General features: G+C 42.1%; 1 protein-coding gene and 1 pseudogene across 2 annotated transcripts; both read left to right on the plus strand.

The window, feature by feature from the left end:
* The first annotated feature begins 24,725 nt into the window (after positions 1 to 24,725).
* Positions 24,726 to 25,056, plus strand: LOC308438643 (elongin-C-like; annotated as a pseudogene). Its single transcript has one exon. The product of its transcript is annotated as an elongin-C-like (transcript).
* A 4,356-nt stretch (positions 25,057 to 29,412) lies between these two features.
* ZFP37 (ZFP37 zinc finger protein) lies at positions 29,413 to 42,223 on the plus strand (the record flags this gene model as incomplete). The annotated part of the gene is made up of 4 exons (XM_080940171.1): positions 29,413 to 29,538; positions 32,362 to 32,446; positions 33,351 to 33,482; positions 39,185 to 42,223. 4 exons carry the CDS (start codon positions 29,413 to 29,415, stop codon positions 40,711 to 40,713), a joined length of 1,872 nt encoding a protein of 623 aa, XP_080796297.1. The 3' UTR covers positions 40,714 to 42,223.
* Between the last annotated feature and the right edge of the window lie 18,725 nt (positions 42,224 to 60,948).

The raw sequence follows: 60,948 nt of genomic DNA on the forward strand, positions 1-60,948 counted from the left end.
CACATCACTGCTGAGAACCAAAACAGGGCTTTGCTGTGGCCAAAGAAAGAAACGTAGCTGCCCAAGGATAGATGCAAGGCCCAGGCAGGGACCAAAAGACCAGGTCCCATGAGCACACAGGAAGGGGTAGGTATGTCTGCGGCCCTGCCATCCCCTCTACCCCAACCTAGCCATTCACCAGCCCTCAGGAAGGGGATGAAGTCACATTCTGAAAGTCAAGGAGTCCCTAAGGACCAGTGCTATCACCAGCAAGATGAAGGTCATACCAAGGTCATAAATGCCAAGATGCCAAGGCAACCGGGGCAAAGGCAATGTGTGAGAGTCACCGCCATCCAGCCAGCAGGTACTCGAGTTTGGGATTAGGAGTCTCCTTGCTTAAGCTAGCACTCAGCGGACTGGGATAACAGCCCAGGTTTACCTATGCCTCCATCAAAGAAAACTAGAAAGGGCATGGGGTTAGAAACCAGACTGAGGTGTGTCAGACTCTTCACACTGATGTGGGTAGTAAACATCTGGCGGGGGAGGAGTAGATGTGCAGCAAGCATGGACAAAATGAGTCCAGCCAGATATTTTAGGGGCTGCCCAAGGTGAGGGCAGTTAGATGTGTTCCTGCCAGCCAGGTAAAAGGAGTCCCTGTTTGCCTGCAGAGATGCTCTCCTTCACCACCTGACAGCATCTTGTTCCCTCCTTGGTGCTTCTGAAGGCAGGTTGTGTGGTAACAGCATGCCACGTCACAGCGACCCTAACCCTGATATGGTTTTGGGGGAACTTAAGTGGATTTGGGACTGGCCAGTTCCCCTGTCCATTTACCATCCATAAGCTGGCTGCAGTCCCCAGACTGTGGGAAACCGAGGCTCAGGACCTGCTGCAGGTCAGAGCTTGCAAGGCCTCCCCCACAGCTTTCCAGTGGCCTGGCTTGACCACTGCCACCCGACCAGGATGGGGACGGAGTCTTCCTGGCATTAGACACATACCCATTTCTAGGCTCCTTCATTGTACCTGCCCAGAGGTCAAATATCAACATGCTTCCCCATTTCTTGCTCTCTTTCAGGAGAACAAAAGAATTACCCAAGAGTCCTCAGAAATTGTGCCACAGGACAGTGAACCAAAGACCAGAGACTACGACCTAGACAAAGCAGAAGATACCTGCTTCCTCACAACATCGGGTCCCAGAAAGGAAAGAGCAGGTGAGCCAGGCAGAGGAGCCACCGGTGAAGGCTGCTCTCTTAGGAACTTCCCAATACCTTCCAGGTGGGGAAAGATACACAGCTCCTTACCTCCTGGAATGGGAGGAGCCTTGAGCATGAGGTAATATGGAGAACCTAAGCTTGAATAGCACCCACAGGGGCAGGGACAAAAGGGCCATTGGTGGCAGGCCCTGGTCCCCGGGGTCTAGTAGCCTTGGCCATCCTGCCTAGGGCATAAGCAACTCCATGGCATCCCCCAGGCCTGAGCACTTCCTGTGCCTGGTGTCCATCAGGACAGGAGACAGGGGGATCTGGCTTTGTGGTTAAGGGTGGAAAGGCCTCAGGGAGGCCTGGTTCTGACTCATCAGCAGGCTCCTTGGCCACAGAGTGGGCTCCATGGTCCCTTCAACAGGCAAGGACTCCCTCTGCAGACCCAAGAGAAGGTAGTGCTTCTCCTTGGGAGGGGTGAGAGGACCACAGAAGTGGCTTTGGGGAGAAGCCAGCCAGCCAGGTGTGGCCGAGAACAAACAGAGACAGGGCCACCAGGGAGCCTTTGCTCTTCTTGCCTTTCCAACAGGAGGGCTAAGTTGAGCTCATGGGAAGACAGCAAGAATATCAACCAGGAACCAGGAGGAGGATGAGGAGGAGGAGGAGGAGGAGTAAAGACACCATAGCCATGAGAAAGGAAACTCCACATAGTCACACGTGGTATGTAGGTGCCCTTCTAGACTGCTGTGGGGACTCCCTTCCCTGGTACACACAGTACTAGACTCCTGAGTGGGACCCATGTCCCCACCAACTCACACCAACAGAGAAAGGTCTAGAGAGGGCACAGGTCTCCAGTGTCCTGGGAACATGTAGCCATCGAGCACAGGGTCCTGGGATCTGGCCCAGCTCGTCAATCCTGTAGTAGAGCACTTCATGTTGTGTCGAGGCTTTCCTGCTGAGGCCCCATGCCGATCAAGGGCAACGCCTTCAGAAGCATATCCAGGGTGGCTGGAAAGTCACATTTCTGCCGACCTCAAACATCAGTTGGCCTTCACTGTGCACACAACTTCAGTCAGATAAAGCACCTTGGCCAAAGGAGGCAGAGAGTGGGTGTGGTTTTAGGGAGCAGTCACCTGGCTGTCCCTTCAAGGACAGGGTGGAGTGGCTCTCTCTTGGCTCTGCTGTGTGTGTCTCTTCTCATCGGGCATGAGGATGGTGCCTGGACCAGGGCCCCTTTCTTTGGCGTGTGGCTCACGTCTTCCTCACCTCCAGTACTGAGGACTCACAGAAAATGCTCATCTTCTGTGCAAACCGCTTTCCTTAAGGGTTCCGGAAACCCCTGGACCCTTCTCCTGCTTGGCAGAAGCATGGCAGCACTCTCTGTGGACAGAGCTCACAAAACACAGGCAGGCCCTGGGTAAACAGGCAGACAGACAGACAGGTCAGTATAAGCACTCTTGGGATGTCTCTCTTACTGGCTCTATTTAATCTGTCTGCCTCATTCTCTTCTCTGATGGGCAGGTTTCTCCAATGGGCCCTTTTTCACTAAGGGTTCTGCATCTTGTGCACATGTGTGTAGTGTATGACCTGACTCTTCACTGCCTCCTGGCTTTTCCTGCTCATTCCCTGCCAGGGCCCATCTTCTGCCATTGCTACTCAGATTCCAGAACCCCAGCAGTGCTCCACAGAACCTGGCTCTCTAGCATGGTGTCCAGTATTGCAGATCAGAATTTCAACAGTTTCTCTGGGAAAGGTGTCTCTTTTGACAAAAAAAAAAAAAAAAAAGATAGAAAAAGAAAAGAAAAGAAAGAAAGAAAAAATAGCATTCCTCATTCTTGTCTGCCTCAGTTTCACTCTTGTTTTGGGCAGGGTCTCATTAAGCTGCTGCTGCCCTTGTAGGTTCTCAGGGATGCCATGGCCCTCCAGATCCACACACCTCCATCTCCTGAGGGCTCACATTACAGTTGTGACCCACCACATCTGCTTAAAGCAGCTCTGGGCATCCATGCCAGGGCTTCTTTGTGTGTTCCAGACAGGCAATAACCCCTGACAGCCAAGCTCTGGCCCCTTTTCTCCTTATGAACTAAGGCACTTAATCCAGCAGGGTGTTGCTCTTCAGCATTGGCTTGTTTGGATTCACAGCAATCCCCCTGGACAAAGCTTCTAAGGGAGAGCCATCCCATTCAGATAACACTTAGCTTTAGAGCCTTCCTCATTCAGACCTGTTCTCAGTATGGGGCCTGGACTAACCTGTGATTCCCAGTGCTTCTGCCTCAGCCTTTGAGTAGCTAGAAGTATAGTCCATGACCCTGTGACCAGCCTTACCTTTTAAGGCACTGGTGAGCAAGTGCTTTTCAGAAAAAATTAATAGAAAAATACACTGGTTATGGACCGTTTTCAGAGCTGGCTCCAGCAAGCTGGATCCCTTTCACCTTCTCAGAGCTGTTTTCCATGGCAGGATTCAAACACAGGGGTCTTAGGTGCATCTCAAAAATCCCTTGACATCACCCTTTACCAACACATGGCAATGGATTGCTTTGAAAATAATAGTCAATGCTGTTTTTTCGCTGTGAGCAAAATGTGTGCATTTCCAGGTAAGCCAGTCCCCCCAATACCCTGAGAAGTGCAGGGGTCAGCAGGTGGTGGAAGGCAGATTTGGGAAAGTTCCCTTCCCTCTGTAAATTCACTATGAAGCAAAATCTAGGTTTCCATCTAAGTCCCAGACACCTCTTGCCCCTTTCTCTTCCCTGCCCTCAGCTGCTGAGTTCTGGTGCTCTGCTGCCGCCTTGACTCTCACCCTGAAGAGGACTCAGTGGAGGTTTTGCTAATGGCAGAGTCGGGGAAGAAAGATGGCCGCTTTACAAGCGCTCTGCGCTCTGGGTATTGCTGGCACCACAGCAAAGGACTCTGCAGGCAGCTTCCCTCCATCCCACGTCCAAATGTGTGACCGGAGCCTGTCCCTCGGCTGACTAAAGTAAGTTTGGCGCTGGATAACTAGATGATCTAAATACCCAGGTATGAGACGATTCCTCCAAAGCGTCAACGACCGACCTGACGGACTGACGGACGCACTGTTGAAGGCCCACAGGAGCCTGGAAAAGGAAGGACCGGCTGAGGTGGGGCTGTCTGCATCATCTGGGCATCGGAGAGAAGTCAGATGGCAGCAAGCTGAAAATTTTTTTGGAAATGAGTCTTCACGCACTTTTGACTTATGAGACTGCAGTCCCTCTGCGGATGTTAAGGAAAAATATCTGGATTCACCTGCTCTTCACCAAGAATCAGAGTAGGATGACCTACCCCATCCCAAGGCCTTTTGATCCTGAAGATAATGATTCAGTTTGGAACTAGTGGGCACACGCACTCTGCTGGCCGTTGGTGCGCAGTTTCATCCGCGTTGTTCTCGCGCAGGATTGTCAGTTTCGGTTTGTGGGCGGGTGACTATTGCTGTTTTGAACCACCTTGACCGAAGCAATTTGGGGAGGAAAGATTTATTTGTCTTAAGCTTCCTCAACAAAGAAAGCCAGGTTAGGATCTCAATCAGGGATAACCTGGAGGCGGGACGTGATTGGTTTCTGCTGATGGCCCAGCTGTATGTGCTATGGTCCGTGCATGCCTAAGACAAGACACTCTTCACTCAAAAGTACCCTCTCTCCTTCATGTGTTTCGGAAAAGATCTGCTCCAGTTTCTCATAGGATGCAAGGCATCGAAATACAGACCATCAAGATTCTGCCTTCTAATTGGGGTTGATCCAGTTGGATACAAAGTACTTGTGACTTCCTGCATATATATCATTCTTTAACACAAACAGGACGATTAATAGAACATTTTTGTCTGGCTTCTCTTTAGGAATCATTGCACGGAGATTTAAAAAAAAATCACCCATCCCTGTTAAAAGACCCCAGATCCCAGTGGGACCAGAAATGTGTCTAAAGTGTGCTTTCTCTTCATTTGACACGACCTTCAGAAAATCACAGAGGACATTCTAAAAACCTGCTATCCTTATTGCAGTGTGGCTGGCTTAGAAACGTCATTTTGAGGTGCTGTGAGACAGTTCAGTGGTTAGGAACACTGACTATTCTTACTGAGAACCAGAATTAAGTCCCAGCATACATATCGGGTTCCTCACAACCGTGTTCAGCTGAGTTCCACAGGATTTAATGTGCTCTTGTGACCTCTATGAGTATCTGCAACCCTATGGTGCACAGTAACACATGCAGGCACGCATCCATACTGATTTTAAAAAGCCATCTTGACTATTGTGGCCCAGAAAGTAAATATGGGTACAGTATTCGTGGCTTTGGTTTAACACTATCTTTTTAAAAGTTTATTTGTAGTTTATGTCAGTGAGTGTTCAGTATGTATTTTGTATGTATTATGTATTCATCATGTATGTATGTATGTATGTATGTGCACCAGGTGATTGTAGTACCTGAAGCTGTCTGAAGAGGTCATCGAATGCTCTGGAACTGGAGTTAACAGTTGTGAGCACACACGTGGGTATTAGAAAGTCTCTGGGGAGCAGTAAGCACTCTTAACTGCTGAGCCATCTCTGTAGCCATGAAAACTGTCTTCTCCATTATGAGAATATATACATATTTATCTATATAAACATATAATGTAAATAAAAACGAATATTTCCTTTTAATCTTATGTATTATTTCCTCTCACTTGAATTTGGCATTGATGTAAAATGTTTTAAAATGGTATTTGTTTAGACAGGTTGCTGTTGAAAAAAAGAAAAAGGTATCATTCAGTAGCTTCATTATAACACAGTTTTATTGTTTCAACCTACAATGGACTCCTGTTCTTTTGAGGCTACGCCATCATTCCCATGTGGTCAGTGTGTGATATCGGGGACATTTTGATACTTTTGAAGGACTGAGATTGCAGGAAAGCAGTTGGGAACACGTGTAGAGGACAGATCGGTTCAAACAACCCGTTAATTCCAGACACAACGTGTGCGTTGGCATCCAACACTCAGACACCATCAATACAAAAGCCCCCAGGACAGTGAGGCCTGGGGAGCCCAGATGAGTTAGGCATATTATGTAATAAAGCATTAAGGGGAAGAGAAATCAGCCAGATATTAGGTTACATACATTTTCTGCACTTCCGTTTTCCTTGATTTCTGATCACTTTTCCCCAAATACTATAAACTGAGAGGTCAAGACCTGGAAAACCTAAGTGATTCCAAGAGACCAATCAGGGGTAAGCCCTTATTAATGCTTCTTCCTGTGGTCAAACGGCCAGAGGGGACCCGCGTGGCCTCTAGACTAACGGTCATTTCCCAGTACAGTTTCAAAACCCAACTGATCCAGGAGGGTCTTTTACCTCACGGCACAATTCCTAGTAATTAACGACAGAACCCAAACTGCCATTTGATGAGGGTGTGAATTTGGGGAGCATCTCTCAGCGTGAGCAGTGAGGAGAAAGTTCACGGAGCCTCGATCAAAAAGAATTTTCAGCTTGCTGCCATCTGACTTCTCTCCGATGCCCAGATGATGCAGACAGCCCCACCTCAGCCGGTCCTTCCTTTTCCAGGCTCCTGTGGGCCTTCAACAGTGCGTCCGTCAGTCCGTCAGGTCGGTCGTTGACGCTTTGGAGGAATCGTCTCATACCTGGGTATTTAGATCATCTAGTTATCCAGCGCCAAACTTACTTTAGTCAGCCGAGGGACAGGCTCCGGTCACACATTTGGACGTGGGATGGAGGGAAGCTGCCTGCAGAGTCCTTTGCTGTGGTGCCAGCAATACCCAGAGCGCAGAGCGCTTGTAAAGCGGCCATCTTTCTTCCCCGACTCTGCCATTAGCAAAACCTCCACTGAGTCCTCTTCAGGGTGAGAGTCAAGGCGGCAGCAGAGCACCAGAACTCAGCAGCTGAGGGCAGGGAAGAGAAAGGGGCAAGAGGTGTCTGGGACTTAGATGGAAACCTAGATTTTGCTTCATAGTGAATTTACAGAGGGAAGGGAACTTTCCCAAATCTGCCTTCCACCACCTGCTGACCCCTGCACTTCTCAGGGTATTGGGGGGACTGGCTTACCTGGAAATGCACACATTTTGCTCACAGCGAAAAAACAGCATTGACTATTATTTTCAAAGCAATCCATTGCCATGTGTTGGTAAAGGGTGATGTCAAGGGATTTTTGAGATGCACCTAAGACCCCTGTGTTTGAATCCTGCCATGGAAAACAGCTCTGAGAAGGTGAAAGGGATCCAGCTTGCTGGAGCCAGCTCTGAAAACGGTCCATAACCAGTGTATTTTTCTATTAATTTTTTCTGAAAAGCACTTGCTCACCAGTGCCTTAAAAGGTAAGGCTGGTCACAGGGTCATGGACTATACTTCTAGCTACTCAAAGGCTGAGGCAGAAGCACTGGGAATCACAGGTTAGTCCAGGCCCCATACTGAGAACAGGTCTGAATGAGGAAGGCTCTAAAGCTAAGTGTTATCTGAATGGGATGGCTCTCCCTTAGAAGCTTTGTCCAGGGGGATTGCTGTGAATCCAAACAAGCCAATGCTGAAGAGCAACACCCTGCTGGATTAAGTGCCTTAGTTCATAAGGAGAAAAGGGGCCAGAGCTTGGCTGTCAGGGGTTATTGCCTGTCTGGAACACACAAAGAAGCCCTGGCATGGATGCCCAGAGCTGCTTTAAGCAGATGTGGTGGGTCACAACTGTAATGTGAGCCCTCAGGAGATGGAGGTGTGTGGATCTGGAGGGCCATGGCATCCCTGAGAACCTACAAGGGCAGCAGCAGCTTAATGAGACCCTGCCCAAAACAAGAGTGAAACTGAGGCAGACAAGAATGAGGAATGCTATTTTTTCTTTCTTTCTTTTCTTTTCTTTTTCTATCTTTTTTTTTTTTTTTTTGTCAAAAGAGACACCTTTCCCAGAGAAACTGTTGAAATTCTGATCTGCAATACTGGACACCATGCTAGAGAGCCAGGTTCTGTGGAGCACTGCTGGGGTTCTGGAATCTGAGTAGCAATGGCAGAAGATGGGCCCTGGCAGGGAATGAGCAGGAAAAGCCAGGAGGCAGTGAAGAGTCAGGTCATACACTACACACATGTGCACAAGATGCAGAACCCTTAGTGAAAAAGGGCCCATTGGAGAAACCTGCCCATCAGAGAAGAGAATGAGGCAGACAGATTAAATAGAGCCAGTAAGAGAGACATCCCAAGAGTGCTTATACTGACCTGTCTGTCTGTCTGCCTGTTTACCCAGGGCCTGCCTGTGTTTTGTGAGCTCTGTCCACAGAGAGTGCTGCCATGCTTCTGCCAAGCAGGAGAAGGGTCCAGGGGTTTCCGGAACCCTTAAGGAAAGCGGTTTGCACAGAAGATGAGCATTTTCTGTGAGTCCTCAGTACTGGAGGTGAGGAAGACGTGAGCCACACGCCAAAGAAAGGGGCCCTGGTCCAGGCACCATCCTCATGCCCGATGAGAAGAGACACACACAGCAGAGCCAAGAGAGAGCCACTCCACCCTGTCCTTGAAGGGACAGCCAGGTGACTGCTCCCTAAAACCACACCCACTCTCTGCCTCCTTTGGCCAAGGTGCTTTATCTGACTGAAGTTGTGTGCACAGTGAAGGCCAACTGATGTTTGAGGTCGGCAGAAATGTGACTTTCCAGCCACCCTGGATATGCTTCTGAAGGCGTTGCCCTTGATCGGCATGGGGCCTCAGCAGGAAAGCCTCGACACAACATGAAGTGCTCTACTACAGGATTGACGAGCTGGGCCAGATCCCAGGACCCTGTGCTCGATGGCTACATGTTCCCAGGACACTGGAGACCTGTGCCCTCTCTAGACCTTTCTCTGTTGGTGTGAGTTGGTGGGGACATGGGTCCCACTCAGGAGTCTAGTACTGTGTGTACCAGGGAAGGGAGTCCCCACAGCAGTCTAGAAGGGCACCTACATACCACGTGTGACTATGTGGAGTTTCCTTTCTCATGGCTATGGTGTCTTTACTCCTCCTCCTCCTCCTCCTCATCCTCCTCCTGGTTCCTGGTTGATATTCTTGCTGTCTTCCCATGAGCTCAACTTAGCCCTCCTGTTGGAAAGGCAAGAAGAGCAAAGGCTCCCTGGTGGCCCTGTCTCTGTTTGTTCTCGGCCACACCTGGCTGGCTGGCTTCTCCCCAAAGCCACTTCTGTGGTCCTCTCACCCCTCCCAAGGAGAAGCACTACCTTCTCTTGGGTCTGCAGAGGGAGTCCTTGCCTGTTGAAGGGACCATGGAGCCCACTCTGTGGCCAAGGAGCCTGCTGATGAGTCAGAACCAGGCCTCCCTGAGGCCTTTCCACCCTTAACCACAAAGCCAGATCCCCCTGTCTCCTGTCCTGATGGACACCAGGCACAGGAAGTGCTCAGGCCTGGGGGATGCCATGGAGTTGCTTATGCCCTAGGCAGGATGGCCAAGGCTACTAGACCCCGGGGACCAGGGCCTGCCACCAATGGCCCTTTTGTCCCTGCCCCTGTGGGTGCTATTCAAGCTTAGGTTCTCCATATTACCTCATGCTCAAGGCTCCTCCCATTCCAGGAGGTAAGGAGCTGTGTATCTTTCCCCACCTGGAAGGTATTGGGAAGTTCCTAAGAGAGCAGCCTTCACCGGTGGCTCCTCTGCCTGGCTCACCTGCTCTTTCCTTTCTGGGACCCGATGTTGTGAGGAAGCAGGTATCTTCTGCTTTGTCTAGGTCGTAGTCTCTGGTCTTTGGTTCACTGTCCTGTGGCACAATTTCTGAGGACTCTTGGGTAATTCTTTTGTTCTCCTGAAAGAGAGCAAGAAATGGGGAAGCATGTTGATATTTGACCTCTGGGCAGGTACAATGAAGGAGCCTAGAAATGGGTATGTGTCTAATGCCAGGAAGACTCCGTCCCCATCCTGGTCGGGTGGCAGTGGTCAAGCCAGGCCACTGGAAAGCTGTGGGGGAGGCCTTGCAAGCTCTGACCTGCAGCAGGTCCTGAGCCTCGGTTTCCCACAGTCTGGGGACTGCAGCCAGCTTATGGATGGTAAATGGACAGGGGAACTGGCCAGTCCCAAATCCACTTAAGTTCCCCCAAAACCATATCAGGGTTAGGGTCGCTGTGACGTGGCATGCTGTTACCACACAACCTGCCTTCAGAAGCACCAAGGAGGGAACAAGATGCTGTCAGGTGGTGAAGGAGAGCATCTCTGCAGGCAAACAGGGACTCCTTTTACCTGGCTGGCAGGAACACATCTAACTGCCCTCACCTTGGGCAGCCCCTAAAATATCTGGCTGGACTCATTTTGTCCATGCTTGCTGCACATCTACTCCTCCCCCGCCAGATGTTTACTACCCACATCAGTGTGAAGAGTCTGACACACCTCAGTCTGGTTTCTAACCCCATGCCCTTTCTAGTTTTCTTTGATGGAGGCATAGGTAAACCTGGGCTGTTATCCCAGTCCGCTGAGTGCTAGCTTAAGCAAGGAGACTCCTAATCCCAAACTCGAGTACCTGCTGGCTGGATGGCGGTGACTCTCACACATTGCCTTTGCCCCGGTTGCCTTGGCATCTTGGCATTTATGACCTTGGTATGACCTTCATCTTGCTGGTGATAGCACTGGTCCTTAGGGACTCCTTGACTTTCAGAATGTGACTTCATCCCCTTCCTGAGGGCTGGTGAATGGCTAGGTTGGGGTAGAGGGGATGGCAGGGCCGCAGACATACCTACCCCTTCCTGTGTGCTCATGGGACCTGGTCTTTTGGTCCCTGCCTGGGCCTTGCATCTATCCTTGGGCAGCTACGTTTCTTTCTTTGGCCACAGCAAAGCCCTGTTTTGGTTCTCAGCAGTGATGTGCTCAGTGCCCGGTTTGCACTCCTGAATCACATCTCTCCTCCATAGACAGAGCTCTGTTCCAGGGTCAGCCTGCACTGTGTGTCCTATACCTCCTGAGGCCCTTCCTCATTTTCAGCTACTGAATCAAAAGCAATACTTGGTTCTCCCATGATCCTTTGCCCTGCTTTGGTATGCTTCCTCATTCCCTCTTGGTCCCTATGAAGTATCCCATGGTTCTCCCTGGACTTGGTGATCCATTCTTCTTTTTCCCCCCACTCTTCTCTCACCTTGAGGGACTCAGGAGAGTCTCTGAGCACCATGGGGCAGGCAGGCCCTTCCATAGCCAAATGTCCCCTTAACTCTGTGTTCCTGGGACAGGCAAGGATTCCTGCCCTGATGGGTCCTGAGCGTGGGTGCTACCTGGTGAGGCTGTGTGTACTGATTACTGCTTCAACACAAACCATGAGTCCCCAATAAATCCATGTTGTTGATTGAAAACAGTTCTGGACTTGGGAAGTCTAAGGCCAAGGGCCTGGCAGAGGAATTGCCTGGTGTGAGCCCAAACCTTTGAACAGCACCTTAGAGCTGAGTTCCACAGGCAGAGGGTGAACAGAGTTTTCCCAGAATTTCTTTTTTAATTCACTAGTCACATTCATATAGGTTTTTGTGTGAGAATGTGTGTGTGTGTTTGTGTTGTGTACATGACCTTAATCCTTTTCTCATGGTGGAAATTAGGTTGTAACAGGTATTTGGAGGGACATAATATCTCAGTCCTTTGGATACATGATCAAATGTGAAATATAGAGTGTGAAGGGGCCCCAGGTTGTGTCTTTGGCCTCTGGATGGGGCAAAAGCCAAGGATGGGAAGGGTGTGGTCCCTGGTCAGTGGGATCTGGCCTTCTGTGAATTTGGTGACACAGGACCTCAGATGCTTGGCATTGTGCCGGTGCACAGGCAGGGCCACCCAAAAGCCACTTCCCTTGACTATGTGGACAAGGGGCACATTTCTTTTCTGCCTCCTGCAGGACACAGCTTCCATCTGTCTCAGATCTAGCTCTTCTGTAACTGCTCCTTCAGTTACTCTCCAAGGAAGCTCGTCATTCCCTCTAGAGGGGAGCAGATCAGAGAAGCTCTTCTAACTGTCATAAGCAGTGGGGCACAAGCCTAGAGGTGTCCTGATGCTGCCTCCTCCCTCCCAGGTGGCTGTCTTTGTCCTTTTCCATGGGTTTTTGCCTTGTGCCAGGCTTCTTCTGGGGCGAAGGTGGTTAGGGACAGATGGAGAGGGAACAGTGAGATGGTCCAGTTCTTTAGGCAGTGTTGGCAATGTGCCTCCTGGAGCCTCTCGGGGCAGCTCTTCATAGGCCAGGGCATGCCTCAGGGCTGATGCAGGAGCATAGCCTTCAACACCAGGCTTTGTCTCTGGAGGCCTCTCCACATGTGTGCCTGGGCTCTGTGGTGCCCAACTTACTTCTGTGTTCTTCTACCTCACCATATCTCTTTCTCTGAGGACATTTGCTTGGTTTCTCTGAGTTCCAACCGTCCTTCAGACCATAGGGGAGGAATGAGGAGGAGAGACTGTGTCTCTTTCTCCCTTGGGCTTTTTCTTGGCTTCCCTTGCTGTCTGGTTCTTGTTGTCAACCTGCTTGGCCCACTGGAAGGCACTGAATTCTGTCACATGTAAGAACATAGATGCCTAGTTCTCACCAAAGAACAGAGTGCTGGAGAGACTGCTCACATCTCAGTGCTGCTTGATCCATTCTCCTCAGGACCAAATCTCAGACCCCCCAGCCACACCCCTGTTGTGGCCATCATTCCTGTCAACTCCTGCAAACCCAGCTGTGGAGCAATGGGACAGGAGGAAATCTGGGACTTGCCTGCTTTCAGCCCAGTGGAGATGTGAACCCGGGCTCAGGAAGAAAGCCTGCTGTAAGAGGCTATGCAGAGTGGCAGAGCATGGCCATCAGTAGCCCTCTTCAGGATCTGTGAGGGACCAGGTGAGGCCAGGGCACAGAAGTCCGTCTAACAAAGGAAGGGACCAAAGCCATGGCCCAGTAACCCCACAGGGCACACCTTTACCCCCACCTCCTCTATCTTTCTCCGTGCTCTTGAGTGAGCAAAGAAAGCATGAAGTTCTTCTCCCTGACAGTTCAGTCATGTGTGAGATTTCCTAAATTGACAAAATGGGCCTGTGATCTCAACATCACTCTGTCCTGCTTCCTTTGCCCAGGATAGTTTGATCATTCCCCCAATGGGACCAGCAACTTGTCCCAGCACTTTTGACATGTGAAGGTTCCCGCACATGCATGTCCTCTCCATAATCCTCACAGTTAACTTCCTCTCTGCTCCCTGTAATCTAAATGCTCACCGACCCTCCTTAACTAGGATCGTCCTCCCTGACATTCACTTGATTCCACATGTGTGTTAGTATTTATGCAGATTATTTTTGTATTCATAATGTTCTAGTTTATAGTACATGTTTACAGAACTGAACACACTACCATCCATTCACAGTGTCTTAGAACGGGCAGGACAATATTCTCACACTTAGACAGCGGAGCTGTCATGTTCTTGTCTTGACCTGGTTCTCCAGAGACTTACAAACCCTTAGAGTCTCCTGTACTCATTGTGACTGCCTTTTGTGCTGCACCTGTGTCCTGATGCTCACCCAACCTTGTGGGCAGATGTTAGTCCCATTGCTCCCTCCCGTGGTACATTTCAGAGTAGTGTTCTTGTGCTCAGCCTTCTAACTCTTGGCCCCGAGTTTCCTCCTCTAGGGTTCGCTGGCCTTTTGTCATAGCCCACAGCACCCAAAGCCCATGTTAGAGTTAAGGGTATTATTTTATTATCAATTTGACAGTAATATAAAGAAGGTGAAGCCAGGTACTGTTCATAAAGTATAATCTCTTTACTATGCTCAGATGTCCTTGTGACTCTGTGTGGTAGGGGCTGGATTGCACAGTCCAACCTTGCAGGTCCCAAATCTCAGTTGCATATTGAAATGTTCTGGAACCTTGCTTTTTTTTCTCCCCCTTATGCATTTGTTTCATGTGCTCCCATATCTCTCATGTGTTTTCTTATTTGTCATACCTGTATGTACCCCTGTTGTAAAATTCATGTTTATTAAAAATACACAACCTTAGATGGCCTTCAGGAATTACAGTTATCTTTCTAGGCAGCAGGCTGTATAGCGCGAAGATGGCTGTGACTTTGTGTAACTTGAGGTTCTGTGTGAGTCTCTTTAATGTGTAAGTTTTTCTTAATAAAAACTAAATGGTACACATGTATGTTTCATGAGAGTGACTATTCTGGAAGAAATTGTCACAGGTACCTTTACAAATGATAACCATTAAATATATAAAATCACATTTATCATCAAGGAAAATAACTATTTTCCCTGTCCAACCTCATTATTAAAAGTCTGAGGTGACAAGAGACATGATGTCTTTAATAGGAAGCCCCAGATGTTTGTAAGTGTCCTCTAAGTTCCAGCACTGGCCATGAAGGTATTCTCAGAGTAAACAATGTGATTAGAGGCTGGAGAGATGGCAGGGCTCACGGCCTAAGAACAGGTTCTCTTGGGGAGGACTGTGTCATCTCTCTAGCTCCTAAAATGCATATTTAAAAAAAATATAATTATTTATACAAGAACAAGCCTTAGTGTTATATAAAAAAAACTTTTTTGAGACAGTCTCAGACCCATTTCTAAATAAGAAAACTTTTATATTTTCTTTATTAAAGAGACCTTTTAATGTGCATGTGTGTGTATTGGGTGTGTGTACATTGGATGTATGTGCAGGTGTCAGTCACAGAAGTGGGTGTCAGATCATGTAGACTGAAAGCTGTGTATAGGACTGAAGAGACAGCTCAGAGGTTAACAGCACTGACTGTTTTTCAAGAGGTCCTGAGTTCAAATCCTGGTAACCACATGGTGGCTCACAACCATCTGTAATGAGATCTGATGCCCTCTTCTGGTGTGTCTGAAGACAGCTACTGTGTATTTATATATAATAAAATAATAAATCTTTTTTAAAAAAGAAAGCTGGGTATAAGTCATCTAATGCAGGTGTTGTGAGCCAAACTCAAGTCTTCTGCAGCAGTTGTGAGTGTTCATAACTGCTGAGCCATGTCTCCTGCTCACTCCTCCACGCCCAAACTCTTCGTTAGTGTCACTGGTGGCAGGGTTTTCCCCACACAAGCAAAACCAAGGTTCAGGGCTGTGATGGAGAAATGTATTTTAGGGAGAGTCAAATGTGAAACAACTCTGGATTTATTTAAAATGTAAAACATGTTTCAGCACACAGAGCAAACCAGACCTTCAGGGTGAGTGTGGGCAGAGTAAAAGGGTCATTTAACAAAGGTAACTAAGAGACTTTGATGGATTTTGTTATATTGTTCAACTTGCAAACAACACAAAAGGAAACAAAACAAATCAACCCTACTCCTTCTTTCCAACACTGTTTAAAGTGTATACAATTTTTCTCAGTTAACCAAAAAATAAAGGTCCTTATCAAGGTCTGGGGGGAGTGCTGGGAATATAAGGTTATACATCATTTCAGCCTTAAGTAAGCACAGGGTAATTACTATCTTTTGTTTTTTGCTTTTGATGTGAAGAGACACCATGACCAAGGCAACTCTTACAAAGGACAACATTGAATTGTGGCTGGCATTGCGGTATCCAGGCACACATAGTTCTGGAGAAGCAGCAGAGAGCTCTGTATCTTAATCTGCAGGCAGCAAGGGGGAGACTGTCTCAACACTTGGTGTAGCCTGAGCATAAATGTGATCTCAAAGCCCACCTCCATAGTAACATACTTCCTCCAACAAGGCTAAGGCCACGCCTAACAGTGCCACTACCTATGGGCCAAGCATTTAAACACATGAGTCTGTGGGGCCCATTCCTATTCAAACCAACACACTATGCTTGATATCAGTGGTTGAGGCATTGCTGGGAATCTCATTTGACACCAAGGGAGAGTAATTTTAGTCTTTGGTGAGATATCCCTCCTAGAATACAAGTCTCATGAACCGTTTGGTCCTTACCAGATACATCGGGTGTCTGAAAGTTCTGCCTTCTGAGCAGTAAAAACAGATGAGGTCCATTCCCTCTCACAGCCCTTTCTAAGCTACAATTCCTCATTGTTCTATCTTGGACCACTCCCCAGCTTGATAGAACTGAAAAGCTAAATCTTTGGACTCCCCAAGGATCTTTATCTTCTGTGTGCCCGTGAGACCCGGAAAGGCAAGGTGATGCTTGCCAAGGGCAATTATTTTGTTCTCTCTCTTCATGGTGGTATGGATGAGTTATTTTCTTTTATTTATTTATTTATTTATTTATTTATTTATTTATTTATTGCTTGGAACCGTTGTATATAGTTTATTTAAGACAAAAGGCAAAGTGATACTTTCTTACCAATTTTAAGACAAAATGTGAAGGACATTAAAGAAAAATATTCTGTTTATTTTTCTAGTGGGGCATCACACATTTTCGGGTGGGTGCTCCACACACACTGTTGAGTGGAGCCAGTACTGCTACCATGGCAACTGGTAGAGCACACCATTGCTTAGACCTGTGGTGTCAGGGTGAATGATGTCAGACTGATCATCATGGTGAGTGCTTGGGTAACAGAGAAAGACAAGTTTGGGGTCATAGTGGATGCATTAGGTAGTAGTCTGGTTGTCTGAGGTCCATACTGCCATCCTATCCTGGAAGCCCCGAAACACACGGAGTTCCTCCAAATGCAAAAGTTGCATTTTCAGGTGGCCATGGCACACTTGCACAGGGGCAGAACAGCCCAGGCCCTCATCATTCACTTAAGGTTCTCATGCATGGTATCTTGAGTCTTCAATGGTATATCCTTGAAGGGCAAGTTTGAGGTGATATGTATTGTGGTTCAGGAATCACTACACAAACCATACAAACATCAATCTCAGTTAAGCAAGAACAGTTTACTGAGCGCACACCCCAAAACTGTACATTCAGGACCACAAAAAAAGACTCAGGAGCCTAATTGTGTGGTACACGTCTGTCCTGAAAACAGGCCAATTAAGGACAAACCAGGTTCAAGAGTTTAAAAACCAAGGAGGGGACCAGTACAACATTTCGGCTAACTGGACAATGTATTATCCCCTAAGCTGATTGGTCCTGAGTGAGGTAAGGGGAGGCCTTCAGGTAGTGAACAGGGAGTTCCAGTCCAGTGAGATAACAGACTAATTAAAAAATTAATTCAACCAATACATTTTTGGCTTATTTGTAACATTCGTTAGTGTAACATTCATTAGTGTCAGTTATCAATAATTACTTCTAGAGAATAGACTCTGAGAACCTAAATTTAATTTCACTTTATGAGCAAAATGGAGACTCAATACAAAATGGCTAGAGTAATGTTAAAAGGAACAGGCCTCAACAAATATGAGTTTGTATTATAAAAGAAAATTGTAAAGGATTTAAACTCCTTCATGTAAACCAATATTAGAAGTCACACCCAATTCTATAACCTTTTCCCCTCAGAGCCACCCACTGTGCTTTAGATAAAAGGATTTAGTTCCAAAGAATGATGTTCAAATAAAGGCAGTAATAGCTTTGTACTAATGAGTTATACCCATTCACTCACATCTAATTTCCACAAATTTTAGGAATAAAAAACTAAAAACGAGGTGTGTGATAATTATTTTACAATTATGTGATCTCTTAGAATTAAAAAAAAAATGCCAATCAATGTAAAAGATTTTAGCCACCTGTTCTGGGTGTTTTTTTGTTTTGTTTTGTTTTGTTTTGTTTTGTTTTTTTGTTTCTAACTTAATACAGCTGGGAAGAGGAAGCCTTGGAGGCGAATTTCAATCCATCAACATGGCTGTTCTGGCAAGGAATCACATCCAAAGACCTTCTAGGTCTATATGATGCAGCCAAAATGCAGACATACCCTGGATGACAGTATGATCTGGCTGGAATTCAAACATGCCCGTAGTACACAGCTTTAGTGCCCAAGCTTAGTTTGTAGAAGCAGGCAGGCATGTTTGAAAGAGACATCTAATTTAGTGACAGACAAAGTCATGAATCAGAGAAAGATTTGACAGAAATGACTCAGAAATAGGATACACCCGACTCTGAAGAGACCAGGCAGGATAGGGAGGCTACTTAGGAGCAGGGCAGGGAGAGTCGGTTCAGTTGAGCTGAAGTCAGTTCGTCAGTCAGTTGGGAGTCAGCACAGTGAGTGCAGGGCAGTGGAACTGAGTTCATTTGTGAGTTCATGCAGGGCAGTGTAGGGGTCCAGGAATAGCTGCACACTGACCTCACGGACACCTATCGCAGATACGATGGGAGTTTGTTGAACAGTTAATTCAGGCTAATCAAGGTCACAGAGGGGACTTGGGAGCTAGACTGTGACACTGATTTGCTCTTAGGGTAGGCTTTCTTTTTAAACAGGAAAAACACATTACATTTTTCGTTAACTGGACAGCGTATTATCAGCTGACCTTTAAGCTCATGAGTCCTGAGTGAGGTAAGTGAGGTGGTGGTTAGGGTTTCTCCCAGGTATTGAGATAACAGAGCATAAATAACATCATAGAGAATGAAGAATAGATTAGGGCCATAGCTCTGAATTTGGGGCTAAGGCCAAGACCCTGAATATCTTTCTCTGTCAGCTTATTTAAAGGCAAAAAACCACAGTGAGATCATAAACAGGTGCAGGAAGTACTGCCCAGTGGCCAGCTCTGACTCAAGCCATTTTAGACATAACAGTTCATATGGGCCTTTATTTTGATGGGTCCTACTTATTTTGATGAATTCCTTTGTGGAATTCTTTAAGATTAACAAACCTCATACAGAACAAAACAGGGTATGTGGTCAGCATGACCCTGCTCTGAGTCAAGTTATTTTTATGTGCCAATGACTGGCAGGCATGTTACAGCAACACTATGAAGTAGCTGGCAGGCATGAGTCAAAATGGCTGCAGCTATAATGGGCTGTCAGGCTTCAATAATAACCATAGGGTTAGGAACTTTAGAAGAAATTTTCAGTGTCAGCTATAAATAATTACTTCTAGGAAGTGGAGTCTGAGAACCTGAACTTAATTTCATGATTTAAGCTAAATAAAAACTAAATAAAATGGCTATAGTTATGCTGAAAGAAACAGGCCTGAACAGCAGAGACAGCTGAACTCAGAGAATAGAAAGGAGCCACAAGATTAGAACGAATGGTCAGAGTTAGTTTGAGACCAAGTAGAGCAACTCAGTTAGAAGCCAGATTGAATCAGTCAGCTTGGAGAGGAGTTTGAGCCAGGACGGCTGAGTTGAAACAGGCAGCCAAACATCTAAGGAAGTGCTCAACATCCTTAGCCATCAGGGAAATGCAAATCAAAACAACCCTGAGATTCCACCTCACACCAGTCAGATTGGCCAAGATCCAAAACTCAGATGACAGCAGACGCTGGCGAGGATGTGGAGAAATAGGAACACTTCTCCACTGTTGGTGGGGTTGTAAACTGATACAACCACTCTGGAAATCAGTCTGGCGGTTCCTCAGAAAAATGGACATAGTACTACCTGAAGACCCAGTTATTCCACTTCTGGGCATTTACCCCAGAGATGCTCCAATACAACAAAGATACATGCACCACAATGTTAATTGCAGCTCTATTCATAATAGCCAGAAACTGGAAAGAACCCAGATGTCCTTCAGTAGATGAATGAATACAAAAATTGTGGTACATTTACACAATGGAGTACTACTCAGCTATCAGAAACAATGACTTAACAAAATTCTTAAGAAAATGGATGCATCTAGAGAATATCATCCTGAGTGAGATAACCCAGTCACAAAAGAACAGACATAATATGCAGTCACTGATATTGGGATACTAACCCCAGAAAGCTCAACACCCCAGAAACAACTCACAGACTGTGTGAAGTTCAACAACAACAAAAAAGAATATATTTTAATTAAAATAGAACTGTATCGCATCCCCCTTTCCTCCCTACAGCCCCTCCTAGTTTCTCTCCTATCCCCTCAAATTAATAGCCTCTTTTCCTATATTATTGTTACATATACACATATGTGTATGTATATGTACCCACAAATACTTAATTACAACCTTTTAAAAAATGTAATCGTGTACTTTTATGCAAAAATGCTGAAAATTTGTACATTTATCTTTGTTTTTTAAAATAAAGTTTTTTTTCAATAATAAAAAGAAACAGGCAGCCAGAGTTCATAAAGAACTAGAAAGGGTGAGCTTATTCAACAGTAAGCCTCCTACATGACAATTTCGTCAGACGAATAAAAGATAGTTTACAAAGCCTGTATTGAGGAATTTCCTCTATCAGATCAGCCTGTGGGCAAGTTTATAGTGGGCATTTTCTTGATTGATGATTAATTTTCTCCTAACCCACTTTGAACAATACTATTCCTGGTCAATAGGTGGTCCTAGAGTGTATCACAAAGGTAATTACAATCAAGTAATGAGGGGTAAGTGAGTAAGAAGCACTCCTCCATAATCTCTGCTTCCTTGGCTTCCCACAGTGATGGCCTTGATCAGAATCTCCCCCCCCCATCTCTATCATCTCCATCTCTATCTCTAACTCTATCTATATATCTAGATATAGATAACTTTTTTCCCTCCCAAGTAGCTTTTGGTCATTGTTGTTTATCACAGTAGTAGAAAACCAAATGAGGACAACTTCTGTTATTTCAGCTTGACACACAAACTAGTCATCTGAAAAGAAGGACCCCTCCCCCATTGAGAAGGTGGCTTCATAAGATCCAGCTGTAAGGCATTTTTTAAAATTAGTGATTGATTTAGGAGCCCAGTGTGGTTCTGGTTCTATAAGAAAGCAGGCTGAGTGAGCCATGGTAAGCAAGCATGTTGGTGTTCTAAGTCACCCTGGATGCCTGAAGAAAGGAGATGCTCACAGGTGCAATAAGACTTTGCTAGCAGTAGGGAGGCACAACCACTGCAGACTGAACCCTAAACAGCTTTGCAGAAGTTTTCGTCTTTCAATTTGTTCTTAGATAAAGTTGTTTTTAGAGGAAAACAGGTTCTTCATACCCAAACCTCAGATCTAATACATGTATTTCTTGAAGAAACACCCCACCCTTGCCATTTCAGCCCTTATTATACAATGTTGGCAGAATTCAATAATACAAGATGTTCTTGGTTTGCCAGCAACATCTTGTGACTAAAGCCATGTGGAGGCTGTGAAGCTCTTTCAGAAAAGCCACAAAAAACAATCATTCTTTTCCACAGTGGTTTCTTTGAGTTCTAAGTACTAATTTTTCCACTACACATGCCAGTAAACAGCACCCCTCCATTGTCTCTGCATCAGCTCCTGCTTCCAGGTTTCTGCCCAATTTTAGTACCCATCTTGATGTGTCAGGAGCCATCTAAGAAAGGCTGAGGTAATCTTCCTGAAGATGGTTCATCATCTTTGCATGGTCTGTGATAGGTGAGCTCTGAGAGGCAAGGCCCCAAGAGACTTTGACCCAGGAATGCTTCTTGCAGCTGATATGCCTTTCCTGTCACTATTATATATCATAAGGATTCCTGAGCATCAGCCTACCCTACTGAGCAGACTTCCTGCAGATCAACATAAAGATGAACTTTCATGAATTAATGATGTTTAGATGAATTAATGATTTCACAGAATTACTGATTTGATTCAAATAATTTTAGGAAGAAAGTTTTAAGATGGTTGTAGTTGTTTTGCTAGAAAGATGTAATGAAGTTACTATCAAGAATAGAATGGGCTCACTCCTAATAAATAGTAAGTAAAGGCTGCATAATAAGAAATACAATGACCTCTCATAATTACTCTAAAAAGAGACAAATCTGTGTTCTATGAAAAACATTCAGGGCCAAGAATGAAGCCACAGGTGTGCACTATGATAAGGCAAGGCCATATAAAAACTGTTACTTCGAACTTATAATGAGCTTACAGTATGAAAACTCTTTGAACTTGTTATGGTTATCTTTCTGTAAGTTCTCTATTATGTAACATCTACCTATGAAGTAATTCTTACATAGAAAACATCTTGTCTGTAAAAAGATTGATAGCAATAAAAAAAATGGTGGTACAGACATTTTCTGCTTCACCTGGTGTGTGTGTGTGTGTGTGTGTGTGTGTGTGTGTGTGTGTGTGTGTGTGTATGAGGGGAGCATACTTTGTAGACAGAGGTCGTTGCGGAATTTCTGAGTCATATGTTTCCTTCCTTCATCTTTTTCTGCAGCTTGATCTAAGGTAATGAGGCTCAGCAGACATTTTGTTAGTTTGAGACTGGGACTCAGTATATTGCTTGGCCCTGTGATGGTTTGCACATGCTTGGCCCAGGGAGTGGCACTGTTAGAAGGTGTGGCCTTGTTGAAGAAAGTGTGTCACTATGGGGGTGGACTTGGAGACCTTCCTTCTAGCTGCCTGAAGATACTCAGTCTGCTCCTGGCTTCCTTTGAATAAAGATGTAGAACTCTCAGCAACTCCTGTACCAAGCCTGCCTGGATGCCGTCATACTCTTGTCTTGATGACACTGGACTGAACCTCTGAACCTGTAAGCCAGCCTCAATTAAATATTGTCCTCATAAGACTTGCCTTGGTCATGGTGTCTGTTCACAGCAATAAAACCCTAACTAAGACAGAAGTTGGTACTGGGAGTGGGGTATTGCTGTGATAGACCTTACAATGCTTTTGTTTGGAAGAATGGGGATTTTGGGACTTTGAATATGGAAAGCTGTGGAAAGCTTTAAATGGGGTTTAATGAGTTATCTTAGTAAGAATATGGAAGACTTTGTTACTGAGAGTGATTTGAAATGTGCTGACTTGGATCAAGCTGTTTCAGTGGAGAATTTCAGTATGTGGCCAAGAGACTGTTTCTGTAGTATTTTAGTGAAGAACAGGGGCTGCTTTTTGCCTTTGTCCAAAGAGTCTGCTTGAGTTTAAGATGAAGAGATTTAGATTAATTGCTTTGAAAAAGGACGTCTCAAAACAGCCTGGTGTAAATACTGTTGTGTGGTTAGTAAGGTTCATCCTTATGAAGAACATTTTAATGAAAAGGAGCAAGTTGAGAAAGGAAAGATACAAAATATATGGTTCCAGTATTAAAGGGACACCAGGAAGTGAAATGGAGCTAAATTCTGTGTTTAAGAATTTTATATTGAATTAAGAAAGTAAGGATCTTGGGACAAGATCCCACCCAGCTAAATTAGCTCCAGGCGACTTAGTACAAACCTTTAATCCCAGGAGTCAAAGACAAGCAGATCTCTAAATTCAAGGCCAGCCTAGAACAGAGAAAGTTCTAGGTGAAGAAAAGCTTAAATCTAGGTGTGGTGGTGTCGCGCGCCTCACGTCCCGCCAGCAGAAACAGGCGTGCAACAACAAGATTCTTCTGCAGACAACCTTTATTGTACAGCACTCTGAGCAGGGGACCTCCTGAGCGGGGAACTTCTCTCTGAGCAGGGGACTCCCTACCGGGGTCTTCTGTATAGGCGACCTCTCACGTGCGATCTCCCATGTGCGATCTCCCTTACCGAGTCTCTCTCCACACGTGCGATCTCCCATACCGGGTCTCTCTCCAGACGTGCGATCTCCCTTGTGGGAGAGAAATGCACTGCTTATATATGCCTAATTCAAGGTCAATCTATAGAGAAAGATCCAGGACAGCCAAGCTTAGGTAGTGAAGGAGTTAGAAAAAGAAAGAATCTAGTAATAATGTACTAGAACAAGGGGAGCATGTTCCAGCTCCTGCAAGCAGCAGAACTTGGCAGCTTCAGCCACGTGGCTCTGACCTTATATTTCAGAGGAGAAGGAGACCACGGGGTCCCTTTAACTCCTCTGTTACCTAAGGCAAGGCCTATATAGTAATTGATTTGAAAGACTACTTCTTGGGCTAGTGAGATGGCTCAGAGGTTAAGAGCACCGTTTGTTCTTCCAGAGGTCCTGAGTTCAATTCCCAGCAACCACATGGTGGCTTATAGCCATCTGTAATGAGATCTAGTGCCCTCTTCTGGTCTGCAAGTATACATGCTGGCAGAATGCTACAGCTACAATACCCCTGAAGGAGAAGGATAAAGGAAAACATGCTTTCACTGTGCCCACATTTAACCACAGACAGCCCATACAAAGGTATCATTGGAAGGTTTTTTTTTTTTTTTTTTCCACAAACAGTGATAAACAGCCCCACCTTGTGTCAATGTTCTGTACAACTACCATTAGGAATAATGTATCATTTTATGAATATCTTGCTCACTGATTCTGATACAGATACCTTAGGAAAAATTATTGTAAGAATAAAAGAAATTTTGCCTTGTTGGAAATTACAAATTGCTCCTGAAAAATACAAAAAGGTGATTCTACCAATTATCTAGGATAGAAAATAGATCCACAAAAAATTAAACTGCAGAAAGTATGGATCGGAAGAGATCAGTTACAAATTTTTAACGACTAGCACCAATTGCTGGGAGATATTAACGACTACTGCCCACAATTGTATATACTAAGAATTAAGTAATTTATTTTAAACCGAATTCTGATCCAGACTTAAATAGTCCAAGAGAACTGTCAGCTGAAGCTGAGAGAGAATTGGCCTTGGTGAGAAGGGATGTAGGATGTACATATGAATCCCTTGGTTCCCAAGCTCAATAGTAGTTATTTTGCCTTCCGCTCATTCTCCCACAGGAAATCCTATGTTTTAGTAAATATTCAAAATGGCTTAAAGCACTGAATAGGGGCTGTGGTGGAAACTACTAACGTTTCTCCGGGATCAAATACAATTTTATAAGAACATAACGGATGGAGAGGAGAAAACCTGTGGCGGCTGTGAAGACCCTGACGCCATGAAAGTGGAATTAGTATCTTCTGGTGGCCACGAGTTTATTGTAAAAAGAGAACATGCATTAACATCGGGAACAACAAAGGCCATGTTGAGTGGTGCAGGTCAGTTTGCGGAGAATGAAGCCAGTGACGTCAGTTTTAGAGAGACCCCTTCACATGTGCATGTATTTTACCTGTGAGGTCTGCTATACTAAGAGCTCCGCCAAAATTCCTGAATTCCCAATTGCACCTGAAATTGCACTGGAACTGCTGAGGGCCGCTCACTTCCTAGATTGTTAAATAAAATAAATTATAATAAACTTATTTTTTCAGTCTTTAATACCTGTAGTTCCGTTAGTAATTTTTTCATATATAGCATGTTGCCTGTGTGAAATTGAATCTAAAGCTAATTGCCGAGCAGATCCCTTCTGTCATCTGCGTGGCAGAGTTGAAGTTTGTTTGCCACATCAACTAATTAAGGAAGTTTCATAAGCCAAAATAAATAAATAAATAATGCCAGTTTAAAAAAATGTCTTAAAGTAAAGAGAACACCTTGGAATGGATATAATGAATCCCCCATAAATAGAATAAAAAATTAAAAACATATATTAAAAACTTTTCTGATTTGGTTGTGCTAACAGTAATAAGACTGTCAATTAGCAGAAACAGACCTAACAGATAATAATGCCTCATACGAATTTTGAAATTAGCTCATTATGGGTAATTAGAGAGAACTGGCATAAAGCTTGAAATGATTTAGGGGAGAATTTAACAACCAATATCTCTAAAGCAAGCGACTCCCATATATAAAAAGAAATAACTGGATTCTTTCTCATAGAGTGAAACACTAATTTCTAAAGCTCCTACCTTTTATACAGATGCAAATAAATTAGCAATGCCATCTCATAAGTCAGAATATATAAATAAAGTAATTCAAAGCCCCTAAGTTCCAGTTCAAAACCATAACTGTGGTATTCTCATGGTTCTTGTTGTGGGTTGCCCCGGTGATGCTTGTATTTTGATGTTAATACTGCCTCCTCAAGAGGAGCTGCCCCCTAAGAGGGGTAGATTAGGTACTCAGGTGACCTCAATCCTACTGGTCAAATAAAGGGCAGAGCTGATGGCTGGGCAGGGAGAAGGAAAAGGTAGGACAGGAGGTCTCAGGGAGAGAGGGAGAGGGAGAAGAAGGTGGTAGAAGGAAGATGGAGCAGAACCACGTGGTTTGTAGAAGCTGCAAAAAGCAACGGGTCTCTTAACTGGGGAATACATTAGTATAGTGATACACCTGCCCAATCTAGGCATATAGCTTATAAATATGGTTGAGTTGTGTGTTCTTTATATGGGTTTATCGGGGTAAGAAATTCCTGCAACAGTTCTATTAGATTTTTCCAGGATCTCATAATATAGTTACTGACTCTTAATGTACAGGAGGAATTGTTTTACATATAGAAACTGATGAACGTATTCCAGGTGATTCAGAATTAACTTTGTTATTTATGCAAGCTCAACAGGTAACTTGAAACAAAGACTGTCCACTATACATAACCCATATTCAGTCTCATATTGGTTTGCCAAGACCATTGGTACTAGGAAATAAAGAGATAGATCAATTATTAGTAGGAAATGTACTAAAAGCTTCAAATCATCATAAAAGACATTATATAAATAATTGAATCTGAAAGGAAAAAAATTATAACTTGGTGACAAGCCAAAGAAATTATTAAAAATTGTCCTAATTGTTAATTGTATAATCAAGCTCCATTACCTAATGGAAGTAAACCCAAAGGTACCCATAGAAATGAAATTTGGCAGACAGATGTGTTTCGTTTTGCAGAATTTGGAAAATTAACATGTACAAAATATAGTTGATACCTATGTAGGATTCCAATGGGCTTCTGCCTTGAGCTCTGAAAAGGTTGATTCTGTAATTATACATTTATAAAAATGATGACTATCATGGGAATACCTTTACAAATTAAAACTGATACCACTTCATCATATGTATTCATTAAAATGAAAGTTTTAAAAATATAACATAAAATACTTTCCAGGTATGCCTTACATTTCTATGGGCAAAGCAATTGTGGAAAGATCTAATTGTACTTTAAATGAGACAACCAACGTGGGGGCGGGGTATGAGATCTTCCAGAGATAGATTTCATGATTCTTTTCCATTAAAATTTTAAAATGCCAATGAGACAGGTTGTCTCATGATTTTTCCAGCTGTTGAAGAATACTGTTTTTTATAAAGGATTGCTGATTTAAATCATCTGATATTAAGGATAGTTAAGGGTGTTAACCTCATAATGAAGTAAGGAATTTGCTGTATTAGGGAAGAAGCTGTGCCTTTATTTCCACGGAAGACAAAATCTGTGGATTCCTTACAAGTTAATAAGTATTTGATTTGACCATGGGAGACCTGTATACAGGTACAAGTCTCAAAACTCGGATTTCTAACCCTCTGACTATCAGAGGGGTAAGTTAAGGAGACATGGATGTTTCTGCAGTATCCAATGAATCTCTGGGGCTACTGGTCCTTTTGACTTACTATTATGTGCCATTCTTTCAGATGGCATAGATGGGGATTAATATCACTTCCCTACAGTTTAGTTATGCCAAGATCCAGTTGTCCCCAAACAAGAGGATTCTTATGTACACCGGCCTGTGTTGTGTAAACCTTGCTTTCCAAGTCAAGTTAACTGGTTAATAGAAGTTCTGTGGTTGGACAGTCGAGGAAGAAAGGCAGGGTTAGAGGATCCAGTTAGGGGTCTCAGGAGAGGCTAGGGGGAGAAAGAGAGAGGAGATAGAAAGAGGAGGAGGCCACCATAAAGCCAGAGATATAGTGAGCATGTGGCCAGAAGAAGTGGACCCTAAGGACAAGCTTTTGGAACAGAAATCACCCATGTAAGACTCAAACAACAAGTAAGAAGGGACACATGGCTGGGGTGTGAGTTACAGTAGCTCCGAATTTGCCAGGTCTGGGTTTACAGCGTGTAAACAAATTACCAGGTGTTTGTGTCTTTTATACAGAATAGTTAGAGTATAAAATTCATTTACAGATGGATTATTTTAAAAGAAAGGGAAAATAATAACCATGTGGATCTAACAAGGTCCACATGATTCTGGAAAAGTCTTAAAATGTACTAACCTTGCTTTTTTTTTTTTTTTTGCTTCTGCAGGTTTGCTTCTGGCTAACTGTTCTTGCTAGCTGAAAGATGTCAACCCAGAACACGGTTTTTGTACTTAAAAGCACATCTCGAGAAAGACTCGGTGTCACACTGGGGTCGCAAACACCCGGTGTAGTCTCTGGCTAGCTTCTCTACTGGCTTAAACCCATGTCTGAGTGGTCTTCTATGACGAATTGCCCCATTATCAGGGGCTCCAGAACAGGCTGGTGAATTCAGCAGACAAGGTTGGGGGGGGGGTGTTGTAAAACAGGTTTATTTGTTTGTTTTAATTTTGGCTTTGGGATTTAAGCTCAGTATAGAGAGGAGTTAGTTGCCTAGTAAGCACAAGGCCCTAGGTTCTGTCTTCAGAAGTGGACTTCAGGAAAAGAAAAACCCGGAAACCCGGAAACATCTTAAAATGTTAGTGCCCTTGAGAAGGCTCGGAGTGTAGAAACCGCTGTGGTACGTAAGTCTGGAGGACTAAGTGTCCCTGAATCCCCCCACAAAGGGAGATCTGACTCACGATTTATATTCTGGCCTCCACAAGTCAGTTCTTTCTCCCCCTGCATATACATATTAAATACATCTATTAAAAAACCTTTATTTTATCTTGCCCTTTTGGGATGAGTGCCTTGTATAGCCCAAGCTAACCTGAAGTTCGCTCTCTATGACAAGGCTAGTCTTGAAAAGACGTTCTACATAATGGGATTGCAAGCAGTCTCCTCACTCGGTCCCGATTAAAGAGAAACAATATATTTGCAACAATCTCATCACCTCTGCCCCACTGAGAATCCAAACTGGGGGAGGGGGTGAAGGTTGTGTATTCTCGTTTTCTGTCCTGTACCAAAAGAGTCTAGTACCTTGATTGTACATATTTACATTATCAAAAACTCTACGTGAAAACTGTGGAATGAATGCAACGAGTCTGTTAAGAAGTCATTTTAGCAGCTTTGCAATTCTGAGGAAATGTCTTCACCAGGGCCAGGCTCTCACCGTGAGTGTTGGTGTTTGTTCCTCGTCTGCCCCTTCCCCCCATTATGGCAGTAATTCGAAGAATTTATCCTATGTGTCCTGATAAATGTCTTCTCTCTGTAAATCAACGGTACTAGTCTAGACCGGTTTTTCTTGTTTCTTTTTCACTGTGGGATTCCTTATTCTGCCTCCCGGGTTTCCCTGGCAACTGCCTTTGGAAAAGCAATTCCAAGTTCTGTAGCAGAACCCCGGAGGCGAGGCCTCCCTGCGATTTCGATTCTGAGGTGCGTGTCCCGCGCAGCAGCTCCCCTCAGCACTTCCTCCCTGGGACACATCCCAGCTCCAGGGGCGAGGACTAACCACTCGACAGCCCTGCCAGCACAGAGATCCCAGAGGCGCCCGCGCCTCCGCTGTACGGCGGGGTCCATGCCAAGATGGCCGCGTCCACAAGCCACCTCCGCAGGGCTCCGCCATCGAAGCCCCGGGACCCTCTGAAGCGGTGCCCGGGGTGGCCGCCATGTCGGCCTCTGACTCCAACAAGGACCTGACAAAGCCAGAGCCGGCGGGCCGGAGGAGTGCGGACAAAGCCAGGCGTCCGAAGATGGCTACACCCGAGTCTGCGGACAGCGATGCGGTGAGGGCGGTAAGGGTTTGAGGGTGGCTTGGCTTTGGGTGCTTGGAGTCAGAGTGGACAAGATTTGAGAATCTGTGGCGTCCGTACTGAATAGTCTTTTCGGAAGGCCAGTGTTCTAAGGGACCAAGGTATGAGGACATCATGGGCATATGGAGTATTAAACGCCCGTCGTATTGGGGGCATATGGAGTTGGGGATTGCTGCAATTTTAGGAAATCAGTGTTTTGACGGATTTGCCTAAATAAGTGATACTTGGGAGGGGGGAGGGGGGAGGCGCCCGTTACAGTCGCAGTGACTGAGTCTGGGGTCTGGAAAGCTAGCAAGATCAGAAATGAGGGCTTTGTGATGTATTACAGGCGGGAAGCCCTACAAGGATTAGCATTTGAACTGTGTGGGAGCTGGCGTTTTTTTTTTTTTTTTAGGTAACTGGGGATTACAGGCTGCACTGTTAAGAGGGGTAGTGTTGAGATTTGGAGAACTGGCTCATTCGGAAGATGTGAGGATCGGAAGTTGAGGCCTTGGGGTCAGTGGTCGTGGTATTTCTGAGGTCTAATAAGCAGGGTCTGTAAGAGTCCGTGTTTTATATGCCATAGCTAGCAGTGAGTGGGGGGCCTGGCGGCTAATGAGGAATACGATGGATCTATATCGAAGTGCCTATTGGGAAAGCAGATTGTCATCTAGGAAGAGAAGGTATCTAAAGTCCTATTAGTGATGGGGTGCTTGGTAAGAATTAGTAATAATTATTAAAGGTCCTTCATGATTCTGTGACTAGGGTTCTGAGGCCAAGAGCTTGTGAGCTTGCAAGAAGGTTCTGTAAGGTCGCTGGGGTTCAGCGGAGGTTACTGACTGTTCTGTAACGAATGGTAATTAGGAACTTCCATGTAGAGGAGGTTTAGGGAGGCTAGTGATTGAGGGATATTTCGGTGTCATTGTTTGGAAAACTGTAGGACAGAGTATAAAATGAACACTTATTTTTATGCCAGAGAATGTTTTAAGTAGCAACACAAAGGGCCAGTCTCCTTTTTAAAATAATTTAATTTTACTGAATATGCATTGGTGCCAGTGTGTTGGACCCCCTGGAACTGGGATTCCAGAAGGTTGTGAGCTGCCATGTGGGTGCTGGGAATTGAGCCTCTGGAAGAGCAGCCAGTGCTCTTAACAACTGAGCCATTTTTTCACACCCCTTGCTACCTCCCCCCATTCTTTTAAATTTGAGAAACAGAAAAGAGACAATAAAAATATAAATATACGTGTAAATAAGATAATTCCAGGCAAAAGTAACTGCTATGAAGTAAGTGAAAGGATAATGTGGTAGAGAGTAGAGATTGGAAATGTTTGTTTCTTTAAAGAGTTCATCTTTAAAGAAATGGCAGTTAAGTTGAACCTAATGCAGAGATCCAAAAGTATTCAAACAAGAACACCAAGGATAGAAATTAACTTCTTGTTATCGTAAAAGGAAAAAAATAACGTGGCTGGATCACACACAGAGGGAAAGTTGAAAAATAGGAAATCAGTGCTAGAAGCTTCTAGATCATGTAAGATCCTGTTGGCTATGTTGGATGTGGATTTAATTCTAATTTCAATGAGAAGCCACCGGGTTTAAGCAAGGACGTGATTTGATCAGACTGATACATCAAAAAGACCATTGTTGGCTACTCTGGAACCTGAACTACACAGGTCAGAAGTAGGTGCTAGAGGTCAGAGGTTTAGTGCAATGGTCAAAGGAAAGAGATTATGGTGACAATTTGGAGTTATACCGGAAAAAACGAAATCACTACCAGAGTGCATCTGGATGTGAGCATGGTGAATTAGACTTTGGGCTTGAAGAAATGGAGTCTAGGCATATGCATGTAAACGTTCCAATATAATCCAGCCCCCAGTAACCTCTCTCAGCCTCTGCTGGCGCTCCAGCCCATTTTGCATATGTTGCCAAAGCTTGTTTCTGGAGGAATGAGTGTGTTCTATGTGACTGCACTGGGAAAGGAGTCTCGGGTGCCGGAGTTTGCTTTCACCCTGACTCCACCCCATCCTGGTTAGCTGAAATAAAACATGGCTGTGATTACAGTTACAGTGTGGCGCCCTGCCACGCTTCCCATTGAATCGCTGAACCATAGAAGTCAAATGTATTCGGAGCTGGTGAGTCTGAACAGGCTTGAGGAAGTGGGCGTGGCTAAGAAATGGCGGAAGCAATCATTGCCGTCCACCATTAGATCCTAAGGTACCTAAAAGCCATGGAGAAAAATTAAACACAGCCTCTACTTGAGATCACTGTAAGATGCAGGATCCCCGGGAGATGGGTGGATTTCATTTAAAGCGAATGGAGAGGCGAGAGCTGGAGTTTGACAGAGAGTAGGATTTCTGAAATGGCACTGTTGAAGACTTCTGTTGGTGTCAGGGATTGGGGATTAGTCAGATTGGAGATTTGGGAATTCTGGGAGCTAAAGATCAGTGTGTCTTGTGGGGCTCTGTGATTGAAGAACCTGTGGGCAAAGTGCCTGGGAGGCTCTGCTGATGTTTGGTGTTGGAGATGTTAAAATTACTCACATGATTAAGGAGAATTGTACTGACCTGGTGATTGGAAGGGCCATGGCAGCCAGTGTTACTAAGAATCAGACTAGAGGTCTGTGAGGTAGAGATTAGTACAGGTCCAAGTCACACACTGCAGGTCTGTGAGGGTAAGGGATTGCCTTTACATGTTTCAGTGTTTATTGTGGGCAGTAGTAGATAGCCGAGAGCAAATTCTGTTGTTCAAATCACTCGGGAATGCAGAGGTTGAAGAGGAATATGATAGGAATCTGTAACATTCATAGATGTATCTGTGGCTTTTACTCAGAAGGAATGGGAGCCGCTGGAACCTGTGCAGAGAAACTTGTCCAAGGATAAGAAGCTAGAGGACTGCAGCAATCCAGCCTCAACGGGTAAGAAGAGTTCCCTACTACCCAGACCATGCATGGCAATCCCGTCCTCAAGTCCTTGATGTCTTCCCTTGATGTTTTCTTGTTTTGTTATTTTGGTGGTGGTGGTGGTGATAGTGACGATGCTGTTGTTGTTGTTGTTGTTGGTGATACTGATGTTGTTTTTGTTGTTGGTGGTGGTGATGGTGGTGGTGGTGATGGTGATGGTGGTGATGGTGGTGGTGATAGTTTGTGGTGGTGGTTGTTGTTGGTGGTAGTTGTGGTGGTGATGGTGGTTGTTGGTGGTGGTAGTTATGGTGTTGTTGTTGTTGGTTGTTGTTGTGGGTTATTTTGGTGGTAGTGGTGGTGATGGTGGGTATGGTAGTGGTGATGGTGGTGGTGTGATTGTGGTGGTGATGGTGGTGGTGGTAGTGGTGGTGATGGTGGTGGTTTGTGGTGGTGGTTGTTGGTGGTTGTTGGTGGTGATGGTGGTGGTATTTGGTGGTGGTAGTAATTGTTGTGGTTTGTGGTGGTGGTGGTGATGGTGGTGGTGGTGGTGGTTTGTGGTGGTGTTTGGTGGTGGTAGTGATTGTTGTGGTTTGCGATGGTGGTGGTTGGTGGTGGTTGTGGTGATGATGGTGGTAGTGGTTTGTGGTGGTGGTGGTTGTTGGTGGGGTTGATGGTGATGATGGTGGTGGTGATTGGTCAGAGAGTTTTAATTTCTTTTTAGTACTAGGAATAAATGATGCTTGTGCCTTTGGCTTCAAAAGGAAAGATTTACTCAATTGAGGTACATGGTCATCCCTGTTCTGAAACATTGGAAGCCATATATATTCATTAGCCTTGAAAGTCCCTGAAGACAATCATTGGGGCTTGATTTCTGAGATTGTTGGTTCAACATTCACTGTCTACCATTTCTTATAAGTAGGAAATCAAGATCTCAAACAAGACATAGTCTCTAAGTTGGAAGGAGAAGAGCCATCATCGGGAAAGGTGAAAAAAAACAGCTCAAGTAGTCTGAACAAAATAGCAAGGCCCAAGAAAACAGGAGCCAGTGCAAGTAAGTTTTTAGTTTCTTGGTGGTAAGTTTAGAGTTCTTCAAAGGGTAATTTGTAAACTTTTATTAGGGCTGGGGACACAGCTCAGAAAAGAGAGTGGTTTCTCACAAGGACCTAGATTTAATCCCCAATATGGAAAAAAAAAAGTTTTTTCTTAAAAGTCCCAGGTTTTCTTCTTTTAACCAGAAACTAGTAGAAAGAGATACCAGAATCTCTCAGGATAAAAAGAATTCATAGTACAGGTGTTTTCTTACCTTGGAGATTTTCAATATTCTTTTTGTGTAAACCTGTCTACATGAGAGGTTTGGGACAAGCTCTTAATTTATGGAGAAAAAATGAAAATGGGCGAATGGAACCACTTAATTACTCCCTTTTTAAAAAATGTGTAAACACAAAGATATTTATTTAATATAAAATTTCTTCATCACTTTAGTCTTCTACAAATCTATACGAGGCACCAAAGCAAAAATTTTTATGACTAGATGTTCTTAGTATCTGAGCTAAATTGCCCAGTAAAATCTTTGAGCTCTTTAAGGAGTACCTGTCTTTCCATCATCACTCAAGTGATATTTCGGTTCAATTTTTTAATATGATTTTATAGGATATTCTCTGTATTTACATTTCAAATGTAATGTCCCCCCCCCCCCCGCGCTTCTGTCCCCTTTCCTCTCCACTTGCTTCCATGAAGGTGCTCCCTTTCCCAATCACCCTCCCCACCTCAGTGCCTTGGTATTCCCCTACTGGGAAAACAAGCCTTCACTGGACCAAAGGCCTCTTCTCCCATTGATGCCAGACAATGCTATCCCCTGCTGCATAAGCAACTGGAGCCATGGGTCTCTCCATGTGTGCTCAATGGTTGGTGTTTTAGTTCATGGGAGTTGTGGAGGGTTTGGTTGGTTGATAATGGTGTTTTTCCCATGAGGTTGCAAACCCTTTCAGCTCCTTTAACCCTTTCTCTAGCTCTTTCACTGGAGTCCTCGTGTTCAGTCCGATGGTTAGCTGCAAGCATCCTCAACTGTATCAGTATGACTCTGTCAGAGCCTCTGATGAGGCATCCATATCTGGCTCTTGCCAGTAAGCACTTCTTAGCAACAGCAATAGTGCTTGAGTTTGGTGGTTGTATATGTGGTGAATCCCCAGGTGAGGCAGCCTCTGAATGATCATTTCTTCAATCCCTGCTTCTTTGTTTGACCTTGTATTTTCTCTCATGAGTGTTTTGTTCTCCCTTCTAAGAAGGACTGAGGCATCCACATTCTGGCCTTCCTTCTTTTTGAGCTTCATAAGGTCTGTGAATTGTTTCTTGGGTATTCAGAGCTTTGGGGGGCTAGTATCCTCTAATCAACGAGTGTATGTTATATATGTTCTTTTGTGATTGGGTTACCTCACTCAGGATTATAGTTTAAATCACTGCTTGAATGTGGTAGCTATCCATTGTAGCTCACTTTCAAATGGTCAGAGCAAGCCACCTGTCTCAGAGGGGTAGGCATGCACAATCTCTTTATAGGAGAGGTGCTACAATTCCAAATGCCATGCTACTGGGGAACCGGAGAGGCAAGATCTTCCATAAAGAGCAAGAGTACAGTCAGTCACCATCCAGACTGTGGTGGAGGAAAGCTGAAATTCAGGGTTCAGCAGCATGAAGGGATCGGCTTCCATCTCCTAGCCCCTTTCTTACCTGTTTGCCTGTTGCTGAGCTTTCAGAAGACTCTTCTCAACTTTCAATCTTGTTCCTGTTTACCATATTAAAAAAAGAATCCTCAATTTACTCTGTCCTCACCTGCATGCCAGGTGATGTGTCAGATTTTCTATTAATGAATTCAGACATTCTTAGATCAGTCTTTTTTTCCGCATCTCTGGTAATGATGGATACTCCTAATGATTTTGTTTCCTTCCTTTAACTACAAAACTCCTCATACTCTTGTTCTGTAGACCAGCATTGTGTCCATCCATCCTTAATCCCTGGGAAGATTTGAATGAGATGTAGCCCTGTAGTCTCAGGCATTTGAGACATCACCCAGTTGAAGATGCTGTTTGGGGAGGTTTAAGAGGTGTGGCCTATTTCCTACTTAGAGTTCAAGATGTGAGCTTTCAGCTTTCTGCTCTGTGATGGTCCCTTGCTGCCTTGTCTCTCTGCCATGATTGTAAAGAGAAACCTATCTCTCTGAAAGGATAAGGCCCCTCCCATCCATTCCCTGTTGACTTGGTCATGGTGTTTTATCACAGAAATAGAGAAGTAACTAATACAATATCTAGTCAACCTTCTTGCTCTCTAGTGCCCACATTAATAGCTATGAACCTTAAGTTCTTGCAGGGTCTTTAAATGAGTGAGTTACTCACCAGCTCCCCTTTCTTTGCTGATGGTCCCTTAATATGTCCTTGTGTTCTATTGTGTGTCTTTCAAAAACTTCTCACATACAAATACAAGCTAAGTTTTCTACACTGGCAGCTTCTAGATGGCATCTCCAATGTCTTTGTTGTACCTTTTATGGGAACTGCTTGTAGAAAAGTCTTTAAGAGTCAGCTATGGAAAGTCTCATACTTATTAGTCAGAGGCTCCTCTTATCCTCTCTGCTTTTGTCCTGTGTTCCAATATCTTCTTGTCGAGTCCCATTTGTTTGTTTTCCTTAGTTGTCATTGACACTACATGAATCATATTTATCTTATCTAGAAGTCTAGTTCTTAGGAGGATTTAATGAGTTTTCTTTTCCCTAATTCTTCTTATATGTTACTGATAAGTATTATCTATACTTGCAGAGCCCAGTGAGGCCATGCTTAAGTTTCTGAAGTTACATTTGAGTCCTCTTGAAATTCAAGGTCCAGTTGCTGTCTCAAATTAAGAAAATTATTTTCCTGGGGAGGGGGCCACATACACCTCAGCACTCAGGAGGCAGAGGCAGACACATCTATGTGAGTTTGAGGCCAGCCTGGTCTACAGAGTGAGTTCCGGGACACCCAGGGTTACACAACAAAACCCTGTTCTTAAAAAAACAAAGAAGGAGAAACAAGAAAGGAAATGAAGAGAAAGTAATTTTAGCCTTAATTAGTTATTATTCTATCACACCCAGCTCTGCCCTGCTGTGATCTCGTTACATTCCAGGGACTGTGACTCACAATCCCTTCATAGTGAAGTGTTCATGCTTTCTGTCTTTGGTGGGGGAGGGGGCGGGTTGGATACCAGCCATGATAACTCCATTCATCTCTGTAAGAAGTGGTTATAGGGCCATGGAGATGGCTCAGTTTGCAAAGCATAAACCTGAGTTTAGCTCTTCAGCCCCCATGTAAAACGTTGTGCCTTGGGGCACCCACTTGTATTCGAGCACCAAGGAGGTGGAGACTGAAGCTGAGGCTTCTTGGTCAGCATTTCTAGACAACTTGGGAACTGTGTTTGGTGAGAAACTTTGTTGCAGAGCTAAGATAATGAAACTAATCTAGGAATGGCTCGATGTCAAACTGGAGTCCACATGCATGGGGTGTGGACATGTGCACACATATACAACAAACACATATGCACACAAGCAAAGAATGTTTTAACGTTACATGTCAAGATAACAGGTGGAAGTCTTGATCACTTTCTTTTAAGAAGGAAATTTGTCACTGTCTTCCCATCATCACTGGGTATCACAAGACTTTGTGTTGTCATAGTACCTGGAGAGTCCTGTTTATCTCTTTATCCAGGGTGCTGAAACTCTTGAGTCCCCAGATGAAAGAGCAGCTAAGAGTTCAGCTTTTCTGAAATTCCCTTCTCCTACTATTCTACTTTCCATCAAACATCTCTCTCTCCCTCCCCCACCTCTGCCTTTCTGTGTGTCTCCAGTTTCTATTCTTTCTGTGTTTCTGTCTCTGTATCTCTGCATCTCTCTCTCTCTCTCTTATTTTTAACATTAATTTCTATTATATATCCCTGATTGGTCTGGAACCCTGCCTCCTGAGTGCTGGGATTAAAGCTGTGTGTCACCATAGCCCACCCCAAACCACAATATCTTAAATGCCCTCCATAAAAGTGAGAATTCCAGTCATCAATTCAGATGTTCTTATTTTCTACATATAAAATTATTTTATCACTGAGGTGGCTATTCACTCTGACATATGTTTCTCTCTTTAAATGTTTAAAGTTCTTACCTCAGATTTTCCCATTCTATTTCTATGCAGAGAGCAGGTAGGGATACTCTTAGAAAAAAAGAGAAATATTAAAAAATGTTTCTAGAGGTATAATTGTGCAGTATTTAGGAAAAAGAACATAAGCAAGTTCTTAGAGTCATGAGAAAGTGTGAAATTGGCCATCAACAAGTGGAATGGTGACGGGATCAAAGGCGTGTACTCCACAGCTCACTGATAAAACAGGTGGATGCTCACTGTAACCCAAGTGATGTAAAGCATTTCCCAGCTAACTGCTAGGAATTTCATGACTTTGTAAAAGCATCAGGGAACTTAGAGGAATTATGGGGTCATTGGTTGTTTAGCAAGAATGTCCTCGTTACATTGCTCGTGGAAGTGAAGGGAGGAGCAGCCTTCTCTGCTTAGTGACGCAGTCATCTGCTGGCTCCTCAGTTCTCCTTGGCAGATATATTCTGTTTTAGTTTCTTTTAGTTAGCCTTAGTAAAAATAGAGAAATTTATTGAAGAGGCATGAGTACACCTCTTATAACCTAAGGGCAGAGACTTTAGCAAAATTCTATCAGGAACAAGAACTGGAAACTCAAAGGTCACCATAAAGTGAAATTATGCATGCCATGTTCTTAAGAACAAATAGTTCCATATTTCTGCTTCTTCCTGTGTGTGCATGCATGATTTATTCTTTGTATTGAAGAGCTTTTCACCACATGGGATAATTATGGCTTTTTCAGTACTTACATCATGGCAACTTAAATTTAATCACAATGGGGAGACAAGTAGTGCTTTGCTATGTAGCCCTGGCTGACCTCAAACTTAATGAAAAAGTATCATCTTGTTTTAGCCTCCTGAGTACTGGCATCAACAGGTATGTGCCACCATACCTGGCATAATCACAAAGTTGTTTTTTTTAACTTATTGCATTGCTCATTCAGCATTCCTGTGTCTATTTCACCTTCTTTCCCAAGGTTACAAGATCCTATTTCTCAGCAGCCAAGTCTTTCAGTTGTTTTCCCCTGGTTTTACTATAGATTCCTTCCTATTGGGTCCAAGAGGACAGGAACGTTCATTTTTTTTGAACAACTTTATTTTTAAAAACAAAGATAAATGTACAAATTTTAAGCATTTTTGCATAAAAGTATACAAATACATTTTTGTCAGTGCTTGGCTTTTTTTTTTCCCCAAAGGTTTGATAGTGTGCATTAAGGGCTTACTAGTTACAATGAACATAAAGTACATGTAAAACAGGATGTAACCTGTAATTAGTCAAAGTTTTTTTGGTGTGTAAGGATTGAGCATAATTTTTTTTTCTTTTCTTTTTTTCTTTTTTTTTCTTGAACTTCACACAGTCTGTGAGTTGTTTCTGGGGTGTTCAGAGCTTTCTGGGGTTAGTATCCAATTATCAGTGACTGCATATTATGTCTGTTCTTTTGTGACTGGGTTATCTCACTCAGGATATGCTTATTTTCCATTGGGATGTTAGGTTTGAGTAAGTATTCAACCCCAAACAAGGAGGGTATCTCTTTTGGACACTTATAAACAACTTCAGTGGGGTTGCAGAAACTCACAAGAAGGTCTCATTATTTCTATTTTAGAAGTCCAGCAAGATGGTGAGCAGATGGAGGGAAAGCAGAAATCCCAAAACAAACTCATTAAGGAGTCAGCATTCAGGAAGAAAAGTTCAAACAGTAAGAAAAGCAATGACTGTGATTTGTTGAAGAAAAAGAATGTTCATTCAAAACATGCTCCTACTGAAAAAAAAATTCTCAAGTCCAACTCACATGGAAAGAAACTGAATCAGAATTTTGACTTACCCAGTCAGATTAAAAACTCTATGAAAAAGAAACCCGAATCAGCTAATGAATACAGGAAATCACTCAGCCGTTCTTCATCAGATGTTAACAAAGAAGAAATTTCAACTAGAAAGAAATGTGACAAGTCACCCAACAATAGGTTATCTGGTAAAGGTGACAAAAACCAAACTGGCAAGAAATGTGAGAAAGTATGCCTTCATAGTTCATCCCATGCCAAGGAAGGCAAAATTCAGACCGGGGAGAAACAGAAATCACCCCGACGCAGTCCATCTAAACCTGACAAAGCCACAGGCTCTGGGAAACCTTATGAATGTAATCAGTGTGGGAAGGTCCTCAGTCATAAACAGGGACTTCTTGACCATCAAAGGACTCATACTGGGGAGAAACCATATGAATGTAATGAATGCGGCATAGCTTTCAGCCAAAAGTCCCACCTTGTTGTACATCAGAGAACTCACACTGGGGAAAAACCATATGAGTGTGTTCAGTGTGGCAAAGCACACGGTCATAAACATGCCCTCACTGACCATCTAAGAATCCATACTGGAGAAAAGCCCTACAAATGTAATGAATGTGGAAAAACCTTTAGACACAGCTCAAACCTTATGCAACATGTAAGATCTCACACCGGTGAGAAGCCGTATGAGTGTAAGGAATGTGGCAAATCCTTTCGATATAATTCATCTCTTACTGAACATGTGAGAACACACACGGGTGAAATACCATATGAATGTAATGAATGTGGCAAAGCTTTTAAGTATGGCTCATCCCTGACTAAACACATGCGAATTCATACAGGGGAGAAACCATTTGAATGTAATGAATGTGGGAAAACTTTTAGCAAAAAGTCACACCTAGTTATACATCAAAGGACTCATACAAAGGAGAAACCTTATAAATGTGACGAGTGTGGAAAAGCTTTTGGACATAGCTCATCTCTTACCTACCATATGAGAACTCATACAGGTGATTGCCCCTTTGAATGTAATCAGTGTGGTAAGGCCTTTAAGCAGATTGAAGGCCTTACCCAACACCAGAGAGTTCATACAGGAGAGAAACCCTATGAGTGTGTTGAATGTGGGAAAGCCTTTAGTCAGAAGGCACACCTCATTGTACACCAGAGAACTCATACAGGAGAGAAACCCTTCGAATGTAATGAGTGTGGAAAAGCCTTCAGTGCAAAATCACAGCTTGTTATTCATCAGCGATCACACACTGGAGAGAAACCCTATGAATGTATTGAATGTGGCAAAGCCTTCAAACAAAATGCTTCTCTTACCAAACACATGAAAATTCACTCAGAAGATTAATCTCTGGAGGGATATTAATGTAGGAAATCTGACAACTGACTTGTTTGGTGTTGTTTAATCTTAAAGATGTTCTCAATTTGATGATAGGAAATCTTTTTAAAGAAATCATTTTGTGTGATACATGAAAGAATTTGAATATGGATCTTTACATAAGAGCATTAGATGGTAAAAAAATTAAACTTGATTCTAAACCTTTACAGAAAATACTGTATTGTTATACTTGTTATAAATTCTCTCCATATTAGATTAAAATATTAAACTTTAAAAATTGTGACTAAGAAAAGGGGATAACATCTGAAATATAACTACAGAGAATATCCCATTTTAAGAAATTGTGGATAAGGAAATGAGGAGATGTCATAATCAGTAACATGCTTTTTAAGCGAGTATGGAGATCTGAATTCCATTTTAGGATCTATGTAAAATCTAGATGTGGTGTGTTTTAGCAATCTCATAATTGGGAAAGTTGAGACAGAAGAGTCCCTGAAACTACCTAGCCAACCAGACTTGTTTAATTTGCAAGTTGTAGGTCACAAGGGGAAGAAAATACCTGTTCTAAAAGCAGAGTACAGGGCTCCTAAGAAGCAGTACTCAGTTGATATATGCCTGTATATATACTCACGCACACACACATTTGTGAAAATGCTAACTAATTAGAGAAACAAACAGTAAAGTATGACAATTCATGAACTTTTTAGGTGTGTGCTTAGGCACCACATTTAGTATTCGATTTACATTTATGCTTTCTGCACACTTACTGCCTTGTGTAAAATACAGGTGAGGGTGAGAGCCTACTCTGGTATACTCTGGCTGTCTTTGTTAATGTTTTTGTTAGCTTCTGAATTAGTAAAAAACTTTGGGGACTTATTTTGTTTGGTTTGTTGTTTTGTTTTGTTTGAGACAACATCTCACCATGTAGTCTGAGTTAGCCCAGAACTTGTTATGTAGACCAGGCTGGCCTTGAACTCATAGAGATTTGCCTGCCTTTGTCTCCCAAGAGCTAGAATTAGAGGCTTCAATAGAAGACTTTAAGGGGTTTTGTCTAGATATTGTTAATAAGAGGTTAATTAAAAAGTGAAAACTGCTCAACATGTGTTGATAGTACTTGTAATATTGTTAAGAACAGAAAATAGATTGTTGAATAGTATATATAGTATGTTCTCATTGTGGACAGAGTATGTACGTGTTTTCAGTCTTTTTATGCCTCCGTGTACATATATATGAATTTATACCCATATATTTGTATATTAATAGTCTTGTTTATTTTTAACCTAGAAAAAAATCACTAGTGGCTACTATAGGAGTGAAGCATTGTCTGACTATTTTGTCATGTATGTGTGTCTTACTCAAATATATATTATATTAAAATACTTTTATATGCACAAATTAACAGTTTTAAAATAGAGCTGAGTATATTCCAGTGTTGTTTGACAAAGTAACATAAGATTTCTATACTCATTTTTGAACAATATATTTGAAGTATATGGCATTAAACCTTGATAATGAATTCACAAAGAGTTTCCAATAGATCACAGATCTTGTTAACATGACTCATAACTGTAACTACTTTATTTCTCTTGTTTGCTATTAAAAACTAAGGTTGAATTCTGATTGCAGACGAGTAACAGTGGTATTTTATTTCATATTCAGAATGCTAATTCACAAATGTCTTAGTCAAGGATTTTGGCTGTATCTCCACAAATGCCTCCACATCCTGTTCTTGCCCAGTAACAGATATTGTTGCTGGGTCACTCACTGGCTTCTCACAAAGTCTGCTTTAGAATGCTTGTCGGGAAGCATTCCAGAAGGTACTGTCCATCAGTTTGATTTTTTTCAAGAGACCTGTCTGCCATTGCAAACTGCATTAGTTAGGTTCTATTGCTAAGACAACATGACTAAAAGCAACATGGGGAGAAAATAGCTTATTTCACCTTGTAGCTTAGAGTTCATCATCTGGGAAAGGCAGGGTAGGAACTGAAGGCAGGAATCTTGAGGTAAGAGGCCATAGAGGAGTATTGCTTACTGGCTTGCATCTCATAACATGCTCAATCTGATTTATTGTGTATTAGGACTATCAGCCCAGGTGGCATCTCCAAAGGTGAGGCAACCCTCTCAAATCAACCATCAAACAAGAAACTACACCACGGGCTTCCCACAGGTCCTTCTAGCGGGAGCATTTTCTCAATCGAGAAACACTCATAATCCTGGTACTTTGGAGGCTGAATCATGACCATGACTTTGAGGCAAGTTTAAAAAAAATATAGGCTCTTGGGCTGGAGATATGGCTTAGTCATTAAATGCTAATCTTACAACCAATAATATAAGCATTCATCTCCCAGCACCCACAGCTGTCTCTCCCACTAAAACAAAATGAAACAAAACAACAAATAACACAAAACAAAAGCAGCCTGTCTCACCCCCTTCCCTGCAAAGAAAATATTTGATTGTAACATTATATATTTTCACAGCATATTCATTAAATTTCATCTCAAAAACATCTATGGCCCAGTCATTAGAACTTGTCTAGTTTTATTCTGTTCCCCTCAGTATTTTATCTATTAGGCAGTCTAGCATAATAGTAGGCCCAAAATAAATAGGTGATTAAATACTTTATGAAAATACTTAGTTCTGGTTTTTCCCAACTTTCTCATTTCAGAAAACAATAAAGCATAAATACGGGCAAAGCAAAGTATGTGTGTACACATGTACATCCTTGTATTGGAAAATTACCTTATGAATATTGTGGTTTCATATCCAAATAAGAGCTCTTACAATATGAGATCCACTGGCATTAGTAATTTCTCTCCAAGTGGAAATCTAGCACCATGCACAGAGCTGGAGAAAGCCTGCATCTATTTAGAAGGTGTCTTAGTCTGGGTTTGTATTCCTGCAAAATTATCATGACCAAGAAGCAAATGGGAGAAGAAAGAATTTATTCAGCTTGCACTTTTCACATTGCTGTTCATCACCAAAGGAAGTCAGGACTGGAACTCAAGCAGGTCAGGAAGCAGGAGCTGATGCAGAGGCCATGGAGGGATGTTACTTACTGGCTTGCTTCCCTAGGTTTGCTCATCTTGCCTTTTTATAGAACCCAGGTTACCAGCCCAGGGATGGCACCACCCACTGTTGCAGTAAATATTAAAGAGATCTGGCTTATCTCTTTATCAGCCCCTGTGGTTTCATTCCAAGGATTTCCCTCTAGTTTGGAGCAGTGCCCATGGATTCTCACTCGGTCCACAAACTGTTTTCTCCACATTTCCTTTTCCAGACAGTTCACTCCACCCACCCTTCTGGTTCTGTCCCGGATGCAATTACTGCCCTGGCACTTTTTCTTTTTTCCCACACAAATCTTACTCCAAGGCCTGGTAACCTTTTATACAGGTTTATATATTTAATTCTCAATTCACAAACCCTCTATACAATAAGATCACATCCAATGGACAAAGACACAAATTGTTGTTCTATATAAGATAGAAGACCTAATGAATCCCTTATAATGTTCCTATCTAACTATTACCAATTACAGCCACAAGGATCTGGGTCTGCTTTTCCCAGCTCTATCTTGATTTCTTTCTCAGATCTCTCTTCATCTTCTGTTTTCCTACCTTTTCACTGCATATCTCTCCACTGTCCAATCATGTATCAACTTAGCATAAATCTACATATTACTCTTTTTGTTTAAAAAACAAACAAAAACCCTTTACCTTTAAATGTATACTTAGTGTGCAATTATTACCACTTGAAAATATTTAAATGACTATGTTAATTATTTTGGGTAGGCTATAAAACTAAATTAGTCTTCAACTCCATCAGAAATCTAAGAATGGCCAAATATCTGAAAACATAGGAAGCCTAACATGGTTTCCAGAGCTGAGAGAGGTTGTAGAGACAAATATCCACTAGCAGTCCCCCGTTAGAAAATGCGATCCAGAGGATCTGGCCCAGGATCACTGACAGATCTTGAAGGGCTGATAATTCTGGCTTGGTAAAGGTTATCAGTTGGTTATTCTGCACAAAGTGTTTCTTTCTGGACAGTTGGTTCAAAATTAGATAAAGAAAATTAGTCACTGACTCTGAGAGAGAATGGTGATTTTTTGTAAGTGTAAAAGGTCATTAATGAAAGAAGTCTGTACACCAAACAGAGTTATTCCAGACATATATTAGGGTATTAACAAATAAAAATCTGATGCTTCAGATTGAGCACTGGACAAATGCAAATACTTTCAACTAAGGTTCTGGTTTTACAGTACTTTTTTAGAGAATGTATTAATCAGTGTTTGTTTTAAAGATGGTATATAGAATTAATGATCAAGTCATGTTTGTTTTTTAGTTAGAAGAAGGGATTATAGAGTTTACCCAAATCATGTGGGAATTTTCACTTGCAGTTCATAAGATAGGAGTCTGTACACTAGACAGAGTGAATATAGAAATGTGTTAAGGTAGTTATTAATAAAGATCTGATGCTCCAGATTGAGATGACAGATATAAATACCGCAGACTAAGGCTTCAGTTTTACAAATTGCTTATTAATTTGTAAGTGATAGTAAGTTAGTTTTATGATTACCCTGCTAAGGATATATGGCTTGTCAGATGCCAGCTAATGAGGGTTTATAATTATCTTAGTTGTTTATATTTTTTTCAAAATGGGTATGATGTTGAGTTTTGTGTTTATATTATTGCTCTGGAAAAGAATACAAGATACAAGATACAAGATATTCTAGTTGCCAACTAAGGGACACACTATTTTGAAAGAAAAGTTTTATCTTTGTGTTTTTAAAAAGTGTGATTTAGCTCTGTGTGCCTTCCAGAGTTATATGGATTATATTTGATAGAGGTAGACCACCTGAAAAACTAAATTTAAAAAGATCAAACAATTTTTTTTTCTCGATACTAAAATGTTTTCTGTTGAGTTTTATGTATATTACAGAATGTGCAGCTATGGTGAAGCTTGTCATAAGAATGCTAAACTGGCCTGATCCCAGACATCAGAGACTGCAACAATTGTCAGTGTGGCTTTCCTTCTCAAGGCCTGTCTGGTTTTCTCATTCCCCTTCCTCCTCCTAAATTCTCAATGCCCATGTATTCAGCTTGAAGAAGCTATGAAGACTTTTCACTTGATTCCCTGGAATTTGGGGTGTGAAAGTGGCTATTGAAAGGTTGTTTGTATGAAGAATTTAAAAATGGACATAGCATTACAGGAAGGAATTAGCTAGAATTAAGTATACAGCAATAATCCTTTATTGGTAACTAAGCTGATTTCATATCTTCAATGGGAGAAACATTTCTAATTGGTACAAAGTTAAAGTTATAATCTTTACAGTGCTATAAATTGACTTGATACAGATTTAAGGTTTATACTCTGTTTTTAGTTGGTTAAACAATGCTAGTTAAGGGCTGGATAACAAACTCATGGTTCTGATCCAATAATAGGATGTTTTTGAGATATTTCAATAAAAAATGAAAGAGTATTCAAGACTTAATAGTTCAAAAATGCTTTCTGCAGTTAGGTGGTTTTCAAAAAGGCCAGAAATCCATAAATTATAGTCATATTTGCTCCTTACAGTTCCCCTTTGGTGGAAAACAAAGAAATTGAGCATCTCTACCTCCAGGTGACATATACTTTGTGGCTAGGCATCCACTAGGCAGAAACTGCTGATTTCATCTATAGACTAATACTGTCCAAAAATTGAAACTTTATGCAGAATAGTCAACTGATAATCTTTGCCAAGCCAAAATTATCAGCCCTTCAAGATTTCTGCATTTCAAAGTCTGTCAGCAATTCTGGGCAAGAAGGCCAAAGAGTTACACTCACATGTTGCTAACAGGCAACTACCAGTGGAGATTTGTCTCTACAACCTCTCTCAGCTCTGGAAACCGTGTTAAGCTTCCTATGTTTTTAGATATACCCTCTGAATATTTCCCAGAATTCCAAATGTCACACAACCACAGACAAACTCTATCTACAGCTGGTAAAACCATGCCTCTCAAGACCTCGAGGCAAATCACAGTCAGGTGCTCTGAAGCAATCCCATATCCTCACAACTGGGATCAACACAAAACCATAGTCTTATAATAATGTCTTTTTAAAAGAAACCAAAATCCAGAATTCTCATTGCATTTCTCCCATTTTGTTTTAAGCCATTAATTATCCTGGGTGGAGCAAGAAAATAAGACAGAGACATTCTCAACAAACTAAGTACTTTTCTGGTCAGTGGCCAAGGCTTTCAGACTTAAACACCTCCTGCTGTATTCCAATCTTTACACTATACACTTTTCATTTCCTGTGGAAATATAATCAAATCTACAACCCTAGTGCAAAATGCTCCCTGGCTTTTGTTTTTGTTTTAACACATCCTTATAATGGATAGGCTGGTTTAATATCACAATTTATTTTCTATAATCAAGTGTATCTCAGCTGCTATTGTTCCTTTTTCTTTAACATCAAGAATATTAACAAAGCAGTATTTAGTTTGTCCCTGGGAGTCTTAATTCTTCCTTTTTGTTTTATAAGCATTTCTTTTAAGGTGTGATTAAATCTTTCTACAACTGCTTGGCCTGTGGGATTCTCTGGTGTATCTGTAATGTGCTTTATATTATGCTATGCAAAGAATTGCTTCATCTTAATGGAGACATATTCAGGGACAATGTCAATCTTAATTTGTACAGGTATCCTCACAATAGCCATTGCTTCCAGTAAATGTATGATCACAGAACCAGCCTCCTCAGAACTCCAAGTAGGTGCCCACTGAAACCCTGACTATGTATCATTGGTATCATGTATAAAGTTTGGTATTTTGATCTCTACAAAATGAAATACATCCATTTGCCAAATTTCATTTCTTTTGGCACTCCTATGGTTAAGTCCTGTGAGTAATGGATTTGGTCATACAAAGAACAAGAAGGTCATTTTTATAGTCTCCTGGCCTTGTTGCCAGGTGATGGAAAATTTTTTTTCATTAAACCTCAAATTTTAACATGGTCTTTTTCATGAGGTTATGAGATTTTTTAAACATATTTACTATTAATAATATGTCTATTTATACATTACTTTATGCTAAGGGACCTGGCAAAACTCTGTGAGACTGAATGTTAATTTTGAATTATCCAGAATAAATTCAGCTGTTAGTATATGCAGAACAACTCTTTCTGCATATTAAGAGCCAGTAATTATATTAAGAGAATCTAGTAATGCCATAAGGATTGCATACGGCTCTGATTTTTGAACTTTAAATGGGCTTTAAATTACTTTGCTTATTTTGACTTACTTGGAAATCATTAAGACTTGTCAACTTGTTTCTTTTGATTTGTGCCTCTTGTGGTTGATTTTTTAAAACAATTTTAAAAACTTTTTTATTTTGGTTCACAGTAATTTTACATCATATGCCCACTCACCACTCTATCTCCTCATATCTACCCTCATCCTTTGTAACCTTCCCCAAAAGAGAGAGGATAAAACGTCTTGTTGTGGAAGCTGTAGCATGTATAGTGTGCCCCACAGTATTGACTTTTGTTCATACTTCTTTCCTTAAAATGTTCATTGCAATGATTTGTTGGTCTCTGGCTTCTGCTATACTCTATCAATACTGGAACCTCACTGGGACTCTTCTAGGGTAGTCTTGTCTTGCCCTGTGTCATGGAGATCCTGTAATTTTGGGTCTCTAGAGCCACTTCCTTCATGTACACCAGCAGTTCACCAATGAGGTAGAGGTTGGGCCGGGCCAATTAAAAGCCCTTAATCTGAGCCCTCGAGGCATCAGAGATGGTCAGTCCACGAGCTCTCACATGCTTATGCCCGAAAAGCCAGCTCACCCCAAATCCTGAAACCAGGGCCAGCTTCCCAGGTGAGGTGCAGGTAATTGCTCTCACAAGTGCTGTACCTGTGAGGGGCATGGCCAGTTCTCCCACTCTCGGAATCCTGGGTCCAGCTTTTCTGTCTACCAAAGGTGGCAAGAGACAGGGAAGGGAGTGTCTCTCCCTTGTCCATGCTGCCACACAGCAGACAAGGGGAAGGACACTTTCTCCTGCACTCACACTCTTGGGACCAGCTCATCTGTAACCCCCACATTCATGGCCAGCTCCACTATGTTTCCCAGGCAATGTCTGGGGCATGTTCTTAATGCTGCATCAGGTAATTCTGTAGGCCTTTAAGTGGTGTCTCTGACCCCTGTGGCTTGCTCAACCCTATTCCTCACTCTTCTACAACACTCCCTGAGCTTGGCCTGATGTTTGGCTGTGGGTCTCTGCATCTGTTTCCATTCAGTGCCAGATGAAGCCTCTCAGGAGACAGTTATGGTAGGTTCCTGTCTGCAAGCATAGCAGAGTATCATTAATACTGTCAGGGGCTGGCTCTCTCAAATGGAATGGGTCTCTCAAATGGAATGGCCAGTCATTGGTTGGCCATTCTCTCAATCTCTGCTTCATCTTTTTCCCTGAACATCTTGTAGGCAGAAAAATTTTGGGTGGAAGATTTTGTGGGTGTGCTAATGTCCCCTTCCCTACACTGAAGTTCTGCCTGGCTACAGGAAATGGTCAGTCCAGTCTCCATATCCCCTGATGGTATGAGCCTTAGGTGGGGTCATCCCCATAGACACCCCAGGGCCTTCCCAATCCCAGGTCTCTAGCTAGTGTCAGAGTTACCTCTCAACCAATTTTTGTTCTCACATAAAGCCTTCTCTAGTCCCTCTTTCAACCTGATTCTTATTACAATTATCCTCCTCATCCCCTCTCTCACCCATCTACCTTCAATGACTATTATGTTTCCCTATTTTGAGTAAGATTCACAAGTCCTCCCTTGGGCCCTCCTTGTTACTTAGGTCCTTTGAGTCTGTGGATTGTAGCATGGTTATCCTGCACTTTATGACTAATGTCTACTTATAAGTGACTAGATACCATTCATGTCTTTCTGGATCTAGGTCACCCCATTCAGGATGATACTTTCTAGTTCCATCTATTTGCCTGAAAATTTCATGATGTCTTTGTTTTTAATAGCTGAATAGTATTACATTGTGTAGATGTACCACATTTTATTTTTCCATTCATCAGTTGAAGATCATCAAGGTAGTTTCCAGTTCCAGGCTACTATAAATAATGTTTCTATGACATAGTTGAGCAAGTGTGTTTATGGTATAGTGGGGCATATTTTGAGTATATCCCCAGGAGTGATGTAGCTGAGTCTTCAGGTAGAATTATTTCCAATTTTCTGAGAAACTGCCAAATTGACTTCCAAAGTGGCTGTATAAGTTTGCACTCCTACCAGCCATGGATAAATATTCCTTCTCCAATTTTCACCAACATGTGCTCTCACTTGAGTTTTGGATCAGAGCCATTCTGGTTGATGCAAGATGGAATCTCAGAGTCGTTTTGATTTTCATTTCCCTGATGACTAAGGATCTTTAGGTGCTTCTCAGTCATTTGAGATTCCTCTGTTGAGAATTCTCTTTTTAGCTCTGTAGCTCGATTTCTAATTGGGTTATTAGGTTTGTTGATGTCTAATTTCCCGAGATCTTTATAGATGTTGGATATTAGCCCTCTGTCAAATGTAGGATTGGTGAGATCTTTTCCCATATTGTAGGCAACTGATGGTGTCCTTCACCTTTCAAAAGTATTTCAGTTTTGTGAGTTTCCGTTTATTAATTGTTGATCTTAGTGTGTGAGTTATTGGTGTTCTTTGGGAATTTGTCCCCTGTGCCAATGTGTTCAAGGAGATTACACACTTTCTATTTCTATTTCTATTTACACATAGTGTGCTGGTTTTATATTGAGTTCTTTGATCCACTCGGACTTGAGTTTTGTGCAAGGTAAATAAATATGGGTTTATTTGAATTCTTCTACATACAGACACCCAGTTAGACCAGCACCATCTGTTGAAGATACTTCTTTTTTCCATTGTATGATTTTGGCTTCTTTGTCAAAACTCAAATGTCCATCAGTCTCTCTCTCTCTCTCTCTCTCTCTCTCTCTCTCTCTCTCTCTCTCTCTCTCTCTCTCTCTCTGTGTGTGTGTGTGTGTGTGTGTGTGTCTGTGTGTGCATGTGATTTCAGATCTTTGATTTGATTTTATTCATCAACCTGTCTGTTTCTGTACCAATGTCACATAGATTTTATTGCTATTGCTCTGTATGCATCTTGAAATCAGGGATGATGATTCCTCCAGAAGTTCTTTTATTGTTCAGGATATTTTTGTTATCCTGTTTTTTTTTTTTTTTTTTTTTTAATATGTGGTTGAAAATTGTAAAAGTGTCTAAAGAATTGGGTTGGAATTTTGATGGGAATTGCACTGAATTCATAGATTGCTTTTGGCAATATGACTATTTTCACTATGTTAATCCTACTGACCCATGAGTATGGGAGTTATTTTGATCTTATGAGATCTTCTTCGATTTCTTTCTTCAGGGACTTAAAGTTTTTTTCATACAGAGATTTCACTTGCTTAGTTAGAGCTACACCAAGGTATTTTGTATTATTTGTTGCTATTGTAAAGACTGTTGTTTTCTGATTCTCTTTCTCAGACTGCTTATTGATTGTATTAAGGAGGCCTACTGATTTATTTTGAGTTAATTTTGTATCCAGCCACCCTGCTGAAGGTGTTTATCAGCTGTAGGAGTTCTCTGGTAGAATTTTGAGAGTCACATATGTGTACTATCATATCATCTGAACAGTGATATTTTGGCTTCTTTCTTTTCAATTTGTTTCCCTATGACCTCCTTTTGTTGTCTTATTGCTTTAGCTAGAACTTTTTTAAAGTACTACATTAAATTGATAGGGAGAAAATGGGTAGCCTTGTCTTATCCCTAATTTTAGTAGAACAGCTTTTAATTTTTCTTTATTTAATTTGATGTTGGCTGTTGGCTTGCTATATATTGTTTTTTTTAATGTTTTGAAATGTACCTTATATCCCTGATCTCTCCAAGACATTTAATGTGAAGAACAGTTGAATTAAGTCAAAGACTTTTTCTGCATCTTATGAAATGGTCATGTGATATTTTTCTTTCAGTTTGTTTATATAGTGGATTGCCTTGATAGGTTTTTGTATATTGAACCATTCCTGCATCCCTAGGATGAAGCCTACTTGATCATGGTGAATGTTGTTTTTGATGTGTTCTTTGATTCTGTTTGCAAGTATTGCATTGAGTGTATTTGCATCAATGTCCATAGTGGAAATTAGTCTGAAGTTCTCTTTCTTTATTGGGTCTTTGTGTGGTTTATGTATCAGAGTGACTGTGACCTCATAGAATGAGTTCGGTAGTGTTTTTTTCTGTTTCTATTTTGTGGAGTAGTTTGAGGAATATTGGTATTAGCTCTTTGAAAGTCTGTTAGTCTGCAGTAAAATCATCCAGCCCTGGGTGGTGTTTGTTTGTTTGTTTTGGGGGGTTGAGAAAATTTTAATGACTGTTTTTATTTCTTTAGGAGTTACATAGGATTGTTTAAATCATTTACCTGATCTTGATTTAACTTTGGTAAGTGGCATCTGTCTAGAAAATCATCTATTTCATTTAGATTTTCTAATTCTGTGGAATACAGGCTTTGGAAGTAAGGCCTAATGATTATTTGAATTTCCTCAATGTCTGTTGCTATGACTCCCTTTTTATTTCTGATTTTCTTAATTTGGGTACTGTCTCTTTGCCTTTTAGTTAGTTTGGGTAAGGATTTGTTTATATTGTTGAATTTTTCAAAGAACCAGCTTTTGGTTTTGTTGATTCTTTGTATTCTTTTCTTTGTTTCTAATGTATTGATTTCAACCCTGTTTGACTATCTCCTGCCAACAACTTCTCTTGGGTGTGCTTGCTTCTCTCTCTCTCTCTCTCTCTCTCTCTCTCTCTCTCTCTCTCTCTCTCTCTCTCTCTTTCTCTCTCTCTCGGAGCTTTCTGGTGTACTTTTAACTCATTAGTATTAGAAATTTCCAGTTTCTTTTGAAAACACTTAATGCTATGAACTTTCTCATAACACTGGCTTTCATCTTGTCCCATAAGTTTGGCTATGTTGTGCCTTCATTTTCATTGAATTCTAAAAAGTGTTTAATTCATTTCTTTATTTCTTCCTTGACTCAATGATCATTGAGTAGGGAATTGTTCAGTTTCCACAGGTTTATGTGGAAAGTCTAGATTTAATGCATGGTGGTCTGAGAGGATACTAGAAGTTATTCCAAATTCTTGTGTCTGTTGAAGCTTGCAATGTGACCAACTATATGGTCAGTTTTGGAAAAGGTTTCATGAAGTGCTAAGAAGAAGGTATATTCTTTTGTGTTTGGGTGAAATGTTCTGTAGATACATGTGAGGCCCATTTGATCCATAGGTTATGTTAGGTTCCTTATTTCCCTGTTTAGTTTCTATCTCAGTGACCTGTCCATTGGTGAGAGTGGGGTGATGAAGATCTGTATCTGTTTGATTGTATTCTAATGTATTTCTTTAAAGGATATAATCATTTCTTCTTTAAATGCCTTTATTATTTTTATAAGATTAGATTCAATGTCATTTTCTTGTGTTTGAGTTGTGTTAGGTTATCCAGGGTTTGCTGTAGTAGGGTAGCAGTGTTCTGAAGATGGCACATTTCTGTGACCCTTGTTTATTGTATTCTTAGGATAGCCTTTAGTCATCTGGCAGTCCCCAAATGTTCCTGGTTTAGCAGGTATTAGGAAATTGGATCTAAGCTATATATTCCTGGTGCAGCAGGCCTCTGGTGGACAGCCTTGGGCTGGGTGACGAAACTTATGGGACAGTCTCTGAGCACTTAGTTGTGCCCCATGTGACATGGAGGGCAGAAGATTGGGGGTAGAAGGAAGGGTCTAACCTGGATGTTACAGGTGCAGCAGGCCTGGTGGAGGATGGTGGAGTAGTGGCTGGATATTGGAAACGGGGAATTGGAGTGCAGGCTGCACAGAGCTCAGGTCACCTTGTATTTTGTTAAGAATGTGTTTGTACAGATTTTCATGCTTTCTCTCTTTGTCATGTAATATCAGAATAATTAAGAGACTATCTGTGGTTGTCATATTTAAATTTTGAGATAGCGAAAGAATGTTCCTTACGGGGACATTATAAATCTTACAATGCATTTATGAATGTATGAGGGATATTTATACCATGTTGTACACAATTAAGACACTGTTAACTATAGAATGCTTTTTAGATTGTATATGAGACATTTATATAGGTACAATTATGACCCATGTATTACTTCTATTTGAAAATGAAGCCTGACAAAGGGAGATGTGATTATGTGTCAAGATGACAAGGGGTGGGTTTGTAATGACTTTTCTTGGCTGTTAACCACAGCTGGAGTTCACTGAACCCTTAGCAGCTCAGTGCACATGTGAGAGATTTATTAAGTCAACAGAAGACAGAAAGACCCACTTTTAATCTGGATTCTTTTGAGGAGGAAAGAACCACCTTCAAATGGGGTCACAACTTCTGCTGACTGCCTAAATAAATGACAAGGAAGAAGGAAGCTCCCTCTAGATAGCTTCCCCTCACTCTTGCTGGCAGGTCAATTCTTTTATAAGCATTAGGGCCTACTTCTTTGGAATTCTGACACACACTGAGAAGCAGTTAAGACATTTAACCTTGTGGATGGAACAACTACTGACTTATTGGACATTCAGTTAGTAGATTAGCTAAGCTACAGCCTGTAAACCATTCTAATAATCAAATTACACACACACACACACACACACACACACACACACACACACACAGAGTAAGTTTTATTCCTCTAAAGAAACCCACCCAATACAATACTACAAAGGCACTTACATTTGATTTGTAATGGGTAAGAAGAAATGAAAGCATTTATAAAGAAACTGGAACAGAAAAAATGTGATGTCATATAAAACAAAGTAACACAAAAGGACCAAGAACAGGTTCCTATGGAGAAAGAGCTCAGGCTACCTGAAATAACATCAGCAGAAGAGCCCAAGTTCTAAAATAGAGGGAATAGCCCACTGATAGGGAATGGTGACTTGGTAACCATGACACCCTGGGTTTAATCCTCAGCTCTCAATGAGCAAAAGAACAGAATGTTACTCAGAGATTAAAATACTAGTAACCAAGGCTTTTAGTTGAAACAATAATTTGAAACATTTGTAATGAAAGATGAGATTAATATTTTAATGTAGATTAAAAACAGATTCTTTGGAGCTGAAGTTACAAATGTTTGTGAACCACCATGAGGGTGCCATAAACCAAACCTCAGTCCCCTAAAAGAGCATCCTGTGCTTTTAACTGACGGTCTATCTTTCCAGTTCCCTGTTTTGTCTATTTATACATTTTCTAAATAAATTTAATGCGTATAAGTGTTTTAGCTGCCTGTGTGTCTGTTTACCACATATATGACATACCTGTGGTTGTCAGAATAAGGTGTCAGATTTGCAACTGGCGATATAGATAGTTGTGAACTATCATGTGTACACTGGAAACTGAATTCAGGTCCTCTGTGAAGGCATAAAGTGCTCTTGCCCACTGAGCTCTCTCCAGCCTCAATTATTGTATTTTTAAAAAGGACCATACGATTACAAGTTTTGTGCTCTATAATCTCCAGCTACTGACTGCAAATTATACATATAAATGTAATATGTATGCTATGCACAAAGCACAAAGCAGAGACCCAACAATGCACATTGCACCATGAAGAAAGCCTCAACACAGCATTTAGTGTGACCAGTAGGGGGCAACCTTGCGCTTCGCTGCACTTGGCACTGTGAGTGCTCAACACCAATCTCTGGAACTTCATCGGAATCCATGTGACTACAGGGAAGTGTGGTTAAGATTATTACTCTTTCATCTGTAGATGAGTTTAACAGAACTGCACATGCATATTTACAGAGGCCGCGGTGCGGTTCCTCGGTCTGTCCCTTTATCTCCAGACTTTCAGTCCTTATTAAGTTTGTCAGCATTTTACTGGCCCCTCCAAGTTTTAATAGATCTCATTAAAATTTTATGCATAGTGGATGCATATTAACTACATACAATTATAAAACTTATATTGTTATTTTATTATTTATAAACAGATGTCTGACACTAGATTTATAGAGTAGGTGAAGGCTAGAGTTTGTTTGTTTGTTTAAATACACATTTCAAGTAGGTCCACTCTCTGTAGTCATTCAGGAACTATTTAAAGTTTCTTTGCATCTAAACAAGTTACGGTGGGCATCACTTCAGAAAACCAATTCTTAAACTCATAATGCAATTAATTCTAACTTGCTGTTTATTAAATAAATTATGAGGGATAAAGACAGTGATTGACATATCGACCACATGGGTACAAATAGTAAGCCTATTTTTGGCATTTATTTGTTATTTTTTATTATTTTAAGATTAATTTGTGTGTGTGTGTGTGTGTGTGTGTGTGTGTGTGTGTGTGTGTGTGTGCGTGTGCGTGCGCGCTCCCCCATGAGGACAGAGGCCTGACAAGGGCACTGGAAGTTGTGAGCTATTGATGTGACTTTTGGAAACTTCCATTCATCTGTTCATTCTATCCTCTGGAAACAGGTCTGGAGACAGTACTAATGACCGAGGCTCTTGTTAGACATCTAGTTTTAAGTTTTTTGCATCTGTGACTCAAATGTTTTTACATTCAGAAACTTAAAACCACTAATCAAGCTTCAGATTAAAAAAAAAAAAAAAAGAATTTAACATCTACAGAAGCATCACTACCATTCAGGTGAACTGTATGAACTGTCTCCCAGAATTCATAAACCTGTAATATGAAACATAGAGTGGCGTTATAGATGGTTCAGTCAACACATGTTGGGGAGAAGCGCTGAGCACAATTTATAAAACTATTTTCAGCACGACACTCAGGGAATTATGAGTAATGAAGAAAGAAGAAAAGAAAGACAGAAATGAGATTTACCTATATCACCAACATTCGAACCAGCATCTTTCTGTGTGCACCGTAGTGCCAACTCTCATGAAGCATCTACATGTATCAGTCAACAGTACACCAGATGCCTTCACTCCCACTTCTACATAGGGATACAGACATCCGGTTTCAAAATACTGGCCAGCGGTGTTATTTTTGTTGTTTCTCATGTAGAGTTGTTTCTTGTTGTGTTGGTGTTTTGTTTTTTTTTTTTTAAACCATCATTAGTAACTTTCCCGAATAACTTTTTTTAAATTTTTGTTTCAAGTTGACACAGGCTAGAGTTATTTAGAAAGAGGCACCTTCAAGGCAGAAAATACCTCTAGAGAACTGATTTGGTGGGGTGGGGGGAGGGGTGCTTATCATTACAGATGTAACACCCAGGGCAGGAAGTTCTGAGTTGTATAAGGAAAGGCTCACAATCCCCAAGGAAAGAGCCAGGAAGCCAAGTTTCCCTAAGGCCTCTGCTTTAGTTCCCACTTTCCTCACCACCATGGCTTCCTTTCATGATGGACAGTAATCTGAAATAAACTTTTTCCTTCTCAAGCTGTTTTTGGTCATGATATTAATGACAATAACTCTAAAATTTATCTATGTAAAGACACCGCGTACCAATTTGTTCTTAACACCTCACAATCTCTAAACACCATGAACCTTCTGTACAGAAGTCTCTCTCCTTCCAGCTACCTTGAGAGTAAGCTCACCTGATTTCTTGCCAGCATGCTCCAGCGACTTCCATCATGATCTCCTAGCCTAGAGGTTCTCAACTTTCCTAATGCTATGACCCTTTAATACAGTTCCTCATGTCATGATGACCTCCAGACTTAAAATTATTTCCTTGCTACTTTATAACTGTCATTTTACTTCTGTTATAAATTGTAAGTAAATGTCTGACATGCAGGATATAGGGCATGTGACCTCTGGGGTTCCAGCACACACATTGAGAACCCCTATGGGGTCCTCACCCACACATTGAGAACTGATAGTACCTTCTTTTTTTCTTTCCCTGCCTTCCCTTTGTTGTTCATTGTCTAGATGCAGCAGATGAACTTTGAAAGCACTCCTCTGACCATACACCTACTGTAGTTCTAAAATGCTTCAGTTCTTTCTCATTTACCTGAAAACCAACCCCTACCCAGCCCCTCATGGGCCTAAGAGCTCATATGGGATAAACTTTCACCATCAAAAATACAAATACTGGGAGCTTTATCCACAGGACCTTAGGGTGTGGTTTGGTGCAACTAAGGTAAGAAGAGGACTTTAGTGTGAACCCCAAGTCTATATAACCAGTGTCCTTAAAAGGAAAAAGTAGGATACAGACTGGATCACAGAAGGCAGCCACTTAGGATTCTACCAATGGAAAAGATCTCAGAAGAAGTGATCCCCATTGAACTCATTGCTCTCAGAGTTTTAGCTGCCAGAAATGAATTTAATGTTTGCTATTGAAGTCATCAATACTGCATGATGTCATGAGGGCAGCCCCAGAAAAAGGACACAACCCCTTTCTAGGCTCAATTCTCTTGGTTCCTCCTGTGTTCACTGTGCTCTAGCAAGCTTTCCTTTGGCTCTCTGGGTTATTTGTGCTCATATTTGTCATGGAATACTCTCAATTGTGTATGTTCTTCCCACACCCTAGGATACTCTCTTTCTATTTCCTGTTGGTCTGGTTGGTTATTTTATGCCTTAACAATTAGATTATTTTATGTGTATGAGTTTTTGTTTGCATGTATGTCAGTGTACCACATGCATGCAGTGCCCACATAGGATGTCAGATCCCTGAACTAGAGTTATGGATTCCTATGAGCCATCACATGGGTGCTGGGAATTTACACAGACCTCATCTCTCCAGCCTCCCCCTCTTCTGGTGTCATCCTACTTCCTCTCACTCTACTATTAGTGACTGAATGCTAACTCTATACCTGCCAAGGCACTGACCCTTCTGAGCATGCAGTAGTGTGTCCATGTGATTTCTGGCCTCAGTGGGCTTACAGTGTCCCCTGAGCTAAATATCTTTGTTTTGCAATGTTCTGTGACAGAAAGATACCTACTGGGAAGAGGACCCAAGACTGCTGAGGAAAAGATGATCTGGGTAGCAAAATGTAATTTCAGACATCACGATGCAGTATAGCTTAGAGCTCACCTCCAACCTTGAAGAAAAGACTGCTAGGTTATAAGGAGTATGGATAGCAGTTTGGGATGTTAACTGCTTCAGACTTCATTATCTTTGAGCTGAGATGCTAGTCTTTTTGGAGTGCACACCACCACCAATGATAACTGAAGAAAACTGTGGTTTTGCATGTCTGCCTAACACAGGATAACTTCCCTTCCTTTATTTTTCTGACTACTAGCTCTGACTTCTACATATACTAGCAAAGGCACAGGCATGAGCACATGTACACACATGTGTGCACACATACCATAACCAACCAAAAAAGGATGAGAAGTAGGAAGGGAAAAAGGAGGGAAAGGTAGAGGATGGAATAGAATTGGGAGGAGGAGGGCAGAGAAAGTGGCAAGGAGGAGAGTTAGAAGAAAGTAGAAAAAGAGGAGGAAAGAAGGGAAGGAGCATGGGGAAGAGGAAGGGGAGAAGTGGGCAAAGAGAAGAGTGAGAAAAAAGGAGGAGGGGGAGGAGGTATAAAAGAGAAGGGAGAAGTGGGAGAAAGAAAAAGGAGGTGGAGGAGGGGGAAAAGAAGGGGGGAAGGGCAAGGAGGACATGGAAAGGAGGAGGGGAGGAGGAAGAAAGAGGAAAGAAGGGAGGAGGATGGGGGAGAAGGAGGAAGAAGAAGGTGGATGAAAGGAAGAGAAAGAGAAAGAAGAGGAGAAAAGAAAAGAGATAATCCCCTAGTCAAGCATTCACCAAATATTTGTAGACCAAGAGAGAGTCAATAGTCATGCATCATTCAGTCTTGAACAAAACCCACTTCTCGAAATTTTAAGGAAATCCACATGCAGTTTCCTTGCTAGTACCTGCCATTCTGACATGTATGGAACTCCACAGTACTGTTTATTCCTCTTTCTCTCACTTAATCATCTCTCATTCATGATAAAAACATCCTGACCTGTGTGGGGGAGTTAATAAGAACAAAGGCTCCTGAGTTTAACTAAAACAAAGGTTTAACTCTAAGTTCTCCCATTGACTGGCTATATGACTGTGTACAGTTACTTAATCTTTCTGAGTCTTAATTAATACTATAGTAAGATGAAAATAAATAGTACATTCTATATAAAGCTGGTACAAAGATAAATAAAACTTATTGAGTACTTTACCTCCTCCTTGAATTCTTTATTTCTCCACTTCAAACATTATTTTGTTTCTAGTTCTAGAGTAAATGAAATTTACACTGATACAAAACACGTTCCCATTATAATGGTGGGTCCTTATATGCAGACTCTTGACATAATTACTACTTAGATTTGCATAAGAAAATTTGACTTTAAAGAATGCCTTTGTTGAACAGCAGAGATCCAGGGACACAGGCCTAGTTGAGGTGGTGCTCCGAGTATCTGGGGAGCAAAGAGGTCTGTGCCGAGTGCTCAGAAAGTGTGCCCCTTTATTGGTTCAGAGGAGCAGGAACCCTGCCTTAGGGTCTCTGTTTCCATTTGGCGGCCTGTGGATGGAGAACAGGTGCTCAGGCTATCTTCCACCAGGAACAGTGGAGATCCAGGGACACAGAACTGGTGAGACTGGGCTGCAAATAGCCAGGGAAAAGAGAGGTCTGCATCAAGCGCCTGGAAAGCGCCCCCCCCCATTGGTTCAAGGGAGCAAGAACTCTGCCTTAGGGACTTGGTTTCTAACTGGAAGGCCCATGCGTGCAGAAGAGGTGCTCAGGCCATCTGCCACCAGGAACATCAGAGATCCAGGGACACAGGTCAGGTACACGGGAGAGATGAGAACCAATCATTGTCAACAAGACCAAGTATAATCACAGACAACAAGATGTCAAGAGGAAAGCAAAAGAACTTACCCCAGGGAAACCAAGACAACCTGGCAATACCAGAACCCAGCTCTCCCATCACAGCAAACAGTGGAATGCCAAACACTCCAGAAAAAGAAGACTCAGACTCGAAATCATACCTCAAGATGATGATAGAGATCTTTAAACAAGAACGGGAGGAAAAGCATAAAGAAATAGAAGCTTTTAAAGAGGAAACAAGAAAAACACTCAAAGAAATCAAAGAACTAGAGGAAAACAGAACCAAAGAGATGAAGGAATGGAAGAAGAAATTTAAAATGGAAATGGAAAAAATAAAGAAAATACTAAAAGAGACAACCCTAGAATTAGAAAACCTAAAAAAGAAATCAGGAGTCACAGATTCCAGCATCTCCATCAGACTGCAAGAGATGGAAGAGAGAATCTCGGGGGCCTAAGAAAACATTGAAAAC

Source organism: Micromys minutus (assembly GCF_963924665.1).
Source record: "Micromys minutus genome assembly, chromosome: 28".
NCBI lineage: Eukaryota > Metazoa > Chordata > Mammalia > Rodentia > Muridae > Micromys > Micromys minutus.